Raw genomic sequence first — 53,162 nt, forward strand, 5'->3', positions numbered from 1 at the left:
AGGGCATGTACCTCAGTTGCTGGCTTGATCCCCAGTCCCTATCAAAGCATGTACAGGAGGCAAGCAATCAATGTGTCTCTCCCTTTCCCTCTCTCTAAAATTCAATGGAAAAATATCCTTGGGTGAAGATTAACAAAAACAAAGTAAATGGATTAAGTAACATTAAAGAGATTATAAGAAAAATATATTCCAAATTTTGTTAGTTGTATAATGGTTATGTTTAAATTATTAACACCTAAGAAATTGGGTGAAGGGTACATATAATATGCTGTAGTATTTTATAGGGTTTTTTGTACATGTATGAGATTATTTCAAATTAAAATATTAAAAAATTTAAAATTAATAAAATATTAATTGAAATGTGTATGCATTACATGAAAAATCTCCTAATTGCTTCTAGCATAATTTATTAAATTGTGCTAAAATTTACAAGGGTTCAATTAAAAAATATCTTAATTCTAAATGATATAATAGAAAATATATAATAGTGCAGTTTATAAGCACTTATCTGAAAATAGAAATTTAAAGAAGTGAATTTAAAGAAGAAATTAGCCAAAGAAAATATATGCACAACCCATGGACACAGACAACAGTATGGTGATGGCCAGAGAGAAGTGGGGGGCAAGAGCTGGGTATAGGGGACAAAAGGGGAGAAATAGGGACATCCTATATAATAATAATAAAAGGCTAATATGCACATTGACTGAACAGCAGAATGACCGGTTGCTATGATGCACACTGGCCACCAGGGGGCAGATGCACAATGCAGGAGCTGCCCCCTGGTGGTCAGTGCACTTCCATATGGGGAGTGCCACTCAGCCAGAAGATGGCTTATGGCTGGCCAGCACAGAGGTGGTGGCAGGAGCCTCTCTCACCTCCGTGGCAGCACAAGAATGTCCAACTAATGGTTTAGACCCAATCCCTTGGGGGGATATGCCTTTAGTCGGACATCCCCCAAGGGCTCCCTGGCTGCCAGAAGGATGTTGGACTACAAGCTTAGGCCTGATCCCCTGGGGAGTGGGCCTAAGTTGACTGGTGGACATCCCCCAAGGGGTCCTGGACTGTGAATGGACACAGGCCGGCTGAGGGACCCCCTCCCCCCCGAGTGCATAAATTTTTGTTCACCAGGCCTCTAGTATATCAATGAAACCAAGAGCTGGTTCTTTGAAAGGATAAACAAGATTGATGAACCTCTAGCCAGGCTCACCAAGAAACAAAGAGAGAGGACCCAAATAAAATCAGAAATGAAAGAGGTGAAGTAACAACTGACCTCACAGACATACAAAGGATTGTAAAAAAAAAAAAATACTATGAACAACTCTATTCCAACAATTGGGCAACATAGATGAAATGGACATACTCCTAGAAAAATACAACATTCCAAAACTCAATCAGGAAGAATAAACAAACCTGAATAGCCAATAACTACTGAAGAAATTGAAACAGTAATCAAAAACCTTCTAGTAAACAAAAGCTCTAGACCAGATGGCTTCAGAGGAGAGTTTTATCAAACATTCAAAGAAGAACTAAAACCTATCCTCCTGAGACTATTCCAAAAAATTTAGGAGGAAGAAACACTTCCAAGCTCTTTCTATGAAGCCAGCATTACCCTAATCCCAAAACCAGATAAAGACACCACAAAAAAAGAGAACTACAGGCCAATATCATTCATGAACACAGATGCTAAAATGCTCAACAATATTCTAGCAAATCGGATTCAGCATTACATCACAAAGATTATACACCATGACCAAGTTGTATTTATTCTGGGGATGCAAGGATGATACAATATCCTCAAATCAATAAATGTGATATATCACATAAACAAATTGAGAGATAAAAATCACATTATCATATCAATTGATGCAGAAAAAGCATTTGACAAAATCCAACAGCCTTTCTTGATAAAAAACGCTCAGCAAAGTGGGAATAGAGGGATCATACTGCAACATAATAAAAGCCTTATATGACAAACCTACAGCCAACATCATACTCAATGGGCAAAAACTAAACTTATTTTCCCTAAGAACAGGAACAAGACAGAGATGCTCACTTTCACCACTCCTGTTCGACATAGTACTGGAAGTGCTAGCCATAGCGATCAGACAAGAAGAAATAAAAGGCATCCAAATTGGAAAAGAAGAAGTAAAACTGTCCTTATTCACAGATGACATGATACTATACATAGAAAACCCCAAAGACTCCATCAAAAAACTAATAATAAATGAATTCGGCAATGTAGCAGGATACAAAATTAACATCCATAAATCTATGGCCTTTTTATACACCAATAATGAACTCACTGAAAGCGAAACAAACAAACAACAAAATAAAAACAATTTCATTAATCATTGCACCAAAAAATTGAGATACCTAGGAATAAACATAACTAAGGATGTAAAAGACCTGTACTCGGAAAACTACAGTACACTGAAAAAAGGCATAGAGGAAGACATAAATAAATGGAAGAATATACCATGTTAATAGATTGGTAGACTCAACATCATTAAAATGTACATACTCCCCAAAGCAATCTATCGATTCAATGTAATCCCTATTAAAATACCAATGGCATACTTCAAAGACCTAGAACACACTCTCCAAAAATTCATCTGGCGTAAAAAAAAGACCCCGAATAGCTGTAGCAATCTTGAGAAAGAACAAAATTGGAGGGATCACAATACCATATATCAAGTTATACTACGAAGCCACGGTTCTCAAAACTTCCTGGTACTGGCACAAGAACAGACATATAGACCAATGGAACAGAACAGAGAACCCAGAAATTGACCAAGCCATTATGCGCAATTAATATTTGACAAAGGAGGCAAGAGCATACAATGGAGTCAAAACAGTCTCTTCAATAAATGCTGTAGGGAAAATAGGACAGATACATGCAAAAAAAAAAAATGAAACTAGACCACCAACTTACACCATACACAAAAATAAACTCAAAATGGATAAAGGAATTATATGTAAAATAGGAAACCATAAAAATCTTAGAAGAAGCTATAGGCAGCAAAATAGCAGACATTTACTGTAGCAATATCTTTACAGAAACAGCTCCTAGGGCAATGGGGACTAAGGATAAAATAAACAAAAGGGACTACATCAAAATAAAAAGCTTCTGCACAGCAAAGAAACCATCAACAAAACAAGAAGAAAACCCACTGCATGGGAGAACATATTTGCCAATGTTATATCTGATAAGGGCCTAATCTCCAAAATTTATGGGGAACTCATACAACTTAACAAAAGGAAGATAAAGAATCCAATCAAAAAATGGGCAAAGGACTATCAAAAGTGTAGCTACAGAAGGCCAAGAGACAAATAAAAACATGCTCAAAGTCACTAATCATCTGAGAGATAGAGATCAAAACAACAATGAGGTACCATCTCACACCTGTCAGAATGTCTATCATCAACAAATCAACAAAGACAAGTTCTGGAGAGGATATGGAGAAAAAGGAACCCTCATGCACTGCTGGTGGGAATGCAGACTGGTGTAGCCACTGTAGAAAACAGTATGGTTCTTCCTCAAAAAAATTAAAAATGGAACTTCCATTTGATGCAGCAATCCCACTTTTAGTAATATATCCCAAGAAAACAGAAAAACCAATCAGAAAGGATATATGCACCCCTGTGTTCATAGCAGCACAATTTACAATAGCTAAGATTTGGAAACAGCCTAAGTGCCCATCAGCAGATTAGTGGATTAGAAAACTGTGGTATATCTACACAATGGAATACTACTCTGTTGTAAAAAAGAAGGAACTCTTACCATTTGCAATAGCATGTATGGACATGGAGAGCATTATCCTAAGCAAAATAATCCAGTCAGAGAAAGATAAATATCACATGATCTCACTCATTTGTGGAATATACTACACAACATAAATTGATGAACAAAAATAGATGCAGAGACAGCAAAGCATGGAACAGACCATCAAACTGCAGAGGGAAGGCAGGAGAAAAGGGTGGTGAGAGATCAACCAAAAGACTTGTATATATCCATATAAGCATAACCAATGGACACAGACACTAGGGGGGTGAGGGCATGTGCTAGGGGGTAGGGGTGGCTGGGGAGAGGTCAATGGGGGGAAAGGGACATATGTAATACTTTAAACAATAAAGAATTTTAAAACAAAATAAATAAATCTACACTAATAAAAGACAACGATGCTAATTGACCATACCTTCGCTACACCCTAAGCCACGCCCACCAGCCAATCAGAGCGACTGTATGCAAATTAACCTAACCAAGATGGCGGCCGGAAGCCACAGAGCTAGAGCAAGTAGGAGGCTTGGTTGCCGGGTGATGGAGAAAGCCAAGCTTCCCACCTGCCCTGAGTGGGCTGTGGCCTCCGCTCATGGCAAAAAAGTTTCAATTATAGAAGATAAATAAATCCCAAATACCTGCTTCCAGCCAGCCTCCACTGGGAGCTTGGGTGGCTGGGAGCCATGGCCAGCCTGAAAACAGCCATCAGCCCCTCACCCAGGCTGGCCACACCCTCATGGGGTGAGGGTCCCCGCTGGGGGGCTTGGCCAGTCTGCAAACTGTCACCAACCACTCACCCAGGCTGGCCAGGCACTCCTATATAATGAAAGGGTAATAGGCAAATTGACCTTAAGAGCAGAATGACTGGGAATGACTGGTCACTATGACACACACTAACCACCAGATGGCAGATGCTCAATTCAGGAGCTGCCCCCTGGTGGTCAGTGCGCTCCCACAGGGGGAGCTCTGCTCAGCCACAAGCCAGGCTGATGGCTGCCAGTACAGCGGTGGTGGTGGTAGCCTCTCTCCGCCTCCTCAGCAGCTTAAGGATGTCTGACTGCAGCTTAGGCCTGCTCCCCACTGGCAAGGGGACATCCCAGGCTGCCAGAGGGATGTCTGACTGCCAGCTTAGGTCCAATCCCCTGGGGAGCGGGCCTAAGCCAGCAGGTGGTCATCCCCCAAGGGTTCCCAGACTGTGAGAGGGCACAGGCTGGGCTAAGGGACCCCCCACCTCCCACTCCCGAGTGCACAAATTTTTGTGCACCGGGCCTCTAGTAAATAAATAAATAAACAAATACAAAATGTACTTATGTGCTCATTTTAAGCTTATATATAGGGATAGGCATAAGTAGGCTTACAGTTGTAATACAGATAAATAATTCAACAATGATTAAATAATAATACAAGAATAAACACTGTTTCACATATCATAATTGTAAACCTATTTTTCCCCACCGTGTATGTTATGAAAAGTCAGCAGTGGCAACAGCAATCCTTTAGAATTTAGACCAACAAAACATTTTTTTCAGAAAGAAGTGTTACCACTGACTTGGGTGAAGTAACAATTAAAAGCACATCAACTTTTCATTGCTTTGATTATTGTTCATGACTTCTCTATAGACAAGTCACCCCTTATCCCCTATGCTCAGGAGGACAGCTCCTACGTCCCCATACTTGGTATGCCACCACTCTACCCTTTCAAGGTTATAACCTTGATCACCCATGTTAAGATTTGAAGAAATGATTAAGTAGTGGGTTTTCCCCAATCTCAACATATCCCAACTGAAGCCCATCACCTCAGTTCCCACCCTTGCCCTATATGATTACCCATCATATCTCCTTGCTTTCTCTGTCAAACTCATTGCCATCTCTCTGTCACTCTGACTTGAAAACTGGTGTTTACCATCAGCTTGTTCCTCCCTCTTACCCCCAATATGCAACTCCTACCAATTTTTCCTTTGATGCACATCCTACCACTGACTATACCCTCTACCCTATTCAAATCTAGCCTTTCTCTACTCTTTTTCCATATTTATTCAACAGTTTCCCTGAATCCAATTTCCTTTTTTTATAAAGTGGATTTATTGTTCTGCCTAGGTTGATCTTACTGCTTTCATCTCAAAACCTTAATAGCAATCTTTTTCCTGCCACACCAAGGGGAAATTGACCTGCCTGTTATGATGGCCCTTCAAAGTATGACCCCACCCATTTACCAGAATTTCATACAACCCTTTAACTTCTGTTGGGTCAGAATGTCCCCCTCAGTGCTCCACAAACTTGCCTTGCTCTTCCTGTCCCTGTTCACCCGTCTTTCCTCTGCCCAACCACATCCTACTCACCTCGCAAAGTCTCTCCTGATGCTATTACCTTGTGCAAGCTATATCGTCTCTCACATAATTTTAAAATGCAGCAGGAGAAAGACCTAGGCCAGGTGTTCTCTGAAACCCGGTGCCAGACATCTTCCAAAAGCCCCTCAATATATGCTTTCCTTATGGAGCTCTTATCTTACCTTCTAACTCCTTCTTTAAAATCATTGTTCTTTTCAAGGTGACCTCTTCTACATGAAGAGGTCCTTCTGAGTTCAATAAGCACTCTCTCCCTTAAGTCTCTCCAACCTGGAGTTGCTAAGAGTTCTGCTGCTACTAGCCCAGAGCTATCAAATTATCCCCAGTGGTTCTTCTACATAGCTATCTCTGGAAAGGGTGCCACTATGAATAAATTTTTCTCATATTACCTTATCTCTTGAATAGGATATTCTAGAATACCTTCTCTTGAATGTCACATCTCTTTTCTCTTGGAGCTCTGTCAGATCCCATTTACACACCTTCTCATAGTCACTTGAGCCCACTTGTCTGCTGTGTCCTTGGTTGCTTACTCATGGAGACCCCCACCAACCACTGCCCTTTGCAACAGTTGCCGCCACCACATCTGCCAGCACTGACTATCTCCAAGCCTCTACCAGGGAAGTACAAGCTCCAACTTGGCCTCCATTGCCCTCATTCTGGTGCAACCTACAGCAACGCTGATGACAGGACCCAAGCGGTTCTGTTCCCTCCCCTCCCTCAATAATGGATTTGTCTGAAGTGCTAAACTGAAGCATGTGGAAACTGGATTCCTCAACAACTTCCCAAAGGTGTCTGGAGACATAACCCAGACGTGCAGGGAAGCTAACACTCATGGGAAAACCTTGACCAAAGAGGCAGGATATTGGCGGGAAGAAAAGATGAATCCCTCTCCCTTACTCCTTTCAATGCGCTGGAAGTTGTTGAACATGGTGTTCTATATGGCCTCACTGAAGATATTTTATGTGACTCACCAAACAGCTGTCTTTTCCTAAAGTAGTGGTCACTTCAGTAAGACATCACCTTTTATTTGCTTCACTTCCTTCTTTCCTCTCATCCCTCTTCCCTCACTCTCACTGCCCTAGGACGTACCTCCGATAAAACATTAGCTCTCACCTTTGCCTCATGCTCCATTTTCTAGGTAGTCCAGTCTAAGAAAGACCCCAGTTAATGCGGATTCCTTCCAGCTCTTATTCCTTCAACTTTGTATTCTGTGTGTTCTCATATGCCACACAACTATGTCCTTAGTTACACTGACTGACCTGGTTTCTATATTTATGGGTTCTGATCTTATTGCACAACCAGTCTGTAAACCCTTTAAGCTCTAAGACCATATTCTATACAGTTATGTTTGTGTTAAAAAAAAGTTATGCCCCAGTAACAAACATTTCAATTCAAGTAATTTCATGTCTAGAGATAGGAATAATATAGGAGTGATAGGATTTTCACCATAACAATTTTGGTAGAAAATTTCTTTCTTCTCTTCCCTTCAGTGACAAGAGGAAACAGTACAGTTTAGTGAAAAGGGCGTGAGCTTTTGCGTCAGAGGGACCTGGGTTCCTACCTCAGGTTTGTACTAGTGGTGTGTCCTCACATTACTTACCCAACCTCTCAGAGTCTCAGTTCCATAGTTTATACTTACATATGCATAAGTGTTTACCACACTGTCAGTCACAATATTAGCACTCAGTAAATATGAGATTCCATTTCCTCTGTGGTTGTTCCTTGCTTGACAATATGGCATTTCATATGACAATGGCTCAGTGACACTTTGGCCACTTTTAAGTGAATAGACTTTGTAAATCCTGCCCAGGCCCGGGCTCTGGCTTACAGAAGACAGGTCTAATCCACTCTGGCCATTATTTTCGGAGCTTCAGCCACCAAGTAAATGACAAAAGAGACTAGCATTCCCCAAGACACCTGCCAACTCTAAAGTTAAGGTTCTATTTAGGACATCTGGCATCACTTTGATGAATTCACAATTTACTGTGACTCTATTCATTCCAAACAGAAATAATAATGCAGTTTACATGAAAAAAAAAACATGTAATTCCCACAGTTAGCTTATTGGAATATGACTATCTACCCACAGCTGCACCCCACAGTTCTTCGGCACATGGCTTTCCATTCAGTTTTTGAGCAACATTATTTATCCACTAACTTCAACAAGGAGCTCATGACTTTATTTTCTTCTACCAAACACTATCCATTATTTTCCTTTAATATCACATAGATTTTGCCTCCACATGTAGAATCCCTTCTCCCTCCATCCTTTCCCCCATAGACACATCCACAAAGATCACAGCTCATGACATCAAATGGAGACAGGATCCAACCTCTCGGTATCAACAGAAGAGAAACTTGGTCAGTCAGTCAGATAGTTCCTATCAGTTCCCCACACCCCAATGCTAACATGAGTGTGAGAGGTTGTCTTGCTTCTGCTCTGGGATTTCCCAGTCCCTTGATAGCTGAAAATGAAACAGTAAGCAGCAAACAGCAGTGTGGTCTGGTGGCAAGATCCTGACATTAGAAGTCAAGGGCTTTGGTTTCCATCCCTGCTCTGCACACGATTAAATTTGGATCTTAAGCAATTCCATAAACTTGTTTCCCTTTAATTTATTTCCTATAAAATGAATCTTAAATATTTCAGTGGCTGCAAACAAATTGAGAAACCATCACCTTTTATTTGCTTCACTTCAATTTCCAGAGGAAGAAAAGCAAAAAGGAGACCCCCTCCACTCCCTTTACTGCAGAAATTGAGGGAGGAGGAGGCTGTGTTTAAGACCAATGCAAAATTCAGGTTAAATAAAATTGCTCTTATTAAAGAATTTCCTTCTGTAATCACTAGGACATATTATGCCAAAAAATAAGATGTAAAACTATGTATCAGTTATGCCACCATGTATGCATTGTGTTGTTTTACAAAGAAGGGTATTATAGAATCACATATGCTTGCATGTGCTCAGATCTTTGCTTGCAGCAACTGCTTCTGAAGAGAACTAGGGAATGGGGCTGGGGGGGGGGGCGTGGTCAGGAGTGAGAGTCAGAGGCTAAAGAGGGGAATGAGGAAGACACTTGCCAAATCTCTTGTCTGATGGCCAAATGAGAAAAGGAACTTTGGGTTTAGCAAGAAAGTCTGAATTAAATACCTTGCTCTTTCTCTGCTGTGTAGCTTCATTAAGATAGAAACAATTGGGGTTTTCTTGCTCCCTGGCCCTGACAAGGACTCACAAATAAGATCACATGGGAAAGTTGTAAGAGGTACGGGGTGTCTCCTAGGCCTGAGTCACCACACAACCCTCTGTCCTATTTGGGAGCAACACTTTAGCAAGACCCGAATTTCCAAGCAGAAGAAATACCCAGGCATAAAAGGGGAGGGGAATTTAAATGTCGGGTTATGCCATTTCCTTTTGCCATAGCAAGACCTTGTTGGCCTCAGGAAGTGCTGCCCTGTAACCTCCATTATCATCAGGACTTGGGGCTCACAGTCCCCACAGTTCACACAGACACAACTGGGAGTCAACTTACCTCCTAGCCCAAGCTTTCAGTAGTACCCATTAACTGTCTTTTTCCTTAAAATATTGTTTGTCCTTCATCTCTTTTATGCTTGGAAAAATGTTAATTAGTCTCAGAAGAGTAGTCTTAATAGAGTTTATAAATGGACCACTATAATGGGGCAATCAATGAAGCACAAGATAATCTCTACTTTCTGAAATTCTGCATTCATGGGGGAAAGAGAGAACTGCAGTACATTAAGCTTCATAGAGAGGAAATGTAGCATGAATTAATTAAAGGAAATAATAATAGCCAACATTTGTAGAGCAATCTATATCTCTTCTAATTTTTAGTGTTATCCTTGTGATGACACAATTACTAGTCCAATTCAGGGCATTTCCACGGACTTGGAGCTGAAATGAGAGAATGTCATGCTTTCCAACGGACTTCTCAGTTTGTAGTTCCAGTTGTCTTCCCTTGTATGATTACCAGAATTAACAGGATCTCATTAAATCAGCTATTGTGCTCTGGGCAGCCAGATAGCCAATTTTTATCACCTCTATCTGTAATTTCTGATGAAACAGATGCCTCAGGATTGGTTAAGTACTCAAAACTTATCCCAGCACTGAAAATAAATGAAGCAGATATATATTTTTTCCTTATGTGTGGTGTTTCTGAGTGCTCACCTCTTATTTTGAAGTGAGACAAGAAATTTCCCATATCTCAATTAAATATAGGTAACATAGGAAGAAATTGTAGTCAGTCCTTCTAGAGGGGTGAGACAAGTCCAACTTTTAGGGGCAGCTGCTGCACCCAGGGCTGAAGGCCTTTATGCAGCGGAGTAAAAAGTGTGATTGCACGATGCCCTGTGCACACTCATACCCTCCTCAGAGAGAACCCAGCAGAAATCCCACTGAGGGTGCCTACAGATTAGTACAAATGTACTTTGTATAAGTCTTCTTTGCATGTCTCCTCAATTTTGGTCCAAAGTGAAGTTATGAAACCTAATATGAATGCCCAAACCATGTTATTGTAATAGTCATTTTTTGTGCATTTCAGATTAAATTGACATTCAACAATTTAGCTCACAGGCAAAAGGTAAAACTGCAAGTAAATGCTTGGCCAATAACATCTTTTTGGAAATACACAGGGCCATATATTAAAACAAAGAACCTTTTAACAATTTCATAATAGAATGTGCTTACTTTTTGCAGGGAATGGATGAAGAAGAAGGGCTAGAACCCCCTATTAGTTGTGTCCACTGCAGGGGCCAGCATGGTTCTTTGCCCAGATTAGGTTCCCAAAAGGTTTTAACCTTCCACTAAATAGCCTGCTCTCCCCCTGGGTGCTATCCCTGCTCACTGTCCACAGGGCTTGGCCCTGGACCTATGGCATCAAGCAATCTCCACTCCAAATCACATTGCAGACGATGACAAAAATTCCTCAGGTTCTCTAGAAAACAATGGCTTTCAGACTGAGTTGACACATAGAAATTTGCTTTCAATAAAAGGTTGGCTTCAGCCCTGACCTGTTTGGCTCAGTGGATAGAGCATCGGCCTGTGGACTGAAGGGTCCCAGGTTCAATTCCGGTCAAAGGCATGTATCTTGATTGTGGGCACATACCCAGTAAGCAGTGTGCAGGAGGCAGCTGATCGATGTTTCTCTCTCATTGATGTTTCTAACTCTCTATTCCTCTCCCTTCCTCTCTGTAAAAATATAAATAATTAAAAAAAAGATTGGCTTTCATCCTGTCACCTGATGGACATGCACCAGGGAGGAACACAGGGGGGTGAGAGAAATCAGTCCCACTGATTTCAGGTCCCACTGTGGTGCTTAGTGATGTGTCAGATAGCAATGTAAACTTAGCTCTAAGGGTAGATGCACTGGCTGATCCCCATCTCTCCAAGGCTGGGCAAATCCCGTTGGGTCCAGCACATTGCTAGCAGACGGTCTTCATCAACTGTTTCAGGCTCTTTTGCTGATCTCCAGGCAAATACAAGTGGGTGATGATAATCAGAAGACACTCTAGCATTGGTCTGGGGACCTCCAGCAAGCATGTCTCCATCTATCTCATAAGGGCTGAGACAAGATGATCTCTGAGGCCCAATTTGGAAAGGTCCCATCTATTTTCCATAATGCATCCCAATGCCACCACACAATCAGAAACCTTGTTGCCTGAAGCAGGTGGGCAGATTTCAGGATGAGATTATTCTGTCCTAGATACACTCAAGCCTGGCAGTCTCACTGCTCATCGTATCAGAAGGTGAGTGATGGCTTTCCTCAGAACCCACTCAGGGCCTCATTACTTCTCTTAAGCTCATTCTCCAGCTGGTGACCTAACCCAGCTTTAACTCTTGGCTTCCAAGGTCAACAGCTCTGCAAATGCTCAGTGCACAGGTCCAGCCCTGAACCTCCCCTCATAGCTCTCATGACCACTTTCTCAGCCACCACCGGTCACATCTTGGGGGAAAAACCGCCAATTCTCCACAACTGCCCCAATTTCTTTAAAAGGAATAGTATTTTCCAAGTGGAATTTGTTAACTAGAACTCAATTCATATTGGCTATTTAGATTTTTGTAAAAATTATCAAAAGTTGTATACCTTGACCCAGATCTAGGTTTTGTTGGGCCTGATCAGGGATAATATGAAAGTGGGCAGAGGGTCTTGGAGGGGGCCCTGCAAGTGAGGACCCGAAGCTGAAGCTCCATTAACTTTGTGGTTAAACCACCTCACCCTTATTGAGAGACTTGAATCCCAGTGGGGGCATTATGCTTGCTTTGCAGTGAAATGATCTATCATTATAAGCAGCATATCATGAGAAAGAATATGAACGATGAAGTCAGAAAGATCTGGGTTCAAATACCAGCTATTGCTTTACTTGCTCTGCTCTCCCCTCTGAATAAAACCAGAGGTAACAACACATCTTTCACATGTGTGTTGTGAAGATTACAGGTCTGGCGTGTGTTACATAACATGTGTGAAAGTATAATACTATTCACTCAGTGAATGATGACCCATTCAACAGTTTCCATTAGAATTTGGTGTGTATTTGCCAAAGCCGGTTTGGCTCAGTGGATAGAGCATCGGCCTGTGGACTGAAAGGTCCCAGGTTCGATTCCGGTCAAGGGCACGTACCTGGGTTGCAGGCACATCCCCAGTAGGGGATGTGCAGGAGGCACCTGATCGATGTTTCTCTCTCATCGATGTTTCTAGCTCTCTATCTCTCTCCCTTCCTCTCTGTAAAAAATCAATAAAATATATTTTAAAAAGAAGAATTTGGTGTGTATGATTGAACAAAGACAACTTAGTTATTAACTTGGCAAACACTAATAGGCACGGAGCATGCAAGTATATATTCACGGCAGTATAAATGTAGAAAAATAAGATACAAAATAGAACCAGACTTAGCCTGAACTAGTGGCTTATAATTTTTTTACCTCAATATACCGAAGGGACACAACCCAATCCAGATGACAACAGCTTGATATAGTGGCAATAGAAGAGGTGCGTACATACAATTTGCAAAGCTTTCAAGTATATTTTGCCTCCTAATGACACATGTTCTCCTCCAACCTATATCCCAACCCCTGGATCCCACCTTCAGTCCAGGGTTAGAATAACACTTTTCACAATAATTAAGGCAAAATATTAATTTATTCAGTTGATTTGACCAATCATATTGGATAAAAATGTCGGTTTCATTTGCATGATGTAAAAACATACTTTAAGTAAATATAGTCACATATTTTACAATGTTAAAAATATAGATATGAAAGACTCATGAAGGCATTTGATATAAAACATACATAGTATGCTATTTTAATATACAAATGCTTAAAAGAAAATAGAGTCATAAGAGTTACAAAAGTAGCATCAGTAAGAATTGACAAATTTCCAGTTTTCATAAGGTCACATTCTCATCCGTTGGGATGTACAGAAATTATGTGGTTTACACAGTTTTATCCACATTCAAAACATCATGTTTTAAATGTTTTAAGCATAGCATGTACAGTACAAAATGTTTCCATAGGAACATAACAGAACCCATCACTAGTGGCCTGCTGTCAGATGGCTTCTCACTAATCAGTTAGCCATTTGCAAGACACTAGTTCAGCTTATTGCTACAATATTCAAGTTGCTCTATTCACCCAAAATATAATGACTTTAATTTAAACTAGAATCTACTGACAAAGGCCCAAAGAGTTGGCATATAATATACACTAATATATACAAAACAACTATTCTGAGTTAAATGAAGTTCCCAGACTTAATTTAGAACCAAGAATAGTAATTTTAAGCTAATATATTATTCTTATAATTGGTATATTTTTACAATTTTGAGCAAAGTGCACAGTGAATGAAATCAGTCACCAGAAATGATCCTTCTAGGAACACTTAATTCCTCCCCTTGAGTCACCCCACCTGAAAAATGAGAACTTTTAGACCTGGTGGACAGGGCAGCTCCACAAATAAAACACACAGGAGCCATGTGGAGTCACATTCATCAGTCATGGGAGCCCACAATGCCAGCTAATAAATGGCACAATTCACTAGACAGAGCCCCTGTGTAGAATCGGCAGAACTAGCTTCCAGGAGACAAAAGCTGAGTATTAATTTGGAGCAAACAACAATCAGCCATACTCTAACGTTGGTGGACCCCGGACAAGGTTGAAATAGCCGGCCAGGGCTCCAAGGTCTATGTAGAGAGAACGTTGTCTCTTTAGCATCTCAGATTCTTCAGTGCTTCCTGTGCATGAAGAATCTGAAAAGGGAAACATTGAAAAAATAAAATAAATGACCAGGAAACGTGTTCAATAATAAATACTTGTTCCTTCTACAAAAAAAAAAAAAAGTAACAGGTTGGACCTAATGAAGTAGCATTCAAGCCCTGGTTTCATTAAAGAGCTACAGAGGTGAACACCATGGGCTAATTTGTGTCAGATTTCATACACAAAAAAGTTTAAAAAAAGAGTCAATATAACAAGAAATTAACTAGAATTTCTGGCATGTTTTCCAACATCCTAGATGATACACTTTAAATATGGAAAAAGTCAGACAAGATGCAGAAAGGCAAACAAGCATTCCAGGCCTGACATCTGGGTTTGGATCTAAACAGATTAAGAATGACACAGATAATATTTTTGTTATTAAAATAACAAAACCCCTCTCCACCCATATTCAATGCTCCTGCAATATGTACTGATCTCCCTAAATGGGAAAGATTCATAGCTGACAAAGAGATTTTAAGCATGGGAAGAGGGAAATGCAAATTGACTCCACACTCAGTATTCTATGTGGGCAGAGCAGTGCCATGATGTTTCCAAGCAAGGACTGGCGTGGCTTACCATAACTCAATTTAACAGAACCCCAGTCTTTACCAGCAGCAAAACTATCATGCCTGATTTGCTTTTAAAGGCATATGATATTCTCTGTAGCAAAAAAAGCAAGTTAGAGGCACTTCTCAATGAGTGTGTTGCCAACATTTGCACTAAAAACCTGTTATAACTTGCTGGTAAATTAGCCATTTTTTTAATGCTTTTGCTCACATTCTTCCTGAAATTTCTCAAACAATTTATGGCACTCATGAAATCCTTTCTTTTTTTTCAAGTGCTTTCATCAGTTCCATCAGTGGTGTGATGTAGACAAAAAGGAGGGAAGCCAGAGGCAGTGCACACAGCAGGGTGTCTGTACCTGCAATGTTCTCAGGAAGTTCCAACTCCTTCCTACACAGCAGCCTCTTCCGCTCAAAGAGGGCAGAATCCAGGCTGTGACAGCGCGGCTGGTCCTCTCTGGGAGGGTTCAGGGCCTCATGTTTTAGTAGATCTGCTGCCCTGGGGCGGTGATTGGGGTTCCTCTCCAGGGCAGCTTCTATCAGCTCTCTCATGCCGGGACTGCAGTCATCCGCAATATCCTCTAATGGAGGGGCCTGTTTGTGGATCTATCAACAAACCAGCCATCTTAGCACCAATATATGAAAACATCCCCTCAATAGGAAAAGTATTTTAGTAACATGACCTAGGAAGTCACTGGTTTCCTACCTCCTGGCCTGCAGCAAATACAGTTCATACCCTGAAACAAGTTGTCCTTTAATTTACTAAGGACACCTAATTAAACCCATCTTTTGATTCAGTGCAAAGATACATGCTAGATTTGAATAAACAGTGACAGCTTTATATCTCAACAGTGGTTCAAGGGTCACCACGGTATCTGCTCCATGGGGAGGTATCTGCTCCCGAATCTCTCCACAATAAAACAGGAGCTGCATGTTTCACTACATGCCAAGCTGGCATGGGGATCTATAATCTAATACCTTCTTTTTCTTTTTCTTTTTTAAGAGTTGAAACAACATTTACAACTGCTTTGGCTCAAAGATTTATGCTACTTTGAGGCTACTAAGTGGCATTTTATTATTACACTAGAGGCCCAATGCACGAAATTAGTGCATGGGTAGGGTCCCTAGGCCTGGCTGGCGATCAGGGCCAATCGAAGCCTTCCAGCTGCTGGCTGGAGCCGTCCCTCCCTGGCTGCCAGCTGCTGGCCAGGGCTTTCCTTCATTCTGCGCCACCCCGTGGTGGTCAGCGCACGTCATAGCAAGCAATCAAACTCCAGGTCTCCCAGTTGAATTCCCAAGGGGACACTTTGAATATTAGCCTTTTATATATATATATATAGATGTCTAACAGAATAGCATATAATTGATGCCCAATGTACATTTTAGTAAGTTCCCATTAAAATAGCAATGCCTTCTTTGTGAGAATGGGGCTTCCTCATTGGGTCACTAGCTCACTCCCATCCACTCAGAAAGGAGTGCAGCACTCCTGAACAGGTAGAAACTGGCCCAGCTCAGCCCTCATTGACCCCCACTTACTATGTACAGGTAGGAGGGATAAGCTGAGCGAGGATAGCGCTTCACCCAGGGCGGGGTGCCCGTCTGCATGTGGATAAGCGTGGTCCCCAGGCTATAGATGTCAGCTTTGGTTGAATGGCCCCTGCACAGGATCACCTCTGGGCTCATGTAAATCTGAAAAAGAAGCAGGAAACATCAGTCTGACTCCCCTTACTTGTCTGGGTTTCCATTTCCCTAATCAAGTTCTGGAAGCTGGCTCATCCACTGGTAATATATCTATTGCACGCTTCATCCCTTCATGAGAGTGCCATTGCTGTGTCCCATGAGCTAAGGAGAGTAACAATCACCTGGGACCCGGTACATCAAAGTTCTGCAAAGCACTGATGCATGTTTCTGCTAAAACACCAGTTCCTTTCATATTTAAACTAGTGGCCCGGTGCACGAAATTCATGCACGGGGGAGGGTGTGTTCCTCAGCCTGGCCTGCACCCTCTCCAATTTGGGACCTCTCAAAAAATCTCCTGCCAATTTACAGGGATTGGACCTAAACCAGTAGTCGGACATCCCTCTCGTAATCCGGGACTGCTCTGCCCACACTGCAGCCACCGCTACTGCCTCAGCCACTGCCTGCCCAAGATCCATGGCTGTGGGAGAGGGCCCGCGCCCACGCCCCACAGAGAATCAGCTGGGAGGGAGTGCTGTACGCTGGCAGTGGGGCCATGGACCCCGCCAAGTGGGCCCAGCTGCAGAGGAGCCTGGATAAGAAGCTGGGCGAGCTAAGCAGCCAGAGAAGGAGCAAAAGGAGGGAGAAGGAGATGTGAGTTGGCCCTCACACCCTCCGGCCTTGTCTTTGCAAATGCGGTGGGGGCAAGCGGCTGTCCCTGGTGCTTTCTGTGCCTTATAGCTGCTCCCGTGATGTGACCAGGGCTGCATGAGGAAGCCAGGGGCCTCTGGGAGGGGGTGGGTCCTCGGGCCCAGCGTGCCATGCCTTGCGCTGGGGTGGGGGCGGGCTGCAGTGGCTGTTCTCTGGACCTTCTGGGGAGAGCCTCCCCAGGTCTCAGTTTTGCTGGCACCAGGGCCCCCTGGGGCTCTCCGAGGTCCCTCGCCAACTGCCTTAAGAGAACCTTTAAGAGAGGTTCCAGGAGTCCGGGTTGCGTCCTGGCCTGGGCCCACCCTCCTGCCCTCGGATCGCCATGGCGATTGAGGGGTGCAGGCCCTCCCACCCTTCAATTGCCATGGTGGGGGTCCAGGGTTGATGCCTGGCCTGCGCTCTGGCCCTCCTGCCCTCTGATAGCCATGGCGGGGGTCCGGGGTTGCAGCCTGGCCTGCGCCCCGCCCTCCCGCCCTTCAATTGCCATGATGGGGGTCCGTGGTTGCTGCCTGGCCTGCAACACGGCCCTCCCGCCCTCCGATCACCATGGCAATCGAGGGACGCAGGCCCTCCTGCCCATCAGTTGCCATGGCGGAGCACCGGGGTTGCTGCCTGGCCTGTGCCCCGCCCTCCTGCCCTTTGATTGCCATGGTGGGGGTCCGCGGTTGCCGCCTGGCCTGCGTTCCGCCCTCCTGCCCTCCAATTGCCATGGCGATCAGGGCCACAGGCCAGCCGGCAATCCCAGCTTTCCCATGGCGATCACCCGTTTGGGGGTGGGGAAAGGCAGCCGTTGCCCACCCCCCAACTCTTGCCTGGGTTGCCGATCACCATTCTTCAGTCCTTCCCCTTTCGCCTCTCATCATTGCGAGTATGCAAATTAACCGCCATCTTGGCTGTCAGTTAATTTGCATATCTCGCTGATTAGCCAATGGGACGGGTAGCAGTCGTATGCCAATTACCATGTTTCTGTTTTATTGGATAGGATGGACACTACAAATATTCTTCTACACCTCATGTTTGTCACTAAATTGCAGTAATAAAATTTAAATAATAAAAGTTGGTGAAGTCCACATGGTATTAACACTGATCACTTGGAAGAGAAGAACTTTTAAAATGGCAGTGTTTTAAATATGATCCTAATTAGTCATTTCTATGAGCTACTTATTATTTCTACCTCCCACATAGCTCAGTGACCAAATATTCAAGGCCTTGTTAACACTGAAAATTCAGCTTAGTTTCCCGAGTTGCTGCTGGGAAAGTAGGGCTAGGTTTAGAAATAGTTTCTCTAGGAAGTGTTTTGTTTCTAAACCTAAAAAAGAGAAAACAAGAACAAACACTGGTGCCCAATGATCTGGATTTGTGGCTGGTCCAGGCATATCCTAATTAATAATATTTAACTTTAAGGAATTTTTATGCTGCCTGTTATTTGAATATTGAGAAGGGGGTAAGTGTTCCAAGAATACATCCTATATAATAACGAGCTAATATGCAAATGGTCGTCACACCCTTGCGCCCTCGCGCCAGGGCCAGGGCACCTGAGGCTGTGCCCCCTGCCCGGCAGGGTTTGATGGGGTACCTGAGGCTGCACCCCCCTGCCCCTGGTGTTGGGCCGGGGGACCTGAGGCTGCGCCCCTGCCCTGTGGGGCTTGACAGGGGTAGGGCCAGCCAGGTCTGGCTCTTGCACAATTTCAAGGTGCGCATGGGTGGGCAAAGACTTCACTCTGGGTCCTGCGGTGCTCCCCAGACTCTAACAGGAGGGAGATGGTAGATTTTCATATACATTTTACTTATTTTCTTTCATCTCTGACACTTCTATTATAAAGAAAGGGCAAATAGCAATATTAAAATATTTCCTCTAATTAATTCCCTTTTTTAAAAAAATATATATATATATTTTTATTGATTTTTTACAGAGAGGAAGGGAGAGGGATAGAGAAGCTAGAAACATTGATGAGAGAGAAACATCGACCAGCTGCCTCCTGCACACCTCCTACTGGGGATGTGCCCGCAACCAAGGTATATGCCCTTGACCGGAATCGAACCTGGAACCTTTCAGTCCGCAGGCCGATGCTCTATCCACTGAGCCAAACCGGTTTTGGCTAATTAATTCCCTTTTAATGCGCACAAATTTCATGCACTGGGCCACTAGTTTCAGAATAAAGAAGTAAAGAACTGGCTTACAAAAACAGGAGAAATTGACCAGTTTCCTTATCCAAACCCTGCTCAACTTCTTTCTACAACACATTTCTGGCTTGCTTTTCATCTATCATCTATCTATCTATCTATCTATCTATCTATCTATCTATCTATCTATCATCTATCTGTCTCTCCATCCCTCCCTCTCAGCAAACTGGCCAACCAAGCTCCTTGTTCTCAAACTTCCCCTGACGCAAAAACAGATCCTAAAAGACTTTCTTACTAAGTATAATCACAAAGTTATACAATAAATGCAGTGGGGAGAATTAACTGTCAGTAGGGGATGCCCACTTCCTCCCTGCAATAGAAGGATTAGGTAAAATATGTACAATTGGTGAAACCAACAGCAGCTGTGCAATAGGGCTCTGCAGACTCCATGTGACTCCACATTTGGGGACAGCAGTGTCCTGTCCACCTGGTGACCTGGCTGTGACCCCTCAGGCAGATCACTCAGAGCTACATGGCTCAATGGCTCAGAGCTCCTGCTTTCTCAAGTTCTGTAAGAGCCAGGGCAGCAAGGTAAGGTGATCAAAGACTCTGCAGGCTGGCTGACTCAAGACATGAAACAGGCCTGGTGGGACCTGGGTAAGGCTCTCTGAGTGGCACGCCCTCAGACATGGGCACTGACACAAAGGAACCTAGATGTCATGTCAGGGGTCAAGGCACTCACCTCTCAGCACATTTATTACAAAGGGAAAGAGACGTGTGTGTGTTTGTGTGTGTGTGTGTGTGTGTGTCCACACATATGATGATTACATATTAACTTACATGAAGACCAAATACCAAATCAGAAGAAAATAAACTTTTTTTAAAGGACCATGTTATATGATTCTAAGTAGCTATTAACATTTATTATTTATTCTTTCTCTGCACTGTGTAATTAAAAACAATAAATTGAATATATACCAGATTAACCCTGTATACAAGGGTGGGGAAAAGTAAGTTTATAGTTATAACACAAATAAATTCTATATAATAAAGAGGTAATATGCAAATTGACCATCACTCCAACACACAAGATGGCCTCCCCAATGTGTTCAAAGATGGCCACCACAAGATGGCCTGCAGGGGAGGGCAGCTGGGAGGGACCAGGCCTGCAGGGGAAGGCAGTTAGGGGTGACCGGGCCAGCAGAGGAGGGCAGTTGGGGGAGACCAGGCCTGCAGGGGAGGGTAGTTAGGGGTGACCAGGCCAGCAGAGGAGGGCAGCTGGGAGGGACTAGGCCTGAAGGGGAGGGCAGTTAAGGGTGACCGGGCTAACAGAGAAGGGCAGTTGGGGGTGACCAGGCGAGCAGAGGAGCAGTTAGGCATCGATCAGGCTGGCAGGGGAATGGTTAGGGGGTGATCAGGCTGGCAGGCAGAAGCGGGATCGGACCTAAATGGGCAGTCGAACATCCCTCGAGGGGTCCCAGATTGGAGCAGGTGCAGGCTGAGCTGAGGAACAACCCACCCTCCTTCCATGCACGAATTTTGTGCACCAGGCTTCTGGTATAATAATAATGAATAAATAATAATATAAGAATAAACTCTGTTTCACATACTCACAACTATAAACCTGCTTTTGTCCACCCCTGTATGTATTATGTGGGTACAATATAATGTTCTGAATGTAAATGTTGAGAGAGAGAGGGAGGGAGGGAGAGAGAGAGAGAGAGAGAGAGAGAGAGAGAGAGAGAGAGAGAGAGATCAAACACAGGTGACCAGTGTCTGCACTGAGGAACTATGTACAGGTAGAAAGGACAGGCTGATGGAGGGAGAGCTTCACCCAAGGTGGGGTGCCTGATTCCATATATTGCAGGAATCAAAAATCATGTGCAGCTATGAAGTAGCCAAGTGAACAAGTTCTAACAAAAGCAAATGCGCACGCTTGACTTTGACTCACTACCCCTTATTGGCTCTTTAGTATGAGGTTAAAAACAAGCTTACTGAAAGGTTTCACTGGTGACATCGCACACTTGCTCACTGTCAAATTTCTGTTCCTGAGTACCATATAGATATTAAAATGCAGGTTGATTAGAAGAGAGTTTATAACTATAAACACTAAACACCAAAGCCCGTTTAGTAATTCATAAAAAAAATTTACATTTGGTGAAAATAACTTAACCCAGGAGTGAACACTATGTTATTATCTCATACTCCAACACACATTCTTTTCCTGCTAGAGAATCCCAGAAGGGGCATGTCTTCCTCCAGACGTTGCAAAATGTTCAATTTGATCGCACTGCCAGGAAGAAAAAGGTATTTTCCATCTTTAATACCATAAATAGTTTGTTTCTCAACTTGGTTCCAGGAAAAATGGTGCACTGTCACATATCTAAACTTCTGACTAATGCAAAATGTGCTGGAAATTCTTCCCCCAAAAAACATGTCTAAGTAGTAAGTCTTAGATTTTGTGCTTTGGTGAAGTACTCTTAAGATCTGGTACTAAAACATTTTTAAAAAGTGAACAGTTTTCTCTTCTGAATATTATTCTGCTCAAAGATGACTATCAAGAATTTTCTCTCAAATATTTTCCAAACTAACTTCAGTAATATCAGCAAAAACAAGGATTCTGCTGCTCAGGAAAGTTTTTGCTCTGAGAGTTAAGAAAAGCATACAAAATCTCATTTTGAAATAAATATTTATTTATTTATTTATTGCACTGCAACTGACTTCAGTGCAATCAATATATCTACCAGCTAGACTAAGGGCTGTTATTTGGTTGAACACTAAGACTGACCTGGTAATCTTGAGGTAAAGATACAGCCAAGTGCCTTCTCTCCATTTTTGGGGGCCACTTCCAATAGAGAGAAGGGCATGGGGCTGGGTGGCTGATAGTTATGCACCCACCATAGTGGACATGGGTGAGAAAGGCAACTACTATACCCATTTACCTTCCCAGTTTTATCCTTCATTGTCCATCATAAGCAACAGTGAACTAACTCTTTGATTTGTTAATAATTCAGGTCAATTTAACATAGCTTCTTTTACCAAAAAGTACCACCAAGGCATGATCCTTATTGACCTTGTCCCATGTTTCATCCCTGGTACCTGCAACAGTCTGCCATACAGCAGATGCTCAGGAGACACTCACTACATGAATCAACTATTCAGTTTAACAATGTGAATGTTAAATTAATATATTATTTGAAACTCATGAATACATTTCTCTGAATCTCATTTAGATTCAAGAAAGGTTTTTTGGTTTTGCTTTATTTTTCTTCACAAATACAAGTTTTATTACTAGTTCATATCTTCAATAAGATTTAATTATGGTATAATAAATGATGTTTATTATAGAATCCCTAGGATTAAAGTTAGGCCTAAAATGTTGTCAGTTCTTAATAAATGTTATCAATGACCCTAAAAATGATGGCTGTAAATGAACTAAATCATCAATTAAACTAAGAATATATATTTGTTATATTAAAAAGGTATACAGTGGTTAGATCTTAGATTTTAGACTCAGAAAAAAACTGGATTCAAGTTCCAGATCGTTATGTAGCTGAGAAGCTTTGAACACATGGTTTTAAGCTCTTCAATCTTGTTTCCTTATTATAAAACTAGAGGCCCGGTGCACAAATTTTGGGCACTGGAGGGGGGGGGGTCCCTCAGTCTGACCTGCACCCTCTCCAATCTGGGATCCTGCTTGCAATCCAGAACCACTGACTCCTAAGCGCTCACCTGCCTGCATGCCTGATGCCCCTAACTGCTCTCCTGCCTGCCTGATGCCCCTAACTGCTCCCCTGCCTGCCTGATAGCCCTAACTGCCTATCTGCACTCCCCTCCTGGCCTGATCCCCCTAACTGCCTATCTTCTCTTCCCTCCAGGCCCCCATCCTGACACCCCCCCCCTCCGGGCCAGGCGGCATGGCAGGCCTGCATGCACCGTCTCCCCCACACACACACACAGCGGCAGCCTCATGTCCCAGTGGCACAAGTCCCTGCCCCTGTCCCTGCCCATCAGCTCCTGTGTGCATGCAGCCTGTTGAATGCTCATGGCTGGGACACCATTAGGACCAATTAGCATATTACCTCTTTATATATATATATATATATATATATATATATATATATATATATATATATATATATATCATAATACTATTTGCCTGTAATAATAGTGTTTACCAATAATAGAATTGTTGTGAGGGTTAAAAAATATAATTCATTTAAAGTGCTAAAATGAGTACTTGGCACAGATAAAGTACTCATTAAGTATGTTCCAATGATGATAAAAATTTAATGCAGTGGCTTTTTTCCCCTTCTTTGTCCTTTCTACAGTAATGATAGGCATTTTTTATTTTTACTCTTAATAAGATATCAATCATTCTTATAGGAATATAATTATACCTCTGTTCCACGGAGGTCCTTCGGAAAGTAGATGTCTTCAGTCATTTGAACACTTAGGCCAAAATCTACCAAAACGGCTTTTGTGGACATGAAAACAATGTTGCTAGCTATAAAGAGAGGAAAATATTTAGTAAATAAAATGAAAGCATTATCTAAAACAAGTCCCAAATTAGAATAGATTGAAATGCTTTCCCTACTGAAATGGGTGTAATATATTCAAAAGAGGAGGCTGAGAGTCTAGGTAAAAATCACTTCAGGTCTGTCAAGAATTCAGCCAATATGGACGCAAATTATTGCAGCCACTAATAATGTTAAAGATACAACAACCAAGACATAGAAACAAAATAAGACTGAAGGTACGGATGCATGGAACAGGCTGGCATACCTAGATGTGGGGGGTCAAGGGACAAGGAGAGAGAAACCAAAGAACTTATGTACTTATATGCATAGCCCACGGACATGGGCAATAGGGTACTGAAGACCTGAGGGGGGATGGGGGGAGGGGGGGAGGAGGTGGGCATCTGTAATACTGTCAGCAATAAAAATATATATTAAAAAAAAAAGAAAATGTGACATAAAGTGTATTCAGTCATAAAAAAGAAGGAAATCTTGCCATTTGTGACAATCTGGATGGACTTTGAGAGCATTATGCTAAGTAAAACAGTCAGCTGGAAAAAGACAAATATTATGTGATCTCACTTATATGTGGAGTCTAAAAAACCAAACTCACAGAAACAGAACAGACTGGTGATTACCACAGCCAGTGGGTGGGGGAAATGAGTGAATGTGGCCAAAGGATAAAACTTCAGTTATAAGATGAATAAGTCCTGGGGGTGTAACATACAACATCATAACTATAGTTAATACCATATTGTATATTGGAAAGTTGCTAAAAGGGTAGATTTTAAAAGTTCTCATCCACCAAAAATTAATTATAACTATGTGAGGTGATGTGATAACTAGCCTAATTGTGGTAATCATTTTATAATATATACATATATCAAATCATTACATGAAACTTACACAATGCTATTTGTGAATTATATCTCAATAAAGCTAGAAAAAATACATTAATGCTCAAGAGCTTGCGTTCCAAATTCTATGATATAAACATACTATTATTAAGCCACTTTCTAAAAAAAAAAAAAAATAAGTAAAATACCCATTTTTTTTTTCAGTAAAAGTCCTGCTACTCCTATTTATCATTAGGTATTAAGAATCCATAGTGGGTCTCTCTTTCAATTTCCCCCTCACCTTATTGAATGAACTATTGACAAATGGATGTTTAAAATTTAAAAGCTATTTGTTTCTCAATAAGATGTGGCTGCAGGTGTGTGTTTTTAAGTAAATTAGTATTTTAAAAGCCAGAGGCAGTACTTAATAGAAGTGTGGTGTGGCTCTAGTCCAGCCGTGGGCAAACTACGGCCAGCGGGCCAGATCCGGCCCGTTTGAAATGAATAAAACTAAAAAAAAAAAAAAAAGACCGTACCCTTTTATGTAATGATGTTTACTTTGAATTTATGTTAGTTCACACAAACACTCCATCCATGCTTTTGTTCCGGCCCTCCGGTCCAGTTTAAGAACCCATTGTGGCCCTCGAGTCAAAAAGTTTGCCCACCCCTGCTAGTCTATTCTACAATTGGATAATCACCCTTCCTTATGACATTGAAAGTTCCCCCTCTTGATTCTCAAAGTGACCCCTCTTGATTCTCAAAGGTGTTCAGAAGCACAGTGGGGGAAAGGGCAAGGTGCTCCAAAGGAGCTGTGCGCCCTGCCCTGCCCTGCCACTAAGACTCCTTAGATTGAAGGAAGGAGCCCATTTGCCTCCTAACTAGTCTCATTAAGCCGAAAAGGTACATATCCAAGGATAACTCACGTTTAATATCATGATGAATCACTTTCTTTGAGTGTAGAAAATCAAGTCCCTTGAGAACATGCTTTGTCACCCAAATAATTTCAAATTCTCTCATTGGTCCACAGCTCTCCAGTTTCTCCAGAACAGACCCTCCCTCGCCTGCTTCCATGAAGAGATGTACAGTTTCACCCCATAGGACTGCGCCATATAACTCAGCAATGTTCTCATGTCGGAAGCAAGCCTGGATTTCCACATCAGATGGCTTAAATTGATCTACTGGGATCTAAAACACAAAAATATCAGTAAGATTCTAAACAACTCCAGGACAACGAATAATATATATAAAGTCAGCTCTCTGTACCAGCAGGTTCTTTACCCACTGATACCAAGGTCCAACTAAGGGATGTGAGCATCTGAGGATTTTGGTATCTTTGGGGTTTCCTGGAACCAATCCCCCTCAGATGCCAAGAGATGACTGTCAACCCACAGATCAGAAGACAAATTAATGCCCTCAAGGATACCCTGATCTGCATAAAATTGTACTGCTTAGTTAAAATAAGGTTGACTTGAGATCTGCCTTTACATTATATCAGCTTTAGGTAAGTAATTCAAAATAAGAAAATAAAAAAAACAAGAATGTATAAATAATTATTTTCATTTAGAGTATAGAAATCCAATCAAAGAAACATTTATGACTGCATCAAAAGAGATAATTTCTTATCTATTTTATATGTAATTTCCATAGCACTTAGATTTTAGGTCATATTTTCAATAGTTCATGTCATAAAATAATATGTCTTTGGTTCCACAGCTCATGCTCTAACAATGCATTTAAAATAAGCATTGAGCATCCATTCTATAGAAAATCAAGTCATTAATAAAGGAAGAAATAAATCTTTCAGTTCAGATATGAAATGTCTCCAAAAAGTACAGTGTTAGATGAAAAATGCAAGACACAGAAGTATGTATATTATGTCTCCATTTGCAAAAAATAAAATTAAAAATAATTTAACTATACAAGCATATGTCCATAGAGACTTTCTGGAAGGGTACATAAGAACCCATTAACAGTAGTTCCCTCAAGAAAAGGGATCTCATTTATTAAGACTACCCTCTTCTGAATCTGTTTGGAGTTGTTAATTATCTTATATGTTTTTATTTTTTAAGAAAATATATTTAGCTTAAAAATTAAATGTAAGTATTAACAAGGAAAGAAAACCCACAAAGCTATTTTCCCATGCCTTTTATGATGAAACTGAAACACAGGACATTTTGGTTCTAAGATCTTTATGTCACCAGATGTTTTTAAAAGAATATGAATATGTCCTCTCTAATTGCAAGCTTCAAGTGGCTTATTATGACACCTGGGTTTTTTCCTTCTAATACCAGATATTCTACCAAATCTTTATGAAGGAACAAATAAAGCCAACATATTGTCAATCTTTTAATTATGATAACAGAGATTGAGATATTCAGCAATTATTTTATTTTTGTTAAATCAAGTGAGTTTATTTTATTGCACTTAAAAATGTTTTAAAATAGAACAGACATATATAAAAGTGTAAAAGTAGTTAAGTATCAAACTCAATGCATTATTAGCTGAACACACCCATATAACCAACATCTAGATGAAGAAACAGAATTCTACCAGCACCCAGAGACCCCTTTAAACCCTTCCAATTACTGCTCCTTAAGGGAGCCCACTAACCTCATTTCCAACAGCATGGATTTGGTGAGCCTATTTTTGGCCTTTATTCTAGTATAAGTAGAAACTCATACTGTAGATCATATTTTGTGTCTGGCTGGTTTAGTTCAACATAATGATTATGAGATTCATCTACATTATTATCATTGTAAATCATTTATTTTCTTGGCTATTCAGCATTCCATTGTGTCAATATACCACATTTTAGCAACTGGAAACTTTTCAGTTTGGGACTATTACAAACAGTGCTGCCATGAACATTCTAGCACATAGTTTTCGGTGACCACGTGCACATGCCTATGCGGTGGAATTGCTGGGCCATCGGGCTTGTGCGTGTTCAGCTGAGGTAGATACTGCCAAACACGCTTCCAAAGTGGGGGCACCTCACCGATAACTGGTTAATAAGAAGAGATGGGGTCTTTTCAAGAATTAGTCTATTTAAGTTCAGCCCTTTAATCTGCAGTCCTGGGAACTTTGCAGCTTTCCCAGCTTCTGCTTCCCTGCCTGGTCCACTCCCCTGGGGTGGATTAAAGGAGCAGCACAAGGATCTGCTCCTGCAGGAGAGCACCCCTCTACCCCAGCCCACCACAAGAGAGATGACGTTTGTTATCCAAACTGGTGCTAAACTAGCCAGCACTTTCTTTTTTTTATCATGGCAAACTAGATTAAAATCAACTATGTACGTGGGCAGATTTAGGGGCTGAACGGCCCCAAGAGCAAGCAACTGCATAAAACACAGATACTCTTGGACAGAGCAACCTTAGACAAGATCCATTCAAAGGCTAACAAGTTTTGAGTAATGCAATGCAGTTCACGCTGGTTATAAAGAACATACCAGTTTACATGCCATTCTTTTTTTAGTTTTTATATCTTGTGCTAAGTACACTTTTCCAAAGGCCCCCCGAGGAATGAAATCGGAGCCAATATTCCTGTAAGTCAGCTTCCAGGGGATGAGGAGAACATCAGAGTCTATTTGATAGCGTCCATTTTGGGGAGTGATTACCTACAATAAATAAAAATGTAGTAAAGTGAGAATTCCAGCAAAATCCTTTTCTAAGACCAACCCTTTAAAAACTGGTTACTTTAGATTGCATTCCTACACACATTGTCACTGTGTGTAATCATAACAGTGTACAGACTATATTTAGAGTTTCAGCCAAGACAGAGAAAGCATGTAACAGAAACACATCCATCCCCGGTCAGACCTGATCAGATTTCCATCTACTCAGGAGTCATTAATTGCCAAATAGAACTTTAAAAATGACTTATCTAAGGGAGCATGACTACTGTGTCCAAGAGGCTGAAAATAAAGATTGCATAAATATAAACTCTGCCAACAAGTTGACTTGCTCCCAATTAAAATGTACTAACCTGTTAGTCCACATAGCTATTACTCAGACATGATGCATATAGAGAGAGTGTGGAAATAAACTGATGATCATGGAGGATTCTAGAAAACAATGTGTTATGCCAGAGCTATGAGTTGACAGTGCTACCTAAATAAAGTAAGGGCGGAATTATTTCTCATCTACTTACTCATTTAATATTTATTGAGTGCACAGTATGTGCCAGGCACAGTGTTTGGGGCTGAGGAGGCTGCTGTGCAAGAGATAGATGATCCCTAACCTCCAAGAGTTCATGACAAGAGATTTTGAAACCAGTCCACTCAAAAATTAAGGGATATAGTCTGACAGTGGTGTGGGTTACAAGTGTGTGCATTTATCAAAACACATCAAACTGCAAATTTAAGATCTGTGTGTTTTACTGCATATAAAGTCTACCTTGATTTTGAAAGAGTAAACAATTAAAAAGAGAAACAATTAAAATTAAAACAAATTAATAAGGCAGTCCACAGGAGCTATGACCTGGAGTACAGGCTTAAAACATGGTTAAAGTGTTCTTTCAAGAGATAAAGTGTCTCAAAAATATAAGTTTTTCTTGCAAGTATAATTAGTAATAATAGGACTTCAGATTATGAATCTGGGAATTATGAAACCATCAAAGCAACATCAAGCTCTTTCACATAAAGACGAAGCAAAGGGGGAACTGCAGTCCACAGGAGGAAAGAATGGACACTTGATTCATGTGCAGGTGCAGGGGGCTCCTCACAGGCCTCTGCTCCGGGAATGGTTCTAGTAACCGTCAGGGTTATTCACTCAGTCTCCACTCCACAAGCAGATGTGGTCACGATTAGTCAGGGAATGAAACAGAACTCTATACTTAGACATGTGAAGTCAGTAAATTGAAAAATTAAATATTTACTGAGCATGTCCTCTGTGCAGAATTCTGTGCAGAGCTCTAGAGGGAAAATGACTAAGGACAGACCACAGGCTCGGCTTGTTTGAAATATGACCTCCTTTCAAGAAGTGTGTCACCTCAAGTTACTGGGGGCCTCGTTTTACAGCAAAGAACGTGACGAATCTAGTCCCCTTCCACATTTAGACAGAACTATGCTCACTGCATTCAATCCTACTTGAATATTGCCTTTCTTGCCATTAAATATTTACAGATCCAATTTCACTGAAGCCTCTCTGTCATCCACTTCAGTGTTTAATTCACGTTCATGAAAGCTTTACTTTTGTTTAACCAAAATTTGTTTTAATAGGTTTTGACTCAGTGTCTCTTATTCTAAGAGGACAAAAAATAATAACAGCAGCCATATATTGAGTGCTAATTATCCGCCAGGCACTGTGCTCAGTACTTTAACATTATCTCATCAAAGTCTCACAACAGTCCTACCCAGTAAGTACTATTTTTATCTCCATTTTACAGATGAGAAAACTGGCTTCAGAGGTTAAGTAACTCACTAGTTAGTGACAGAGTCAGGATTCAAACTTGGGGCTGTCTGTCCCCAAAGCCACCACTCCTAGTCTTTGGATAAGAGCCTTTTATCTTCCAGGAAGCTATAATTAAAGCTGAGCCATGATCAAAACCCAGTTATTAAAATCCTATGTTTACATGTCACTGAGCACACCTTATCCTCTTTGGATCAAATCCTGCAAGTACCTTCACCTCCATGTCACAACCTCCCACATTCCAGGGATCCCCTCTGAATGTCTCTCAAGTCCTCCATGGCCACCTTTGATGTACAGGGTGATAGGCAAGTGCTGACCCCTTTGCAGTTCTGCACAGTCCCTGGTTTTTCCCCAGGCCCTAGACCTTCCCTATTTGGGTTTGAGATGTTTTTCCCCCCTTCTTTCCAGGGGGCTCTACCAAATAATCTTGTGGATCTTTGTGCTGCTTATCTCTGCCAATTCTTCAAATGATCAAAGCCTTCTTCAAGTGCAGACATTATAAGCTCCAGATCACTGTCACAGATACCAGATAACATTGGGCCAGAAAAACACTTCAGAAAAATCCTTAGGTACTTCAGTGAAAAGAAATTCCCTGAGGGACCTGTGTGATGTGGCTGCTATGAAATGGATGCGACCTTGGGCTATATTAATGGAGCACAGTCTCTAGAACAGAGACACAACTGGCTGGCCACACCACAAAACGCCCGCCATGTTCGTGTTCTGGGCTACAAGACAGGCGCAGCAAAGGCTTGACTTCAGAGGGCGATACCCAGATGATGATGGAAGCTGACACTAAAATACATGAGAAGGAGAAGATACAGTGAGACATGTTTGTGAAAGAGGAAAGATGTGGGGAACATGCAATTTTTAAAATATTGACAGTATAGCCACAAGGAAGGAAAGTAACAATTATATACAACAAATACAGAAATGGCTTGTGTTCTTTCAACACTCACTATGTGTAAACAGGTCCCGTGCTTTCATCATTTGTTCTACCAACAATCATAGAGTAAGTGCTGTCATGTTACCCATTTTACAAATGGGTAAACTGAGGCATAGAGGAGTGTGATAACTAGTCCAAGGTCACATAACTAATCCATTTCAGAGCTGAGATACATATGCAAGAACTTTAATTAATGGGCCTGCAGTCTTCACCACTCCTCATCACATATATCTTTTGATGGCCAAAGAATAGAAATAGGACTAAGAAGAGTCAGAGATGGATTTTAGTTTTATTGAAGAAAGGACTGTCTTACAATAAGAATTGGCCAAACATGAAATTAAATGCCCCACTACATGATGAACTCTTCATCAGAGGAGATTATCAAGCATAGACCAAAATCCTCCAGCAATTATTGGAGATGATGAATGGGGGGGTGATCCAAGCTTCAGACAGAGGAGGATTTAATTCAGTAACATTAAGGTTTTCTATCCCTGAGAAGCTGGGACCCCATGACTAACCCTGAGGAACAGCATGCAGAATCTCACACCCACAGCTGGGCCCTTCAGCACCCCATCACCAGAGCCAAGTATTTGAAAACCATTTTAGGTTCTTCATCCCAGATCAGGTTATTAGGAGTTGGTCTAGATTATAAAGTTTATAAATAACTTGTGGCACTCTTACACAAAGCAACCCCTACGACAGTCTCCCAGAGTTTCTTCCCTGGTCCTGCTGGAAGTTGGTGTCATCTTTATGAAATATTTTTAGGAAAAGAACACACACCTGCAAAGCACCATTTAACATGCCTGTGCTTCAGGATATTTTTGTAATTCCTGTTCCTCCACCCTCATTAACTGATTAACTCTACAGGCATTGTGGTGGTTGGGTGCCTGGAAGACACCATGTTTCTATGTCTCCGGGCCTTTGCACATGCTATTCTCTTCATCTGGAACACTCTCAGCTCCCCATCCCCTTCATCTGGCTGACTCTACTCAATAACTTGGGCATCAAGTCTCCTTGGAAGTCTCTCTGGCAATCTCTTGGCCAACCTACCCCATCTCATGGCTGTGTGAGGTACTCTGCCTGACCAACTCCACAGCAATCATGATGTAGTTGTATTGGGAAGTACTACACTGCATTATAATTGCCTGTTTACTTACCTCTTACAATCATCAGGCAGTAAGCTACCAAAAAGCACAGTTCACTACTGTATCTCTAGCATCTAGAAAAGCACCTAGTACACTGTGGATATTCCAGCTATGTCTAGCATTCACTTGAATGAAAGCATTTGGTCCATAGGGAGATATATTTATAAATAGATCTTACCATGGAACCAATTTGTTTGGTAGATAATTAGCTGTCGTTTTGTAAAGTAGAGAGACAGACCAGCAAATGAAGCCCAAAAGAAAAAAGTTTTGACAGAGTATTAGGGTGAAGACTGTGGGAAGAGAAAGGTCTTGACCACAGGATGGTTCCAAGGAGACCATGATGTGAGGATGAAGAGGTGCTAGAAGCAAACCTTGCTTCCTATAGCATCTCACTCAAACTAGCTATGATCAGGAATGGAAAGTCATGATTTCTATGCCATTATTCATGAAACATAGAGCTTTGATAGGCTATATAGCAGGCACAGGGTTTTATCTGATCCTTAAGGTCAGTGACAGGAATGTCAACCACAGCCCCAAAGCCATCAACCACTGAAGCACAGTCAAATTCCTGTAGATTTTAAGTTTTTCCTGTTAATCCTGTTTTATTTTTAAGTCTTCCTGCTTTATATTTTATAGTCTTGATCATTTTTAAAACAAAAAATCTTTTTAAAGTTTTCAAGATCTCTGTCTTCTGATATGTCCTATTCTTAAATTTTCTCTAAATATAGATTTGTTCATTTATAGAGTATAGGCTCGATGGCAGGAAATGACATTTTACTCTTACCCTTAGTTGATCTAAAATTTTCACTTCCTTTTAATGTCTTAATTTCTCCTTTTCTGCATTAGCTTTTGTTTAAACTCCAAAACCTTTAGGAAGCTATTTCTACTCCTCATAATTTTCCTGCATTCCCTTCTGTACATTCCCAGTGAAGGTCTATGTCCTGTCTCTCACCAGTCTGATGCATCAGGGGAAATGTACCTAAGACTCTACAGATTTACAAGCAAGAGTAATTTGTTTATTCTGCATGTTTTCCTTTAAATGTCTATTTTGACACACAAATATGTAATAAAAAAGAGAAATGCATAAACAATTACATTTGTCATTATAGACTTATACATAATTTTGAGCCAGAGTTCACCAGCTATATTTAAGCTAAGAAAATCAGGTATTGCTTCTAGTTCAATGATTAGCAAAAGTAATATTCTCAAGGTAAAGTACTCTGTCAACTATTAAATACAATTTGGTATACCAGACCAAAGTAAGTCACACAACTATGCAAAATGTAATCTTCCTACAAATTGAGCTACAGATGAACACAACTGGCTTCTAAAAAAACAATTCACTATATAGCTGACCAAAGTCACTGTGTTGTTTTAAATTGAATGAATGTGGTATGCAATAAAAACAAAATAAGTAATTTGTCCAGACTCTACTATTCAGCACTGACCTTCTCCCCACATTAGCCATTTTGCCATTTAGATGCACCAAAGGCAAGGGAGTCACTTTCATCAATAAGCATGTTTTCCAAGTTACCCTCTACTCTTTTGTAAATTATTCTTTTTAAAAAATTAGATCACCTTTAGCCAGCACCTACATTCACCTTTGACATATTAAGAGATTGAGAGAATCCCAGGCACACCTAAACACATCACCTGATCTATTCTTGTAGCAACAAAGTGTTGTCACAATATTCTGGATTATTTGCATACTTGAAATGACAAGCAAATACATCATTTGTCATCCATACTTTACCAATTAAAGAGAGTGAATCTGTAGATAGCTATTTACTGCCTACAGAATACATTTCTGCAAAAACTAAATCTAGCCAGTACTGATATTGTGAAAATTCCATATGTGACAAGACCAAAAAATTCAGCTTTCAAAATATTAATTAAAGACAAAGTTTTTATTCCCCTCTCAGAAGAAGGATTCTCATTAAACCTTTCTCTTCTGCCTAAATGATAAATGAGCTTTTTAATGAATTATTAAATTAAAAGACACTCTTCTTCATTCCCTTTTTGTAGAACTACTACTAAAAATTGTTTATATGGAACTTTTAATAAAGACTCTTTTTGCACCTTCAACATGAAGAATCTTACAGATATTACATTTTTGAAAAATCATACCTGATAGCCAGTCTAACCCAAATTCAAATGCCACTCTCCATTAAATGAAGCTGCAGCACTCGATTGATCAGGAAAAAAAAACGTACCATATTTAATAAAATTCCAGATTCTTGTCGTCGGTGTCCATAAAAATGCTTTGCAGTATTGGATATATGGTTTGCAAAAGCAAGCAAATCCTCCACAGTTCCATATCTGACTGATGACAACCAAGGCACATCTTGGCCACTGAGCAGCAGGGACTCTGAACGCTCCTCATTTTGATTGCTGTCTTGACACATGGTCATTAGACTGGGTTTGTAAACCGCTGGCTCTTCACTTGCATAAAGATTTTCCATAATGTCTATTACATCAGAGACATTCAAATGTTTAATTAATAAATCAATTTCTTCTTTATTGTCACTTCCAGTGCTCATGTACTCCATTACTGTTGTGCTTTCCAGAGTCTGCAAAAGAAAACAAATAATTGTGTTTACCATATTTGTACTGGCATTTGAAATCAATGGGAAACTGACATAAAAGGATTGAGCTTCTATACGCCTTTGATTAAAAAAGGAGGGCTCTGTGTCTATAGGTGTGTGAATTTAAGTGGACAGTTGAAGAAAGGGACCTTAGATAACCTTTAGTCCAACTTGTTCACTTGCAGAGGGGAAACCTGAGATCCAAACAGCTTATTCCTTACTCACTTACTGAGTTAGTGGCATCAGCCATAGCCACTGAAAACAAACTTTCAGTAAACATCAACAGGAATAAGAGCAGTTCAGGAATCCCAGGAATTAAAGCACCTGGCCTTTTACAGCTTCCAACCCCACTACTCCCCCAAGGGGGCAATCGTCCTGGCAAGGTTTCTGTGGCTTTTATGCATCAGGTGCCCTTAAAGAAAAAGAACTACTTTGCCAAATAAAATTCAGGCCTTGAAGCCAGAAGCATGTAAAATGGATTTAAATTTAAGCAAATTGAGGACAGTAGGTCAAGTTTCAGGGATAATTCTAATGCAAATGACTTAAACAGTTCATTCAGACATGGGACAAGCCTCAAATCTTCCTTCTGTCAGCAATGACTATGAGAAAGGGGAAGAAGAATCTTTAATCTGTGAGTCAGCTGTCCTCTTTTCTTTTTTTCAGCTGTCCTTTCTAGAGACCAGAATTTTTTTAAATTTTACTTTATTGTTTAAAATATTACAAATAGTAGTACATATGTCTCCTTTTTTCCCATTGATCTCCTTCCCCCCCACCACATGCCCTCACCCCCCCTCAGTGTCTTGTGTCCACTGGTTTGATCTCTTAACCCCCCAACCTTCCCCTGCCTTCCCGCTGTAGTTGGACAGTCTGTTGGATGCTTCTTTGCCTCTATCTATTTTTGCCCATCAGTTTATAAACTTTATAATGTTCTTTATATTCCACAAATGAGTAAGATCATGTGGTATTTATCTTTCACTGACTGGCTTAGAGACCAGAATTTTTGAATAGTACAAAGCATACATCACAAGGTTCTAACAAGGTTAATTTAACATCTAGATTAATGGCCCTCTAGAAGTTGTGATCTTACAAAGAGGCCAGGAAAGCCAAATTTATCATAAGCAAGACCTGAGTAAGGCCAACTAACTGTATTAGCCACTACTGTATTTCATTTCTTATATACAAATCAGGTGCTACACCTGGAGATCTGCAAATGAGGAAAAGGAAAACCAGTAGTGCTCAGGATTTTAATTCTATTCCAAAGAATTAAAGATAAAAAATGTTTAAGAGACCTAAGAGAATTTGGAGGTCAGTATGTCTACTTAAACTACTGTGTTCCTGAAAGCACAGCCTCTCTCTCAAGAGCACAAGCCTTTACACATTCTACACTCAGTGCAAAAAAGCCACAGACTTCCATTAACCTGGAGCTCCAATAGGAGACACCAGGAAATGTTCCACAGGCAACTCACCACCCAGCTACTTGGCCCCTCAGTGAATTTCATTTCAGAAAAGAACCACGAAATATACAGATGATGTATTACAGAACTGCACACTTGAAACCCATATAATTTTATTAACTAATGTCACCCCAATGAATTTAATAAAAATTTTTAAAAAGAAAAGAACCACACAATTTTGCATTGTCATTAACTTACTTCGCATTCATTTTCTAATATATGAATTGTGGTAGGCAGTTAGACAGACAAGTTCAGAGGAAGGACGATACAGAAGGTCACCAGAGTGGAGAGCCTCATTTGCCTAGCAATGGGCAAAACTGGGAAAACAAGGACTTGGTCCCCAGAGTAACCTTGCTTCCCCTAGCATATCACTGGTCATGAGGTTTAGACCCTCTGATCTTCCATTGCGATGGTCATGTGGTTTGGACCCTTCCCGGGCCTTTCCTCCCCTGGCATGTTGCTAGTCCTGCAGGTTAGACGCCCTCAGAGGGAAAAGAAACAAGGGGGCTGGAGAACAGCCCTTATGCATTAAGCCCCTAGCACAGTGATGGCGAACCTTCTGAGCTCGGCGTGTCAGCATTTTGAAAAACCCTAACTTAACTCTGGTGCCGTGTCACTTATAGAAATTTTTTGATATTTGCAACCATAGTAAAACAAAGACTTATATTTTTGATATTTATTTTCTATATTTAAATGCCATTTAACAAAGAAAAATCAACCAAAAAAATGAGTTCACGTGTCACCTCTGACACGCGTGTCACAGGTTCGCCATCACTGCCCTAGGACAATGAGGCTCTGACCAGCATCAAATGCAATCTAGACCTCAGTTGTGTTTTAGCTCTAGGCCCCAAAAAGCAGCAAAACCAGACAAGTGACACCATGGCTGACATCAGGACCAGCTGCACTGACTAATGATCCCTTGCCCTGATGCTGACCAATCAGTGGAGACCAATACCCTGAAAGGACCACACCTGGGAAGCTGATGACTATTGTATTGAATCTTCCCCTGGGACCTCCCCTAAAATTTCCACCCTTAAAAGCCCTTAAGATGGAGGATGCAGTGAGCTGTCCTTGGGCCTTTTCCCTCTCCTCCCCAGCTTCCCCCCACCCAGGCGTATTTTTTCTTTGCCTCTCTTTCTAAGGTCCAAGGGCCCTTCTTTTGTCTCTGTAACTTTTTTCTAGAGCCCATTTATTCTACCACTTGCTTCTTCTACCTCTGACTTCCTAAGTAAAATTTCTCTTAGTTTGAGACTTGGTTCTGAATTCTTTCCTAGCCAGAACTCAAGTACTGAGGTTGCTGAACCAAGGCCCCCATCAGTCTAACGCCTGGTGCCATTCTCACTCCTACCAACAAATTATGCCTCAAGAAAGAAAGCAGCATCCTGCAGTCTGGCATTCTATCTCAGTGGTTCTCAACCTTCCTGATGCCGCGGCCCTTTAATACAGTTCCTCATGTTGTGGTGACCCCCAATTTCATTGTTACAAATTGAACATAATTAAAGCATAGTGATTAATCACAAAAACAATACGTAATTATATATGTGTTTTCCGATGGTCTTAGGCGACCCTGTGAAAGGGTTGTTTGACCCTCAAAGGGGTCGCGACCCACAGGTTGAGAACCACTGTTCTATCTGGACTTACACTGCTTGGTATCAAATATTGGCCCTTCTTTTATTGTCTGCATGATCTTGGGCTAATACTTTAGCCTCTCTGTACCTCAACTCCCCCATCTGTTAAATGGAATCATAACAGCACCTACCTCATAAGATGGCTGTGAGGATTAAAGGAGCTCATGTGCACAAGGTGCTTGGTGCAAAGTCGGGTGCACAGTAAGTAAGCTGTATTATTTGTAAGTGCTATTGTGTGCATAAAAGACACAGGGAGTGAGTCAGCCACCTGGCTCTGCAGATATTGCATTAGGCCTCGTTTCTTATCAGCAAATGGGATGTGGCTACCTAGTCCCCAGCTTCTTCACAGTAAGGTTTAAAGATTGTATCTAAAACAAAACACAAAGAAAAAAAGGCAGAACCTATGAAATACTTTGATGGTTGTTATCACCACAGTTACATCCAGAAAGCAAAGGAAGCTTCCTCTCAGAGAGATCTTGTACACTCTTGGAGTCTGTTGAGTTCTGAAAGGAATTGCTACAGTTAAGGGAGGAACAATGGCCTTGGGTTTCACTGAGCCATTTAGTTGCAGTTTCTACTTGTAGAATTTACTGAAAAACAGAAGTTAAGACAAAAATAGCCTGACTTAGGACCCCACTGGCTGGAAAGTTCCAAGGCTGCTGGACTCACTTATCAAATGGCTGACTTGAGAGAAAATAAAGTTCTCAATAGTAATGTGACTCAAGAAAGAGAGGAAAAGGTCTATACAGTTTACTAGCCAGTCAGCAGATCCAAAGGGGAAAGACAGTTATGGTGTTTAAAGCCTGCAGAAAGTCTCAGGTATTTATATGTAAAACCTAAGGCAGAGGTTAAATACATATACCCTTAAACTTTATGGTGGAGGCAGAGCAGAACAGGAGGGAGGGGCGAGGGAAGTAGGGTAGGAGGGCAGAGCGGGTGGAGGAGTGTATGACTGAGACTGTTTTCGGAGCCAGGCATAATTCCTTAGCAACTCAGGACTCCTCTCACGCAAACCAATGCTCCCCAAGCAACCCCATGAAATATCCCTGCAAAGAGCCTCAGAACTTTCCAGAGTAAATTAAGCAGACAATATGCTAATGATTTCCAAGTTACTAATGATCAGTACCCATGTAGAAAAAGTGTAGATTGTGAAGGTATTCTACTTTAGCAATCAAGACCCTTACCCACACAGTTTACAATAAAAATCCTCATAAAATTCCTACTTCTTAACAAAGTAAATGACTATGCCACGTTTAGAAATGGAAAGATGAACAAATACAGTCAAAATTATCTGCTTCAAATTATTTCAGAAATCATCCATAAAGCCAAAAGGAAATCCTATTTCTAAACATTAATGTCATGGCTACTTGCATAGTTGAGGATTTCCTTGCAAGTGTGAATGAAAACAGCTAAGTTTATGGGCATTACTTCTGCCTAACAAAACATGACCATACCTGCGTTGCTTCCCATTTAAAAGATTTCTCTGCCAAACTATAACATATATATACATATATATAATATATAAATTTTTTTGAAAAGCCACAGAATGACGCGGTTTAGCTATATAGAAGCACAGCCACTCTGCTTCAAAATCTCTAGATGCCTCAACCATCCAATTTTCCTTAGAGTCCCGAAGGGCATCTGCCAGAACTTTCGAGATCCATTAGAGTTGGGGGCACCTGGTGGAATCAGATTATATTCTACTTAGCAAATACCTGAGATTTAGGCCACAGATATGTAAAGCAGCTGTATCTGTGTTTCTTTCCCTGTTCTTATCTGGAGTTGCCTTTTATTCTGGATCAATGTATGTCTTTCCAAAAATGAAATAGACATTGTAATGCTTCATTTAAAGACAGCTGTGGCCTTCCCTATCAACTTTTGGGATAAACTCTGTGCAAGCCGTGCTGCCTTCTAAGCATTGTTCTCCGCCCAGAACTAGAAGAATTTCGGGGTCCTGGGATCGCATTACCACGGGAAACATTTGTAAGTTAACTTTTTCCTTCCTAATATTCTTAGACCAAAAGGCTGGCATTCGTGTTCTGCTAATACCCCTTCTTTACCGAGTTATAAGCATGAAATTAAGTTTCTCTTCAAACTGCTCTCTGCTCCGCCAACCGCCACCCCCACTCCCTTTCTCCCGTTCCTCGCGACTAAAGGAGCTTTTAAAGGGTTTGTAAATTACAAAAGCGCCCGTCACTTTGGCGACGGCAGCGGGGCCCCTGAGCCTCTGAGGTGCACTCACCGGGTCTCGGCTGGAAGAGTGCGGGGTCGGGAGGCACAAGCCGCGGTGGGAGGCGGCGACACGGTGTCCGCGTCCCCGCGCACTGCCCAGCCCGGCGGGGCTCGCGCGCTGGGGATCCGGGAAGGAGGAGGAAGGGGGCGGGGCCGCGGGCGCCGCGTGAGCCCCTTGCGCAAGGTGCTTTCCAGCTGTGCCGGCTGCCGCGCCGCGCGACCCGCAGGAGGACGGAAGCGCAGCCGGGGGGCGGCCCGCACGCCCTCGCCTCCCCGAGCTCGGGAGTCTGCAACCCCGCCGGGGACACCCTCCCTTTCAAGATGTGAACCGCTGGGGTATCCCGCAGGGCTGAGACCAGAAAGACACTCCCGAGCCCCCAACACTGAGTTACCTGCGGCCTCCGTTCGCCCCCGCAGGCCGGGCGCTCCAGCTACCGCCCCCCGACGGCTCGGTGCGCAGCGGGTGACCGGCGCTCCCGAGCCCGATGCGCTGGGGCCCCCGCGGTCCGGCGGTGGCAGAGGCTGGAGCCTGGGCGACCGGCTCCGGAGCGAGGTGCGTCAAGACGGGAGCGGACAAACCAGCCCAGGCCGTCCTCGATGGCCCGGACTCACGGCGTCTGACCCGGCCGGGTGGCGGCGCAGCCTGTGCTAGCCACCGCCTCCCCGCCCTTTCCATTTCCCCTTTCTCTCCGTAAACAGAAAGAATTGTGGGGAAGCCAGAGCCCCCGCGCTGGGAAATTCCGCCCTCCCCCCCGCCTTTTTTTGCCCTCGGGGACCCGGGCGGAGCTGAAGTCGCGACGTGGGAGGAGCGAGCGTTGCTTGGAGTGGGTCGCGCCCGGAGCGCTGGAGTCGGGATCTACAGGCCACCTAGGGGCCCCGGACCTCAGTCGAGGGCCTGAGACACCTGAGTTCTCCCTGGGACCTGATGTAGAGGGCGCCCCAATGGCGGAGTTATAAAGCGCCAGGGTCTCCGCACCCCTTGGTCCCTGGAAGAAGATCGTATTTCCTTAAGCGCTTGAGCCCTCGGGGTCACTCCAGTGTCCTAGGCCCAGGCTCTGTCCCTGTCCCGTGCCACCACGCCCCGGGGGGCAGAAGAGCCGCCAGCTGTCCCCACCGCGCTGCAGGAGGCGCAGCAGCGTCTGGCCTTCTCTAACCTCGTCCAGATTCCTGCTCAGGTCCACACACACACACACACACACACAGCCACACAGCCACTCTCCGTGGGCCACACACACACACACACAGCAACTCTCCGTGGTACACACACACACACAGCAACTCTCCGTGGTACACACACACACACACACACACACAGCCACTCTCCGTGGGCCACACACACACACAGCAACTCTCCGTGGTACACACACACACACACACACACAGCCACTCTCCGTGGGCCACACACACACACACAGCCACTCTCCGTGGTACACACACACACACAGCCACTCTCCGTGGTACACACACACACACACACAGCCACTCTCCGTGGGCCACACACACACACACAGCAACTCTCCGTGGTACACACACACACACACACACACAGCCACTCTCCGTGGGCCACACACACACACACAGCCACTCTCCGTGGTACACACACACACACACACAGCCACTCTCCGTGGGCCACACACACACACACAGCCACTCTCCGTGGTACACACACACACACAGCCACTCTCCGTGGTACACACACACACACACACACACAGCCACTCTCCGTGGGCCACACACACACACATACACACACACAGCCACTCTCCGTGGGCCACACACACACACACACACACAGACACTCTCCGTGGGCCACACACACACACACACACACACACACAGCCACTCTCCGTGGGCCACACCCACACACTCGGGGTGAAAGGGTGTGAAAGGCTGACGCGGGCTGGGCAGGAACCTGGGGGACACGCACTTGGAGGGGGCTAGTGTACTCCGCCAGAAAGACCTGGTGTTGTTCCTTATTGGACCTGGTTATTTTATTCTACCGCCCCATTACGAAGTGTGTCAACCAGTCTCCTCCTCCTCTCCCCAGCTGTGAGTCCGGCATTCTCTGTCCTATTGGAAAGAAGATCAAAGATCGTTCACAGTGCTCGCCCTTCTCGAGTGGAAAGCTTTTACTCCATGTGGAGCCGGAAGAAAGTTCTAGGGAATTAGCGCCTCTCTCCACGAAATCCACTTGGCGGGACATTCCCAATACTTACTGAGTCTTAGGCCCCCCGCCCCCCTCCATACTGCCTTAGTATCAAGCGCCTACTATGACAGACATCTGGCGAGACAGCCAGGAGGAGGAGAGAAAATATTAGGCAGGCATCCCCTCCACCTGAACCACCTGGACTGGGCGTGCCTGTAGGGCCCAGATTCAAACCCCACCACTCTGAGGCCGCGCCCTGCCCTTTCCTGAACCCCAGCTCCCTCAAAACTGCCTCAAACTGGCTCTAGAGCGCTAGGGTTTATCCAAAAGTGAATTGTTATTCTGACCCCAGGAAGTCACATGAGACTTGCTGGTGGACCTGGGCTATTGGAAGTGAGAAGCAAGGCCTCCTTGTAGGATCTTTTTTAAAAAATTTTCTTTATTGATTAAGGTATTACATATGTGTCCTTATCCCCACATTACCCCCATCCTCCCCTCCACTCATGCCCTCACTCCCCTGTTGTCTGTGTCCATTGGTTAGGCCTATATGCATGCATGTAAGTCCTTTGGTTGATCTCTCCCCCTTACCCCCACCCTCCCCTACCTTCCCTCTGAGGTTTGACGGTCTAATCGATGCTTCTCTGTCTCTGGATCTGTTTTTGTTCATCAGTTTATGTTGTTCATTATAATCCACAAATAAGTGAGATCATGTGGTATTTATCTTTCTCTGACTGGCTTATTTCACTTAGCATAATGCTCTCCAGTTCCATCCATGCTTTTGCAAATGGTAATAACTCCTTTTTTTTTTTTACCGCAGTGTAGTATTCCATTGTGTAGATGTACCACAGTTTTCTAATCCACTACTGATAGGCCCTTAGGCTGTTTCCAAATCTTAGCTATGGTGAATTGTGCTGCTATGAACATAGGGGTGCATATATCCTTTCTAACTGGTGTTTCCAGTTTCTTGGGATATATTCCTAGAAGTGGGATCACTGGGTCAAATGGGAGTTCCATTTTTAGTTTTTTGAGGAAACTCCATACAGTGGCTGTACCAGTCTGCATTCCCACCAGCAGTGCATGAGGGTTCCTCGCCAACACTTGTTTGTTGATTTGTTGATGATAGCCATTCTGACAGGTGTGAGATGGTACCACATTGTCATTTTGATTTGCATCAGATAATTAGTGACTTTGAGCATGTTTTCATATGTCTCTTGGCCTTTCTTCTGTCTTCTTTCAAAGAGTATCCATTTAGGTCCATTGCCCATTTTTTTATTGGGTTGTTTATCTTAACACTCATCATTTCCTAGTGCTTAGGGCCAGGCACAAGGAGGATGATAGCACAGTCGTTAAAAGAGAGCCCAAAATGGGGAGAACTGAATGGATTACTACGCGCTAAATCACCCCCCTCCCCCAATTATTTTAAATACTACAGTGCTGTGACAGGAATGACCGGGGATGTATTCCACCCCTGGAACTCTGCGGGGGATCCTGCCCCTGCCCCGGGCAGTGGTGGGATCCCAGGTCCTGGAGGAGAAGCCCTTCTTAGGGAATTGCCTTTCTGGTTCTGGAGAGAGGGAGCACTACTTGGACCAGTCCTAGGGCTCTCACTGGGCAGGGGCAGCATGCCCAGGAAGGGAGGCGAAGCCCCGCTGGTCTGGGCCGGGACTCCATGGAATATGACCCTGTCTCAAGAGCAGATGATCCCAGTCTTGACTGAAAGTGAAGTTTGAACGCCTTTTTCTCTGTAAACCAGGTTGGCCAGGTCGATACCTCTAATGGTAACGTGAGACAAGTCTCTCCACCATCGCTTGGTTGTATTTGAGCAACAAAGGATGATCTTATTAGAAGCATTTTAAAAATAGAACCATGGGACCATTCCTGCCCCCACCCACTGAATGAGATCACTAAACCACACCTAATCTTCTGGGAACTAAGTATTAGCCTGACTTCCTACATAGAGGTCTTCCTAAGAGAGCTGCATTTTAGGGGGCTGGTGAGATGGTTGCTCCAGCAGGGTTCTCGCTGGCTGTTGAGGACTTATGCAATAGCAGATTTCATCTAGCAGGATGAATTAAGAGGTGTTACTCAAAACATTTTAAAACTCTAAGATTGGATCTCATGGCTCAGAGAGGCTGAAAAAAAGAGAACTAAAAAGGAAAAAAAAATTTGCAGACTGCTTGCATTTTTCTTGATCAGTACTGTTGACATGGGCTTACAAAAGCGATCCTGTTCTTTTAAGAGAGCTAGCAAAGTGAGGTTTAAACTGGCCAACTAGAAGACACCTGAGCCAGAGTGCACAGCAGAATGAGTTACTCAAGAAGTCATGGTAAAGTACATTACAAAACAGCTCTCTTGAAGCTGTTCCCAGGAAACAAAATGCACTTTAAAATAAGTTGTGACTAGTGCCAGTTTACCTAAAGAGGTTTTCTCCGCCTACAGGTAGGGACAGTAATGGGTTTGTAATCTGTAGTTTGGAAATCAGGACTTATTTACTCATGGAATGAATGGCAGATTGCCTGGACAGTGCATTGGCCTATGGAACCTCAAATGGGACACTACATTAATAAATATAACATAGGATATTGCTTTTCAATCTTTTTCATATTTGTAAAATACACAATGTTTTAGAGAATCCTGAGATAAATTGGAATAAATTAGGGTATACATATTGTGAATTGTTGAAAAAATGTGTTCAATTTTCTTAAATTATAACAATAAAATGCAAAGTATTAGAGGAAAATAATTAAATACTAAGTTTGAATAAAGCTTTAAATAAGATATTTATGCGTGTTTTTGTTTTTTTTTATCCTCACCCAAGGATATTTTTCCATTGATTTTTAGGGTGAGTGGAGGAGGGAGGGAAAGATAGAGAGAAACACAGATTGGTTGCCTCCTGCACGAGCCCTGACCAGGGCCCAGGCCGGGGAGGAGCCTGCAACCACGGTACATGCCCTTGCCTGGAATAGAACCTGGCCGATACTCTATTCACTGAGCCCAAGCGGCTAGGCAATAAGGTATTTTTAAAGTTAAGAGGAACTTGAGCCTGATTTCATGAGCATAAGTTCTTTTCCATATGGTTTGTTGTAACAACTATACATATTTACCAATTAAGGTGTTTGAATAAGATCTCTTCAAACTTCTGAAAATAACCTTCAGGTGAGAAACTGTGAAGACAGGTAATAAATTAAAAAACATTATTATAATTTTAAATTTTTTTTTTCTTTTATATTAATGTTTTGGTTTTTTTATTGCTTAAAGTATTACAAAGGGTATTACATATGTGTCCATTTTATCCCCCCGCCCTAGACAGTCCCCTAGCCTCCCCTATCCCCCAGTGTCTTATGTCCATTGGTTATGCTTATAATATAATTTTAAAATTTTTTAAACAGTTGAAATTGTAGCTTAAAAACCCACTAGTTCTTCTTTTACTTTGATTGACATAAGTTAACTTTCTTAAAATAATGTCAGTGGATTATGATTATAATTGAACTTTTTCATATTAAATCTTTCAAAATTACAAACCTTTAATTTGCTTTGATCAATTAGCTTGGACACTATTAAAAAGGCAGTAAGTCAGCCCAGAGATGGGATGCCCAGTGGAGGAGCAGATTCAGGGCTCCCTCCCCAGCTGGGGAACCACCAGCCCCACCTCATGCCCCAGCCCCCTGCTGGCTTTAGCCAGGCTACTCTGTTACCTGAAACACAAAGCCTTTCCTCAGGAAGGACCTGGGCCCCCTGCAGCTGCCCACTCAGCATCTCCAGGTGGACGTCCCTCAGACCTGTGGAGACAGACCTCATGGTGCATCATGAAATTCTCCTCTGCCCCAGCAGCACCCTAAGGCACACCAGATGAGACTGCAGAGGCAAAAGGCTTTGGAGCCTTGGGCCCCACCTGGCTGCCTTAAGGAATAAAGGAGTATCTATAATGCATTCAGGGCACAGTCAGTGTGCCCTCAGCTCCTGCAGTCCTCTCCCCTTTGAGCCCTCCCTACGACTCTGGGGAGGAGTACAGACCAGGATGAAAGGGACAGTTTCCTCTGACCTCCTGCTTCCTTTTGCCTTCTCACCTTTCAGGACATCACTGTATTCACCAAACGTGGCCATCACTGTACAAAGTGGAAACAGCAACCGAAGGTGGGGTGTGTGGCTGTGGTGGAGATGGAGGCCTCGTGTGGGGGATGGAAGAGAAATCCCCCAGTAGCTGTGGGAGGGGAAGGGAAGTTCCTGAATATTCTCAGCTGTGGCTGTTGTTTATCTGAAGACTTCGCGTAAATGGAGCCTGTCTGTGAATGAGAGGCCTTCTGTTCTCATGTGCAAAAAGTTACAGCTTGGGTCTCTCAAAGTGCCTCAATTGCACTATTTTGTATGATATGTAGTTTATATTTTTATAAATAGCTTTGCGCTGTGACTTCCTCATATTTTAGGTCCTTGACCCACACTTTGAAAACAGAAATCACTGCCCTGTGCTTCTCTTCACCTCCCCGGTGGAAAGTCCTGCTACAGCCTTTCTTAACCCTGGGCTTCCAAATGACCACAGGGCTCAGAACTGTGCAAGGTTCTGTGCTTGGGCCTATGCAAGAGCTTTCGCTTTTTCACATTTGAAAATGTGAGGGGTGTTAGGGTTGACAAAGGAGGAATGCACAAGGCCAAAGTGGTAAGGGATTATAAATTTACTAGTGGCCCCATGCACGAATTCATGCACATTGAAAGGAAAATAATTAGAAGAAATATTTTAATATTGCTATTTGCCCTTTCTCCCTCAGTGCCTGGGAGCAAGGTGATGCCCTCTGCTGGGCGATCTGCTCACACCTGCCCTGCTCCACCATCCCACCACAGACCGGCTCTCACTGGGGCCCATCGGGGCCAGCAGCACCTCCACTGCTGCCCGCCATGTTCTGCGCCACCCCCTGGTGGTCAGTGGCATGTCATAGCAAGCGGTCAAACTCCCAGTCTCCCAGTCAACTGCCCACCTGAGGGGACAATTTGCATATTAGGCTTTTATTACATAGGATTAGGTCATCTGGATACCAGATGGGCTGAGCCCCCAAATGGCGCCAGCACCCAGGGGCGGGGAGTCAGAGATTTTAAAGGACTCTAGGCAGGCTTTTTCTGGGCGGGTCCTAAGGGGAAAGATAATGGTCTTAGCAAGTGGAATGTGGCCTAAGCAAAAGGGAATGTCCCTTGTGAAGTGGCCTAAAGGGGTGACCATTCAATTATCTGATCAGACCTAACAACGGGGAGAAAGGTTCAGCAGTGACACTCCCCCGAACTGCCTGGTGGCCAACGTCATAGACCAGTTCCAGGTGGACCAGTGGGCCCGTGTGCAACCTTCTCATGAACCTTGGTCTCCCATCCCAACACTCTGCATCATCTGCAGATGCTGCATGGAAAGGGCTCTGCCTTGATGTAAGGAAATGATCACCAACATATTGTTTGGGTGAGGGGAGATATTGGTTTGAAAAAGTAAGTACGGTCTGATCCCCACTCTGTAACAGCAAATGTAAATGCATACATGGAGGGGGGAAAAACCCACTAGAATAGCCCACTCTCCAAATGCAATAATTTCCTAACCTCCTTTGAAATGGTACTTTTCACATGTACATGTGAGGAAACTGGTCAGATATTTTTCTTTTCTTTTTTTTTTTTTTTTTTTTATTGCTTAAAGTATTACAAAGGGTATTACATATGTATCCATTTTATCCCCCCGCCCTAGACAGTCCCCTAGCCTCCCCTATCACCCAGTGTCTTATGTCCATTGGTTATGCTTATATGCATGCATACAAGTCCTTTAGTTGATCTCTTACCCCCCTACCTCCTGCCCCCCAACCCTCCCCGGCCTTCCCGCTGCAGCTCGACAATCTGTTTGAGGCAGCTCTGCCTCTGTATTTATTATTGTTCAAAAGTTTATAATGGTCTCTATTGTCCACGAATGAGTGAGATCATGTGGTATTTTTCCTTTATTGACTGGCTTATTTCACTTAGCATAATGCTCTCCAGTTCCATCCATGACGTTGCAAATGGTAAGAGTTCCTTCCTTTTTACAGCAGCATAGTATTCCATCGTGTAGATGTACCACAGTTTTCTAATCCATTCATCTACTGATGGGCACTTAGGCTGTTTCCAGATCTTAGCTATGGTGAATTGTGCTGCTATGAACATAGGGGTGCATATATCCTTTCTGATTGGTGTTTCTGGTTTCTTGGGATATATTCCTAGAAGTGGGATCACAGGGTCAAATGGGAGTTCCATTTTCAGTTTTTTAAGGAAACTCCATACTGTCTTCCATAGTGGCTGCACCAGTCTGCATTCCCACCAGCAGTGCACAAGTGTGCCTTTTTCTCCACATCCTCTCCAGCACTTGTCGTTTGTTGATTTGTTGATGATAGCCAGTCTGACAGGTGTGAGATGGTACCTCATTGCTGTTTTGATTTGCATCTCTCGGATGATTAGTGACTTTGAGCATGTTTTCATATGTCTCTTGGCTTTCTGAATGTCCTCTTTTGAAAGGTGTCTATTTAGGTCCTTTGCCCATTTTTTGATTGGGTTGTTTATCTTTCTTTTGTTAAGTTGTATGAGTTCCCTATAAATTTTGGAGATTAGGCCCTTATCAGATATGTCATTGGCAAATATGTTTTCCCACACAGTGGGTTTTCTCGTTGTTTTGTTGATGGTTTCTTTTGCTGTGCAGAAGCTTTTTATTTTGATGTAGTCCCATTTGTTCATTTTTTCTTTAGTTTCAAGTGCCCTAGGAGCTGTATCAGTGAAGAAATTGCTTCGGCATATGTCTGAGATTTTCTTGCCTTTGGATTCTTCTAGAATTTTTATGGTATCCTGTCGTACATTTAAGTCCTTTATCCATTTTGAGTTTATTTTTGTGTATGGTGTAAGTTGGTGGTCTAGTTTCATTTTCTTGCATATAGCTGTCCAATTTTCCCAACACCATTTATTGAAGAGACTATCTTGGCTCCATTGTATGTTCTTGCCTCCTTTGTCAAATATTAATTGAGCATATTGGTTCGGGCCGATTTCTGGGCTCTCTATTCTATTCCATTGATCTATATGCCTATTCTTGTGCCAGTACCAGGCAGTTTTGAGAACAGTGGCTTTGTAATACAACTTGATATGGTCAGATATTTTTCAACAGCCCAAAGAAGGTGTGTGGTGTGCTTATCTTCATGTGATTTGTTTTAAGCCAAGTGAGTTAAACAGGTTTTGCTTTTGCCCTTGTAGTTACATTACAGAACTAAAAACAATTGCCAACAGATTCACAGCTCTGTGGATGGGGAAATTTTCTTTCCTTTCTGTATTAAAGCCATGGATTCATGTTCATCGGAACTTTTTTCTTAGTATCAAGATGCTTTGGTTGATGAATTTCATAATACTGAAGCATCAATATACACTCCATCCATATTAAAAATAGCAATAATAGCTATTGTATTTTGAGCACTTACTACATACTAGGCACGTTCCTAAACTCTTTGGCTGGATCATCTCGCAACAACCCTGAAGTGGGCACTAGTCTCTCCATTTGCCTGTGGGAATAACTTGAATTTAAAGAGGGTAAGTACTGTAGTCCCCCTCATCCCCAGTTTTGTGCTCTGAGGGTTGTGACCTGCAGTCAATCATGGTCCAAAAATATTAAATGGAAAATTCCAGAAATAAACACTTCATAAGTTTTAAATCACGCACAGTTCTGAGTAGAAAGGAAAAATCTCTCTGTCCTGCTCTGTTCTGCTTAGGACATGAATCATCAGTCCCACGCTGTGTTCACTCCCGACCTATTAGTCTCTTAGTAGCCTCTTGGTTATTGAATGGACTGTCCCAGTATTTGTATCACAGTGTTCAAGTCACCCGTCAGTAGCCTAATGCTATATCACAATTCCTCTGTCATTCACCTCACTCCAACTCATCACATAGGCATTGTATCATTACACCACAAGAAAGAAGGGTGAGTACAGTACAAGAAGATATTTGGAGAGAGAGGCCACGTTCACATAATTTTTAATATAGAACATTGTTATAGTTGTTTGACTTTATTATGTTATTGTTGTTCATCTCTGTGCATAATTTATAAATTAAACTTCATCATAGGTATGTTGTGTACAGGGAAAAAACACCTGTAGTATATGTAGGTTTCAGATAAGAGGATTACTGCAATGTGTCCAAGAAACTAGATTCTAATCCACGTCAGTCTGACCCCAAACCCAAATTAACAACTTCCCAAATCTACCTCCCACAGCAAAGGCACAGTTGGACTGACCATAGGCCAGTTTGCAACATCTTGGATAACTTTTCCATCCTGGCCTCTCTTTTAGAGGAGGCTGACTTTCCTTCTCAGGCTCTAGCCTCTGGCCTCTTCCTCAAGACATAAATGGATTTTGAACAGACCTGGACCTGGTCTTTATATTTGTAATCTTTTATCTCTAACTGGGAGAGGAGAAGCTCGAAAGGAATTTCATCTACCAGAGACAGAGATGTTGGTAGAGGTGGGGGTGCCAGGCCCAGAAGCCTCAGAAACAGAATACTAGTTTCGCTTATCCTTTAGGTAAACCAGCTTTAAATCCTCTTGGGATCTGCAGACACCCGGAGAGATCTCCTGCCTCCTCGCTCCCTGATTCTGGGTGGGATGATGGGTGTGTGGAGGCACTGCTGACAATTTAACTTAACTTGGATTTCCCAGGCACATTCCCTTAATGGCTTCAGGCCTGTTCCTACGGCATCAGTCACTTCTTATGAACCTTGGTCCGCCATCCTAAGATGTTCTCTTGTTGTTAATCCTCACCCAAGGATATTTTCCCATTGATTTTTTTTTTTTAATAGAGTAGAAGGGAGGGAAAGAGACAGAGAGAGAAACATCAATGTGAGAGAGACACATTGATTGGTTGCCTTCTGCACACACCCCAACATGGGATCAAGCCTGCAACAGAGGTTCGTGCCCTTGACCAGAATAGAACCCGAGACCCTTCAGCCCAAGGGCCGATGCTCTATCCACTGAGCCAAACTGGCTAGGGCCCTAAGATGTTCTTAAGAATGCAGCACAGATTCGAGGTCCATGCCAACGCTCTCCCCACAACAGGAGTCCTCTGCCCAGAGCCTGCAGGCTGTAGCATGCTGGACGGAGCCCATTACTTCCTGCTCACAGAGCCAGTGTTCAACTTTCAGGATCTGTGAGAGCTGGTTTTTAAACATGGTCATTATTAAAAATGAAATTATATAAAATTTCAAGTAAATAAAATGTAAATTTAAAATAAAGGTAATAAATATTAACCACTTACTACTTTCTGATTGTGTAATAAATTTTATTGTTTTCTAAGCTCTTGAAGTCACTCATGTCTCTTCTATCTTTGTGGTGGAAATCTATAATAATAAAAGCATAATATGCTAATTAGACCGGGCATCCTTCTGTCCTTCTGGGATGAAGCCAGGGCTGCATCTGTGGGATCTAGGCAGCCGCCTCAGGGAGGGAAGGAGGGATCCAGGCAGCCGAGGCTGCGAAGGCCTAATCTTGCACGAATTTGTGCATCGGGCCTTTAGTACTATATAACATGCTCCTGTACATCACTTTCCAATATGAGGCCATAATATGAAGCTCCTGCATCAGGGAGCCTCACCCTGGTAACTTCACATAGGCCATGATGGGAGTATTTACACCACAGAAATCAGCAAATGCTACAAGTCAGGGAAGAGTATTCAGAGAGCTGGTTGTCAAATGTTTATCAGCCCACTACTGTCTATAGGTAAATGTTATATTTTCAGGTATTTTTGACACGTTTTAGGTTATTAATTTTGTCTTTGTACTCTACTAAAGTAGATAAATCTTTTCAGATATTCATTAATAATTCATATTTCTCTTGTTTCTACCCAGGTATAAAATCTCTGACAATGAAGGGTGAGAGATCTGAACTGACATGCAGATACTCGATAAGTTTAGGATCAGTGTTTCCCATTAGCCTCAAAGGAATCACCTGTGTAGCTCACGTCTTATACTAGTACAGTGTTTCTCAAACTTGGCTGCACATTAGAATCACCTGGGAATCTTTTTAAAAATCCTGATTTCTGGGCCTCATCCTCCGTAAATTCTGTTTCTTTGTTACTAATATTGTGGCCCCACCCCATAACAAAGAAACAGAATTTCTGGAGGGTGAGGCCCAGAAATCAGGATTTAAAAAAGATTCCCAGGTGATTCTAATGTGCAGCCAAGGTTGAGAACCACTGTGCTAGTAGATGGAGGCCTGGGTCCCTGATAGCTGGAGTTCAGAAAGGGAATGTGTGTGGGAAACCCAGTAAAGAGCACTTTTTGAATTCAAACCTTTGCTTTGACACTTTCTGTCCATGTGACCTTGGGCAAATTACTTAAATTCATAGAGCCTTCCAGTTTTTTATTTATAGAAGGGGTGGGGGAGAATTAAAGATACTTCATTTCCATTTTACTTTTTATACTATCAAAATTGTTAACAACCTTTGAAATTAGGGGAAAAGGCAAATCAATTATTACATGTGTTTATACCAGGGGTCCTCAAACTTTTTAAACAGGGGGCCAGTTCACTGTCCCTCAGACCGCTGGAGGGACGGACTATAGTTTTAAAAAAAACTATGAACAAATTCCTATGCACACTGCACATATCTTATTTTGAAGTAAAAAAGCAAAACGGGAACAAATACAATATTTGTATTTGCATGTGGCCCGCGGGCCGTAGTTTGAGGACCCCTGGTTTATACTGTACTAAAATACTTTTGAAAAGCATTTACTTGTTAGTTATTATCACTGACACAATAACCCTGAAAGTTGCTGAAATTAGCCTTGTTTTACATTAGAGG

The 53,162-nt window shown here is 42.5% G+C and overlaps 1 protein-coding gene and 1 long non-coding RNA gene across 7 annotated transcripts; one reads left to right on the forward strand and one right to left on the reverse strand.

Moving 5' to 3' along the window:
• Window positions 1-13,404: 13,404 nt before the first annotated feature.
• MAP3K8 (mitogen-activated protein kinase kinase kinase 8) lies at window positions 13,405-40,829 on the reverse strand. 6 transcript variants are annotated; one of them, XM_059711810.1, is made up of 9 exons: window positions 40,209-40,323; window positions 38,098-38,334; window positions 34,513-34,869; window positions 28,252-28,419; window positions 25,733-25,994; window positions 23,857-23,963; window positions 16,484-16,636; window positions 15,307-15,553; window positions 13,405-14,377 (listed from the first exon to the last, which is right to left on the reverse strand). In XM_059711810.1, the coding sequence occupies exons 3-9, from the start codon at window positions 34,846-34,848 to the stop codon at window positions 14,247-14,249; spliced, it is 1,404 nt and encodes a 467-aa protein (XP_059567793.1). In that variant the 5' UTR covers window positions 34,849-34,869; window positions 38,098-38,334; window positions 40,209-40,323; the 3' UTR covers window positions 13,405-14,246. The 6 variants fall into 6 exon arrangements, with proteins under 6 accessions (XP_059567793.1, XP_059567824.1, XP_059567808.1 ...); XM_059711841.1 differs by lacking the exons at window positions 38,098-38,334; window positions 40,209-40,323 and adding an exon at window positions 40,591-40,829; XM_059711825.1 differs by lacking the exon at window positions 38,098-38,334 and having other exon boundaries at window positions 40,209-40,316.
• A 407-nt stretch (window positions 40,830-41,236) lies between these two features.
• Window positions 41,237-45,120, forward strand: LOC132242785 (uncharacterized). Its single transcript, XR_009454705.1, has 2 exons — window positions 41,237-41,373; window positions 42,246-45,120. It is a non-coding gene; the product is annotated as an uncharacterized LOC132242785 (long non-coding RNA).
• The last annotated feature ends 8,042 nt before the right edge of the window (window positions 45,121-53,162 follow it).

Source organism: Myotis daubentonii, chromosome 1, assembly GCF_963259705.1.
Source record: "Myotis daubentonii chromosome 1, mMyoDau2.1, whole genome shotgun sequence".
Lineage (NCBI taxonomy): Eukaryota > Metazoa > Chordata > Mammalia > Chiroptera > Vespertilionidae > Myotis > Myotis daubentonii.

Excerpts from the sequence above, each read along its gene's own strand:
- MAP3K8 (XM_059711841.1), bottom strand. The coding sequence starts at position 34,848 with ATGGAGTACATGAGCACTGGAAGTGACAATAAAGAAGAAATTGATTTA. Across the intron at positions 25,995-28,251 it reads AAAGAATGGCATGTAAACTG|ATCCCAGTAGATCAATTTAA; the intron begins GTATGTTCTTTA and ends TTTGTGTTTTAG. Across the intron at positions 14,378-15,306 it reads ACTTCCTGAGAACATTGCAG|ATTCTTCATGCACAGGAAGC; the intron begins GTACAGACACCC and ends TTCCCTTTTCAG.